The sequence below is a fragment of the Phoxinus phoxinus genome, assembly GCF_949152265.1.
Source record: "Phoxinus phoxinus genome assembly, contig: scaffold_97, whole genome shotgun sequence".
Taxonomy (NCBI): domain Eukaryota; kingdom Metazoa; phylum Chordata; class Actinopteri; order Cypriniformes; family Leuciscidae; genus Phoxinus; species Phoxinus phoxinus.
In genome coordinates, this window is record NW_027639369.1 from 1 (window position 1) to 59795 (window position 59795).

General features: G+C 39.0%; 3 protein-coding genes across 5 annotated transcripts; 2 read left to right on the forward strand and 1 right to left on the reverse strand.

Annotated features, from left to right (window-relative positions):
• Positions 1-3316: 3316 nt before the first annotated feature.
• Positions 3317-5087, forward strand: LOC306994291 (uncharacterized protein). The gene is made up of 6 exons (XM_079639902.1): positions 3317-3526; positions 3612-3672; positions 3742-3960; positions 4081-4263; positions 4342-4440; positions 4519-5087. The coding sequence occupies exons 1-4, from the start codon at positions 3426-3428 to the stop codon at positions 4171-4173; spliced, it is 474 nt and encodes a 157-aa protein (XP_079496028.1). The 5' UTR covers positions 3317-3425; the 3' UTR covers positions 4174-4263; positions 4342-4440; positions 4519-5087.
• A 2971-nt stretch (positions 5088-8058) lies between these two features.
• On the forward strand, positions 8059-11242 carry ddx28 (DEAD (Asp-Glu-Ala-Asp) box polypeptide 28). 3 transcript variants are annotated; one of them, XM_079639905.1, is made up of 2 exons: positions 8059-8176; positions 8294-11242. In XM_079639905.1, the coding sequence occupies exon 2, from the start codon at positions 8414-8416 to the stop codon at positions 9989-9991; it is 1578 nt and encodes a 525-aa protein (XP_079496031.1). In that variant the 5' UTR covers positions 8059-8176; positions 8294-8413; the 3' UTR covers positions 9992-11242. The 3 variants fall into 3 exon arrangements, with proteins under 3 accessions (XP_079496031.1, XP_079496030.1, XP_079496032.1); XM_079639906.1 differs by having other exon boundaries at positions 8121-8216; XM_079639904.1 differs by having other exon boundaries at positions 8109-11242.
• Positions 11243-13100: 1858 nt separating this feature from the next.
• Positions 13101-54977, reverse strand: galr1b (galanin receptor 1b). The gene is made up of 3 exons (XM_079639903.1): positions 54229-54977; positions 46147-46212; positions 13101-13810 (listed from the first exon to the last, which is right to left on the reverse strand). Exons 1-3 carry the CDS (start codon positions 54883-54885, stop codon positions 13493-13495), a joined length of 1041 nt encoding a protein of 346 aa, XP_079496029.1. The 5' UTR covers positions 54886-54977; the 3' UTR covers positions 13101-13492.
• Positions 54978-59795: the final 4818 nt, after the last annotated feature.

The window sequence follows — 59795 nt, forward strand, 5'->3', positions numbered from 1 at the left end:
TTTATCTTCATTTACTAATGTACATTTCTTAATTTCTTTTTTCTTTTGTACAAAAGCAATGCATTCCGAAATACTTGGGAAAATGGACTGTTGAGTACCCATAACAGTGGAGGCTGTCTGACTCTAACAACTGTGGTGTTTTGGTCTGTACAGTAAGTTAAATAAATGCTTTTATTTTTATATTTTTTGTGTATTACATCTACATTACTTCAACAACTGTTTATTGCATTAGATGGCAGAAATGGAGGTGAGGGACAAATTGTTATGGTGGTGAGGAAGTACGAACCCAATCGCAGACAGTAGTCAGGGCAACACGATTTATTAAACAAATAACGGGGAAAACAAAACCCACGAGGGGGCAAAACATAGACAGGACAATGGAGACTAACTAGACTGTGACAGATAACTACAAGAAAAACAAACAACTAATACAGGCAATGGCGCAACAGGACAACAGCTCTTCACAAGATACTCACAGACTGACAAGGATTAACAATGAACCGACACAGGACAGCAAACACAAGGGGATTAAATAGGGAGACTAATGATAACAAAACAGGTGACACAGGTGAAGCAATAATGACAAAACGAGGAAACAAGGAGGGCGTGGCTAGATGACGAGACAACACAAGCACATGGCCCAACAAGGCCATGTGTTTGCACATAAAACATGGGTCTGTCATGATCCTGCCTCAAGACTTAAAGAAAGACAAGGACTAGATGGCAGAATCATGACAGAACCCCCACCTTAAGGAGCGGCTACCAGATGCTCCTCAAGGAGACATCAAACACGGGACATGACAGACTGAGACAAAGACACAAACCAACTAAACATGACAAATAACAGTAAGGGCAGACACGAAAACACAACGACAGGGTTGGGGTGCAACAATAAAAATAACAAACACTGGAGGGGGGGCGGAGGAACAAGAGAGTTCATAGGGGAATGTCCAGGGTGGGTGGGTGGGACTGTGGTCTTGGGTTTACGGGGTGAGGGTTGAGGGCGAGGAATCCGAGCAGACTTGGACGGGGAGACACGTGGAACAGTCTTGGGGGAAACAGACTGGGACGGGGTGACACATAGAACAGTCTTGGGGGAAACAGACTGGGGTTGAGTGCAGACAGGGCTGACCGGGGAAACACAAGGCGACTTGATAGGAGTCTTGATAGGGACAACAGGGGGCGACGATACGGGACGAATCTTGATGGGGGAAACAGTAGGAGATGAAGCAGGACTCAAGACAGGGGATTTAGTAGGTGGCTGGGCAGTGGAGAGAGGCAATGCAGCAGCAGGCTGCGGAGCTGGAACCGGGTCATAGAACTCTGCAGACGAATCAGAACCAGCGCTCCTCACATCAGACTCGAAAGATGCGCTTCTCATGTCTGATTCAGGATTCGCGTTCTCTGCAGCCGACTCAGGAACAGCAATCCGAGCAGCCGACTCAGGAACAGCAATCCGAGCAGCCGACTCAGGAACAGCAATCCGAGCAGCCGACTCAGGAACAGCAATCCGAGCAGCCGACTCAGGAACAGCAATCCGAGCAGCCGACTCAGGAACAGCAATCCGAGCAGCCGACTCAGGAACAGCAATCCGAGCAGCCGACTCAGGAACAGCAATCCGAGCAGCCGACTCAGGAACAGCAATCCGAGCAGCCGACTCAGGAACAGCAATCCGAGCAGCCGACTCAGGAACAGCAATCCGAGCAGCCGACTCAGGAACAGCAATCCGAGCAGCCGACTCAGGAACAGCAATCCGAGCAGCCGACTCAGGAACAGCAATCCGAGCAGCCGACTCAGGAACAGCAATCCGAGCAGCCGACTCAGGAACAGCAATCCGAGCAGCCGACTCAGGAACAGCAATCCGAGCAGCCGACTCAGGAACAGCAATCCGAGCAGCCGACTCAGGAACAGCAATCCGAGCAGCCGACTCAGGAACAGCAATCCGAGCAGCCGACTCAGGAACAGCAATCCGAGCAGCCGACTCAGGAACAGACCTCTCTGCAGCTCTAGGCACGGGGTCTGGGGACAAGACAGGCTTGACAGGGACTTCTAGGATCTTGACGAGACGTGACAAATAATCAGACAGGGTCTTGGCAGCAATGACGACAGGCATCTCCTGACTAGCTGAAACCGACTGTAACACTGCTTTAGCAGCAGAATCGGCCGCGGCTCTCTCTTCAGCTCTCACGACTGCAGACTCATGAGCAACCCTCTCTGCTGCCGGCACTGGAACAGCGTTGACTGAAGCGGGCTCTGGAACAGCGTTGACTGAAGCGGGCTCTGGAACAGCGTTGACTGAAGCGGGCTCTGGAACAGCGTTGACTGAAGCGGGCTCTGGAACAGACAGAGATGGAGGACAGAAAGCTCCCTTCTTCCTCCTCTTTCTCCTTGGCCGCGGAGCAGAGACCAAAACCGGGCTTGTGACCAGTAGGGGAAGCTCAGCAGGGACCGTAACTGGTGCTGGGAGGACAGACTCTGGCAGGGTTGACTCCGTCGCTGAAGACTCCGAAACAGACTCCCACGAGATCCGTCTCCCTCGCTTGCCGCGGAGACTTACAGGGGCGGATGACGCTTTAGGAGTCGAAGTGGGGCACCCTTGTTCCTCCTGCGTAACAACGCCTAAGATGCGACTCTCCTGGATCACAGGCAGACGGGCAGAGGGTGGAGATCCCAAGGAAGTAGTGTGTTGATCCTCCTGGGAGAAATGATCCCAGAGTCGGGCATAGTTCCTCAGGATCCACTCACCCTCGGACGGGATCGGACAGTTGACCCTCTCTCTGTCGGTGGGAGCCGGCAACCACCATTGTTCTGGTTGTAGCCGGAGCCGGGAGGACATGCTGTCTGCTGGGTTCCTTTTTGGTCGGTTCATTCTGTTATGGTGGTGAGGAAGTACGAACCCAATCGCAGACAGTAGTCAGGGCAACACGATTTATTAAACAAATAACGGGGAAAACAAAACCCACGAGGGGGCAAAACATAGACAGGACAATGGAGACTAACTAGACTGTGACAGATAACTACAAGAAAAACAAACAACTAATACAGGCAATGGCGCAATGGCGCAATGGCGCAATGGCGCAATGGCGCAATGGCGCAATGGCGCAATGGCGCAATGGCGCAACAGGACAACAGCTCTTCACAAGATACTCACAGACTGACAAGGATTAACAATGAACCGACACAGGACAGCAAACACAAGGGGATTAAATAGGAAGACTAATGATAACAAAACAGGTGACACAGGTGAAGCAATAATGACAAAACGAGGAAACAAGGAGGCCGTGGCTAGATGACGAGACAACACAAGCACATGGCCCAACAAGGCCATGTGTTTGCACATAAAACATGGGTCTGTCATGATCCTGCCTCAAGACTTAAAGAAAGACAAGGACTAGATGGCAGAATCATGACACAAATGGACCTCTATGAAAAACGAGGTGATACAGGGAGAAGATCTGTGGTATCTGAGAAGATATCATGCATCATCAATGGCCACATATGCTGTTCAGCATATGACGTATACAAGGTATGTGTAAAATGTGTGTCCTCGTTCATATAAACCAACTTATAAGTTTAATAATTCAAGTAAATCGATGTTTTTTAAAATATAGGACAGTTGAGGAGGTGGGGAAAAAGAGAATTTGTTCTATTGCCAGTGACACTGAAATCCAGGTACATATAAGAATTTATGAAATATAAAATGTCTAGATATTGTTTGCTATACTAAATATTTTTTTTCAGGACTTGTTCCAAGGAATTGTAAAAGGCTCACTGAAACCCACGTGGAACAAATGGTGGCAAACGAAGACTGGTAAAATGGCAAAACCAAAGAGTTTTCATCCAGCCTTGTCAGCACATGTTGAGGAACTTCTGGGACACATTGACAACATTGTGTTTACGAAAAAGAAGGATGAAAAGCTTGAACATTTTGACCTTATAATGTGTGAACTGATTCCTGAGGTATGCATTTTATGGGATCGTTTTGGTACAAATATGTATGTCTGATTTTTATATTTTTGGGTGAACTAACTCGTTAAACTAACTTAAGTAATTACTTTGTAAAAATCTTTTGTTGTTCAGGTCAGCCTTATAATACTGAGACGAACGGAAGGTTTCAGTCACTTTTGGGCTGAGATATCTTATCTTGTGGAGTGTGTCATTAAAATGGCCTAATGTCACAACATCCGCCAGTCCAGCCTCCTCGTCCACCAAGTCATGACCCCATCATCATCACCTTTGAGTTTGCCCATCTCAGTAAAAACAGTGAGTGACGTACATCGCATAGTAGACTTTGCGTGTGTACAAATTAACGTGCTAATGCATTTTTGTATGTTTTTGCAGAGTTCCTCAGCTCCTCGTCCACCAAATGACGACAGGGTTCAGCGAGCTAACTCCGCCTGCTGCGCTGCACCTTTGAGTTTGCCCATCTGTGTAAAAACAGTGAGTGAGGTACATCACACAGTAGACTTTGCGTGTGTACAAATTAACGTGTCACAGCATTTTTGTATGTTTTTGCAGAGTTCCTCAGCCTGTCCAGCCTCCTCGTCCACCAAATGACGACAGGGTTCAGCGAGCTAACTCCGCCTGCTGCGCTGCACCTTTGAGTTTGCCCATCTCAGTCACAAGCTCACGACCCATCATGCCAAGGGGACATGGTGCCTCGACACATCTCAACTGCATCATCTAGGCCTTAGGATGGTTCCACAAAGAATTGACTGCACATACAACATGAGTTACTTCAAACTACAGATTTTAATTTACATACAGCAAAAGACACTGCATCTATTTGTCTCTCATTAGTCAATCCAGGATAAACCTTTCTCTCAAAATCTTTAACCATACAGTTCATTAAATTGAACACAGCTAACTCAACATAAAATTTGTTTAAATCTTCACACTGTATAGCCAGAGGACTATCACAAATGTATTTAGGAAATTAAAGACACACTACAGTATGTCTGTTTAAAGCTTCTCTGTATTGTTGTGTATTTTAAAAAGTCTATAAATTTATAAATGTCAAAAAATGATGTGCATGTTGCTTGTAGTTTTGTGTTAATAAAAATGAAATCTAATAAATCTCATAATTCAGTTGTAGTGTATTATATTGTGTAATTTAATCAAAATGCTATTTTTATATGAGTTTTGGTTCTGGTTGTATTACATTGAATGGTATTGTATTGTATGATGTTCTGTTTTAACAATTAATTATGACATAAATCATATGAATTAGTACACAAATGACATGCTTGTAATTAAAAATATATATTATGCCTTATTGCTTAATAACAAGTAACTTAATGTCTCAAAACATACCTAAAAATGCTATTTCTTTCTTTAATCAGGATAAAAATATTATATGAAGAAAGGGGTTTGATTGATTACTTATTTGATTGATTAATATTTATACTAAGTAGGCTACACACAAAACATAGCTAGCATTCTGTCATTTAGGGTTAAACTGTTAATAAGAAAATAGTAATAAATACAAATTTATTAAAAAACGACAAAACGTTTATCGGATAGATGTATGCTCTATGCCGCGCTACTATACGCTAACTAAAAAAAAACACTAAGAACGAGAAATGCTTAAATTCACAATATATAGCTTCGGGTATATACTATTATATGACACATATAAGTTAAAATACATTAATGACTCGTTATAACGTAGGTCAAACGACTTCTTTAATTATGTGATTTTGTATGATTTGTAACCAGGCACTAAAGCGATTACCCATAAAACGTGCTTTGAACCAATCGGATTGCTTGGGTCCTTAGCCCGGACTCAACACTTCATCCGGACCCAACACTTCACCACACCGGTCTCCCCCCATATTATCTATAAAACGTGATCAGAATTTATAATGATATTGCATATCTATATATATAGACAAACTAAACAATCAAATTACACTTCAAATACATTTCTGAATGTGATGTTTTGTCATTCATAAATGTTTTGTCATTTTAGGTAGTTTTTTTGTCATGCTGATGTAAGTTCAAGTGTTAGTTTTTTAAATAAGTCTGGTTCAGTTTTTTTTTTTTTTTTTTTTTTTTTTTTGTCTGGTTCAGTTTTTTGATGCTATATATAAACAGGAGTGTATGTCATGATTGACAGCTGGTCTGAGCGAAGTAGTCACTGGGGCACCAAGTTAGTTTTTTTCGGGATTTTAGGGAGGAGATGGGAGCTTTGATTTTTTTTTGTACATTTCCATAACTGTTTATTTCACCCCAAAATAATGAGTTGCTCGCACCAACGAACTGATCCCTTTGACCACTTTTTGCGCTTGAATATTTAAATTAGCAAGGCTTTTAAAACTTTTGTGACGATGCAGCACTGATATGCTACTGGCCAACTGGCGTTTGACACTTTTTTCTTATATACTCGCCAATGTCGCCAATTAATTTAAGGTCTTGATAGGAGGCTTGTTTGAGATGCGCCTTGCCTCGCCTGAATTGTATGCGAGAGTAGGCGGCTGCAGTGAGGGGAGGAGTGAAAAAAGTGCAGGCAAGCCGGACAGTTTTCTCTTCTCGCAGTGGATCTGACACCTGTGAGATCAAAGATGGATATCGCGGGATTCACGGGATTCACGCTCGTGCACAGTGTTGCTAATAAACTGGATGTAATTTAAGTTCTGTTGCTTAAATATGAAAATAAATATAATGAACAAGACACCCAAATCACTTGTTAGGCTATATAATCCCATTCCAAATACGTGTTTATCAATCTTTTTTTTTTCTTTAATACATGTGTTTATATATATATATATATATATATATATTAATTATATAATCACATAATCCATATAGAGATCGCACTGTCAGAGAGTTTGGGAATATTCACAGATCATTTATACACATAAAACATGATATCAGAGTTTTAATATCAAACATTTTAAAAGAGAACATTACATCATGGTTGTTTAAACCAATGAGCATCAACCTGTGTCGTCAGCAAGTCGTTTCCCATCATGCTTTTGATCAGCGCAGTCGGTGGAGAGCAACTGCGCGCAACTGCAGAATCCGACAGGTGTGCCTTGCGCTCGCGAGAGATTTTTTACATACGTCAGCATGACATCAGAGCCAGGCGGAACGCAGTCGGACACATTTCTAACCGGCATGCATCTCGCGGTGATCACCGGTGATCGGTTCTGCGCAGATTTTGCTCATCTCAAACAAGCCTAGGGTGAAGTCAGCACGTGGGACATTAGCTAAAACGGGACAAGCTTTTTGGTGTCATGCCGTCATTGACCGCACCCTTTGACTTCCATAGTATTTTTTTTAACCTTACCGTTTGACTTCCATAGTATTTTTTTTAACCTTTTTTTTCTTTGTTTAAACAGTTGTATTGAATTTTTTAATTAATTTTCTCTTAAAAAAAAAAAAAACTGGTGGATTCCACTGCATTTAATGATCCAAACAAAGATGCTAAACACATACAGCATGAGCCGTTTTTAATATATATATATATATATATATATATATATATATATATATATATATATATATATATATATATATATATATATATATATATATTATTATTATTATTGTAGTTTCAATATTTAAAGCAAAAACAGAATGGTCTGACTTTAACTTTGTGTAATTATGCTACAAAGCGTACCTGCACATAACAAAAACTTGCGCTGAGGTAGGAGAAAAAGAAAATCCCGGAAAGTTAAATTTTAGAAAATGTCTTGTGATCTTCTCTTTAGATATTTTTAAATAAATAAGAAATAGATTCAATATTTATTTTTGTTTTTGATTTTTTTGCGCCTGTCTTGAGCGTGTCCCATCTCCGGCCATGTGTTAACGAATTTTTCCACACAACAAATCAATGTTTTAGCATAAAGAACATTAGTTTTGCACTCTTAAAGATGATTTTATGCTACTATTTCTTAATCTGAATCACTCCCTGTCCATGTGTTCTATTCTAGACAATGATTGAAAATGAAATAACGTTAAATCACGTTCTATATTCCGCAAAGTCCGCTTTAGATAAAATCGTCTGGTCAATAAATACATTTAAATAAATGGCAGAAATAGCAAGAGTAGTACGTGATTCTGAATTCAACAATGGTCATTTCACATTTGATCAATGCGGCTTTAATTTTGACATTAGCCTAGACTGTGTTTGTAAACGTCATCATCCTGTGCCCGGACGAACTAAGCGCATGTGAGATCATTGGTTTTTTCCGCATTTGTCACATTAAAAGGTACCTCTCTAATCCGTTTGTGTATTAAACTGGACATACGATATTCATTTTCGTTTGTACTCGTATCCACAATGCAGGCAGTGAAGTTCGGACGCTGTGGCTTTCTAATTTACAAACTCTCGCAGGCAACACGCTGTTCATCTAGGTCGCAGCCTGGCAGGGGACAGACCGCGTCCTTTAGTGCGGGTCTACGCAGAATGACAACAGCTAGCTCACAGCCTGTTGTAATCCGCATCCCGAGACCCATGCAAGAACATATAGAGAACGTCAAACAGATGCAAAGCAAGAAGTTTGACAGGCTGCCAACAGTCAAGCCGGGCAGACTATTGATCAAGAGCAAGAACCCGCAGCTAAACCAGTCTGTAGGCTATACACTTGGAAAATTTGAACAACCTGTTCTGACATCAAAGGGATGGAAGAGTAACAAAACTTTAGGGGATTACTTCTCCATAAATAGCGTCCAGAGTGCTCCACCATTTATGCTCAAGGAGAAGGACAAGGGTAATGACACAGCTTCCACCACTACAAAGACATTTAATTGCTTTCACATTTGTCCAGAACTGGTCGAGACTTTACACAGTCAGAATATAATTCACCCTACCACAGTGCAGATGCAAACCATTCCCAAAATACTAAAAGGACGCAATATTCTCTGCGCTGCAGAGACAGGAAGTGGAAAAACACTTGCTTACCTCCTTCCCATCATCCACAGGCTGCAGGAGGAGCCGTTCACAGACTCTGAGAGAAACATTCGCGCTGTGATCGTTGTTCCATCACGGGAACTAGCAGAACAAGTGACATCTGTAGCTCGATCAATCAGCCAACGCTTTGGAATAGTGGTCAAAGTCGCAGGAGGTGGGAGAGGTGTGGGAAACATCAAAGCGGCGTTCACTCATGGTCAGCCGGATGTTTTAGTGACCACACCTGGCGCTCTGCTAAAGGCTCTCCAGAAGCGGTTCATCAGCTTGAGCCAACTAAACTTCTTAGTCATCGATGAAGCCGATACTATGTTTGACGTCAGTTTTGCGGGCTTGCTTGAGGATATTTTTTCGCATACCCAGGTGGCATCCAGACTCTCAGAGACAGTTGGGCTTGATCATAAAGCTCAGCTGGTTGTGGTGGGAGCCACGTTTCCAGGTGGTGTAGGAGAGGTCCTCAGCAAGGTGACTGACCTGGCCAGCATGGTGACCGTTAAAAGCCGAATGCTACATCATCTCATGCCACATGTAAAGCAGATGTTTCTCAGGATCAAAGGTGCAGATAAGATTCTAGAGCTTCATCAAGCTTTGAAGAAGGCTGAACTGGAGGATAAAGGCGTTCTGGTGTTCTGTAACTCGGCTTCCACTGTCAACTGGCTGGGCTATTCGCTGGAGGAGATGGGTGTTCGTCATTTAAGGCTCCAGGGAGAGATGCCTGCAACCATGAGAGAGGGCATTTTCAGGAACTTTCAAAGAGGGAGTGTTGATGTTCTAATATGCACTGACATTGCTTCAAGAGGTTTGGACACACAAAGGGTTGGACTTATTGTCAATTATGACTTCCCAGAGACCCACACAGATTACATCCACCGGGCAGGGCGCGTGGGTAGAGCAGGTGGCTCCGGCGGAGGGGAGGTGCTGAGCTTTGTTACTCACCTGTGGGATGTGGAACGTGTGCAGAGAATAGAGACAGCAGCCAGGAGGAGAACATCTTTACCAGGGATGGAGTCAGAAATTCAGAAACCTAGCAATACAACTGATGTTAAAGAAATGGAAAAAAAACAAATAGGTGGTTAAAGTGTGATCTACAAATCAGCCTCATTAAAAATGTCAAATGTTTATTGTATATTTGTTGTTTGAACCTTTAAAATAAACATGTTAAAAGGACGTCTTGTCCTAAAGCTTCTGTTCACATTTGTATTAGACATCTTAACTTACTTTCTACTTTATACATGACTTAGGCTACTTTCTTTTGTACACAAAAGATCAAAAAAAGGTTTTTATTTATTAATTTTACCCCCATTGACTTTCATTTTCTGAAAAAAAAAAAAAGCAGAAAAAAATCTTCACAATAATATTGTCTTATGTGTTCTGGCCAAGAAAGAACACCATATAGGTTTGGTATGATTTAGTTCTTTGTGTATTTGTTGTTTTCAACCTTTACTAAACATTTAAGACCATTTTGTCCTAAACTGTTCACATTTGTATTAGACATCTTAAGGACTAGTTCACCCCAAAATCAAAATTCTGTCATCATTAAATCATGTCTGAATCATCATACCTTAGTAAGTGATTCCTAGGAAGAACACCAGAACGCCTTTATTCTTCAGTTTAGCCTTAAATTGGAACTGTTAAAAGATGTTTAATATATTTTTGTTTTAATATATTTTTATATATTTTTGAATGTGTACAGTATGAATGTATTCCACACATACTACATTTGTCATGTTGTTATTGTGATGTGACCTACAGTGTCAGTTGCATCTCTTGACTCGCTTCACTGCTATTCATGGTGCCATTCACTGTAATTCCTCTCCTGTGGCCTCATGGGATAGTGTAAAGTGTCCATCAGATGCTCACTTCAGAATCTCGCAGAAGTATAGGTCATCTGAAGTTTTCTATGGGTACTGTAAATTCAGACATACTCTTTCCACATACTATATAGGGATGTATGCATTTTGGATGCAGCCTTACCCTCATGTTATTCCAAACCTTTGTTTTTTTTAAATGAAAATCTGTTAGGTTCAGTGTAATTTTGGATCCCATTGACTTTCATTTTATGCACGAACAATCTGTGATTTGCAGAAGAAAGAAAATCATAATTAAATATTTATTTGTGTATTTGTTGTATTGAGCCTTAATAACTCTAAACATTCATGAACATTTTGGCCTAAAGCTTGTTTACATTTAGACTGAATGTTTTGAAAATATTTGCAGTGAACTCTCACTGTTATATTATGTGAGGTATTTGACACTGAACAATAAATTGTACAACAAACAGATAATTTAAGGAAGCTGTAAAGTGGTGCTAAGGTAAAAACGCATTTAAATAGCAAGGTTGTCAGTTTTCCTGTTTTATTGGTTGATGTTGGTTTATTTGCATTGTTATTTCAGTGCTGCTAACGCTGCATCATTCTTTTGCCTAATGGGAATAAATGTGATAGAGAGGTCTGAAAGTGAGGCTTCATGCTTCACTACCAACTGTTTATCACGGCACAACAGGAGGGTTGCCATGAGATAAATTTGAACTTTGCAGCAGTGTTATTGAGAAGAGGGTCTTTCATAACATTGATTAGAGAAGACGTAAGCAGGGAGCTGTGAAGAAAAAGCAACCTGGCCAAGCCGAACTCCTCTCTTATGAAGTAAATGTACATTTTCTTGTTTTTTCAAGTCCATTTTTGTGATATTCTTACTTTAATATATGAAAGACAGACAAACCATAATACAAATGCCCTTGATATGCATTTGTGTCTGCTTTTTTCACATTAGAGATATTTGGTGTAAAATGTATAGAGAATGAGGTTGCTGCTGTTAATGACCCAAATTATGTTCCAGGCACAAGAAAAAATGACCATGCTTTATTTCAAGTCTAAATTTACATTTGTTGATTCAAGTTTATTTCAAGAAAACTTTATATAGAAGGCATTGGAAATTCAGGTTGCTAGCAATGCTAAGATGTTTGATAACTTTTGTCTAAAAATAATTTGACTCAATTTTAGTGACTGAACAAAAGTATAGAATTACTGATGAAATAATGATCACTGTGTGATAGTGATACAGCACTCAAAGATAAATTTAGCAGCATCTAGGCCTAATCTAATTATGATTTGAAAAAAAAGTGATGTGCTTGTGAAGTGAAGTGAAGTGAAAGACACTGACAATGTCTGAAAGGTTTAACTTTGTTATTAATGATTTGTCCGAGCATTATTTAGCATCACCAGATTCTGGATATTTTCACTGGCTACTCACCTGGGAGTTCTCCCAGTGTAAAAAAAATGTTTTATCATGCACTGCCAAACCTATACTGACACTATGTGAAATGCAGCACTGTTTATAAATGTATTCAAATGTACAAACTCATAAATAAAGAAAATAACAGAAAGTCTGTACTTTGACCAGACATCCAAAGTTACGTGAACTGTGCAAAAAAAATTAAATAAAAGTGTCATTTTTAGGGTTACCTACAGCACTGTTATCATTTGCAGATTATATCACATATAGAGAGCTGCATTGTAATGGAGATGTATTCCACAAGGATTAAAGGCATGAGTGATGGCAGCATTTTATGCAATCATATTCACCTGACAGGAACCTGACCTGTTGGAAAATGTGCCATCCTTTTTTTGTCATCAGGGAAGTTCCTAAGTAGACACTCTTGACTCGTTCCTGATTCTAAAAAAAAAACTTGTTTATAAGAGCTTTTGTCCTGATATCTCACAGAGAGCCGTGAGTAATAGACTGGTAAGAGATGCACACACACACATATACACACACAAAAGTTTCCACTGGTCTTTTGTTTAGGACAATCACCAGTCTGTCAAACAGTTAACCATAAGCATTAGGATACAGATAGACATCCTTTTTAAACAAGAACCCACTCTAACTTACTCTTAAAGGACCAGAAAACCTAAAAATAAATTTTATTGTCCATTGAATTAGATATTTTTTTATTTGAATTCTTAAGGGGGAAAACTTCAACAATATTTTCTTTTTATAATGGATATATAACCAGAAGACTTGACATAATATACTGAAACAAACATCACCGAATATATAATTACAACATACAAGTAAATATTGAGGTTTATGGCATGTTTATACTGAGACTGAAAGTGTTTGTTGAATACAACATAAACACTAAAAAGGAGTTCAGACAGCACAGTTCATTCACAAACAGCCTTTTACGAATCACTTCTTTTCACACATTCAAAAGAATCACTTGAATCTTATAATTACATTTTTAAATGAATATCTACATATGTTTGAGTTATTTTCAATAACATTAAATACACATTAAACAATGAACATACAAAATGTAATAAAACAACATTTCAATGACAAACACTATTTACACTTAAATAGTTCACACTTTTTTTCCCTATAGGCAAATGCCTTTGATATACATTGATTGATATATTATAGGATTTTTACTTCTCAAGGTAGCTTTTTCTTTTTTACTGTCCATGTTAGTCAAACCTTCTTGAATGTTATCCATACACTATGCTATGATCCAGAAACAACAACACAAATGTTTGGCCATTTTTTTAGACAGTGCTGATACCTCTAAAATGTTTTGAGTCACATGTTAGTAGTGGAATGTGTCATGGAGAAGTTCTCCATGCGAATGCGCACCACTTTCTCCACAGGCGGAGGGGAGTAAAAAAAATGGCAAGTGAAGACCTGCTTGCAGGCTTTTCTGAAGTTTTCCGAGAGGAAAGCGTAAAGAATGGGGTTGACACATGAGTTTCCATAGGCCAGGCAGTGAGAGATAATGCGAAAGGCAAAGGAAGCATCATTCAAGGGAAACTGGCCGAACTCCACCCACATAGCAATAATGTGGTGCGGCATCCAGCAGATGAGGAACGCAGCGACAACCAACAACACCGTCTGAGCCGTCTAGGGAACACAGAAAGAGAGAGAAAAATTGGTTGGTTAATCATACCTCAGATGACCTGATTTTTTCTCAGGTATACAGAAACAAACTTTCTTTAAATAATTGACAGAGTTTTTAAAGGTGTTAGCACTTGTGAGAGTTATTCTGTGAAAGGTGCTGGTCTTTTTTAATAGATGACAGAATTATTGAGGCTCAACAGAGCGTATGATTCAGACTATGCTGTAACCGTAACTGAGACAAGCATCTGTGTACAGTACTGTATGTGGGCTGGGAATCAAAGGCTGGACAGGACATTGAAGAAAGGCAATAGTGGAAGACTGTGGTAGCAGGTGGCATGGGTCTGGTTTTCACTGAATTGAAAGTGGAGGCCTGTGGCATAATCTTCCTTGTTTCTCAACCTGGAGCCAAACTGTTCTTACAAGGCAGATGACACCTGGTGAACCTTTTGTAGGCTTGATAATGCGTACCTTATCCTGCGACAGATGAAGCAACGGCAACGCATCCTTTGAGTGGGCAGATGAAGCTCTACACCAAAAGATGATTGATGAGAGCAGAATGAACTCAATTATGAAACTAAAATTAGCAGTAATGTGTAGCAGCAAGAGATGCATCCTCTAATGGATGTTATGTAGTCGCTTTGTTCAAAATCTATACAATAAATGGTGCCTGGCAATATGAATGATGCTAAAAGAGAGGCTGGAAGGGGCGCCAATTTTCTAAATTTTCTTTTTATATTCACTTCCACAACTTTGTACAGCAGGTTGTTTTTGCCACACCAGTAAAGCAGATATTCAACCTTCCTCCAATATATGAACTCATTAGCAGAGATAAGACCAGTCTACAGTTGGCACTGGCCATGTGGAGAGCATCTGCCTAACAGAAATCACAGCCCACACATTGTGATTTGCTTAGGGTTAAGTATTGTTTGTACTAGAATAATTCTGAGTAAAGCAACATTATCAAAGATAGGATAAACATATGCCAATATAGATTAAATCCAGTATATTTGGCAGATTTTGAAATATTCCAGACACTTCCAGTGGTAGAACATCAAAATGAAACAAATACTTTTGGTGCTTTAAAAAGATCTGGATGTTTGAAACTAGGGATGCACCGATACTGGTATCGGGCCAATACTGTGCTTACTTGTACTAATTAAAATGCTCTGATACCAACAACCGATACCACACCGTTACCGACCAATACAGTGCTTGTGACAGAGAAACACTGACAACAGAGCAAGAAAATATCAGAATGGATATATCAGAGAAGGATGTCAATGAAGTAAATGTATCGAATTAATAGAATGTAAAACAAATTAAATATTTACACCTATATAGCCTAATTGAAGTGGATTGAGAACGCAGCAGCACAGACACACAAGCTTATCAAGCACACATCCTTTTTTCACAGACATCGCTGAAAAGTTTGTAGTCCGGTTGGATATGTCAATAGCAAAGAAGATAAAACAAGGCACGATATTACTAATGTTAACTGACGGTAAAGAGAGAGAGAGCGCACTTCTGTTGCATGCTCTTAATTGCTGATCGCTCACGCAGCACATTTGGATTACAATTGAAACGCATGTGTACTGTATGTAAAAACTTGATCTGTTATGTGATTCATGTATAATGAGTGGTTCCCTTATTACAAGACATTTAAAGGACAAGAAATTTACTGTGCGTTAACATCCGAAGCGCATGCCCAGAAAGCAATGTTTTAGACAGCGCTTGAATACTAAATTGAGCTCTTTCACATCTTCTTGCACTTGAACTGACGAATTCACACAAAATGATTTAAAAACACCTGTCTTTGCGAGTATCCTAATAAACGAAGTTGGTTATGTCTATTTGAACGCAAACAGTTGAGAAATAAAATGCATGTGTAACAGTATAACCTATTGGATCCGTGCATTCGGTCTTAAAGGGACAGCAGCTTAATAAACCTGTTGCTGTGTTTTTTATATTATTCAAACAACAAAAGACAAATAAATGACTCACTGTTCTTCAATTAATTACTCAATACATTTAATAAAGATTCATCTATGTTTTATTTATACAGTGAAGACAGTGCATTTGATTACTTTTAAATTTACATTAATTAGGCTAGTAGTTTTTGCTGTAGTATCAAAATTGTAATAGAGAATTGTGATATTTCACTGGTATCTAAAATATCAAAGCGTTGAGCCCTGCTGAAGCAGTTCTAAAGTTGTGCTATGCTATTAAATGAAAGATAAAATTTGAGAAAGGAATAGAATGTAGAGCCCTGCAAAGGACTGTTTTCTTAATCCCGATAAATTTTTGAACATTACCGGCCACTCCCAAAACGTGTGTTTTGCACTCCACCGGTGTTGTGCCGAATTCTGACCCTCGCCAAATTATTACCCCCTTAGTATTGGTGGGTTTAGGATTAGTTGTGGGAGAGGGGTTAGGATTAGGGGTGGGGTTAGAATTAGGCAATCAGGTACTGACTTCAGCGATTTGGCAGGGAGTCGAAATTCGACACAGCACCGGCACCCGCAAACGTTCTGTTACAGCTTGTATTGTGAAAAAATTACAAAATATTACAAAAACATTAGGGCTATGCAAAACGTTCAGAATAACAGAGATAAAATATTGCGTTTAAATAAACAGACCATAAGATAAAGTAATGCTAGTACCACATATGACAAACCGAAGTCAGCTTTTTATTGGCCTTATACAACTCTATCGCCTGTTAAAACAAAACATCTCAAATAGTGGAGCCTAAAACGTATTTAAACATATGCGTAACAACACACACACACACACCTAATCGTCCCAGATTAAATTTGGTAACCTAAAAAGGCACAATATTTAATTGAATTATTATAAAACAGACAAATTGTAAATTAAAGGCATACTATGCAGTTTCCGTTTTTGTCAAACAGCGACCCCTAGAGTCGCTGTGGAGTACTTGCATTTAGGCAAGGCAAGGCAAGGCAAGTTTATTTATATAGCACATTTCATACACAGTGGTAATTCAAAGTGCTTTACATAGAAGAAATAAAAATAAAAATAATTACATAGATAATAAAGGAAATAAGAATAATTAAAACAGTTTAGAAAATAAAATACGGTGCAAACAGTCGGACGAACAGTGGCACAGTGCTCATTCAGTAAATGCAAGGCTAAGCAGTGGTAATTCAAAGTGCTTTACATAGAAGAAATTAAAATAATCAAAAGAAATAAGAATAATTAAAACCGTGTCTGAGATGGAAGTGATTGAGCAGGTTCGCGGTGCCACTGGACCTACAATCCAGGGACGTCCTCTGCTGGGGTGGTGTACCACACCAGTATTGCCCCACTGGGCCCCCACAGAGCACGTTTCACTTTTGCTGTTTTAAACTAACAGCGAACCTCTATACTCTCCGTAGTATAGATAATCTTCACTCGCCTCGTCGGAGTGAAGCTCTCCCGTTCCCCTTCAAAATCTCTTCCAATCAGACAGCCCTGATAATTAATAATCACCCCTATCTGAGATGGAAGCGATTGAGCAGGTTTGCGGTGCCACTGGACCTAATCCAGGGACGTCCTCTGCTGGGGTGGTGTACCACACCAGTATTGCCCCACTGGGCCCCCACAGAGCACGTTTCACTTTTGCTGTTTTAAACAAACAGCGAACCTCTATACTCTCCATAGTATAGCTAATCTTCACTCGCCTCGTCGGAGTGAAGCTCTCCCGTTCCCCTTCAAAATCTCTTCCAATCAGACAGCCCTAAAAATTAATAAAATCTTCCTGAATCACAGTTTGGAAAAAAAATAAAAAAAAAATAAAAAAATAAATAAAATACAGTGCAAACAGTCGGACGTATTTTATATCGACCGGTAGCTATTATAGATCTTTCTTTTAAAAGGATCTTCTTACTTACATGCATCAACTTTCTTTTCTCTTTCAATCTTCTTACCATCTATCAACTTTCTATTCTCTTTCAATCTTCTTACGACTTTCAATCTTCTTACCATCTATCAACTTTCTATTCTCTTTCAATCTTCTTACGACTTGCCATCTATCAACTTCCTTTTCTCTTTCAATCTTCTTACGACTTCCCTGTATCAACTTTCTATTCTCTTTCAATCTTCTTACGACTTACCATCTATCAACTTCCTTTTCTCTTTCAATCTTCTTTCAATCTTCTTATGACCATTTATCAACTTCCTTTTCTCTTTCAATCTTCTTACTTACCATCTATCAACTTTCTATTCTCTTTCAATCTTCTTACGACTTCCCTGTATCAACTTTCTTTTCTCTTTCATTTACTTGCACATTCTTTTCACTTTCCTTAGCCCAGCATTCACATTCTTAGCTCTTTCTCAGACTAAAACTTTAATATCGAACAGTGGCACAATGCTCATTCAGTAAATGCAAAGCTAAAAAAATAAAATAAAATACAGTGCAAACAGTCGGACGAACAGCGGCACAGTGCTCATTCAGTAAATGCAATGTTAAACAGAAGTGTTTTGAGTCTGGATTTGAAAGTGGCTACTGTAGGAGCACACCTGATCTCTTCTGGAAGCTGGTTCCAGCTGCGGCTGGCATAATAGCTAAAAGCGGACTCTCCTTGCTTTGAGTGAACCCTTGGTATTTCTAGTTGATGTGATCCTAATGATCTCAGTGATCTGTTGGGTTTATATTCAGTGAGCATATCTGCAATGTATTGAGGTCCTAGGCCATTAAATGATTTATATACCAGTAATAATACTTTAAAATCAATCCTAAATGTGACTGGAAGCCAGTGTAAAGACCTGAGGACTGGTGTGATATGTTCATATTTTCTGGTTCTGCTCAGGATCCTGGCGGCAGCGTTCTGTACGAGCTGCAACTGTCTTATGGTCTTTTTGGGAAGGCCAGTGAGGAGTCCATTACAGTAATCCACCCTGCTGGTGATGAAAGCATGCACAATTTTCTCTAAGTCTTGACTGGAGACAAAGCATCTAATTCTTGCAATATTTTTTTAGATGATAGTATGCTGATTTAGTTATTGCTTTGACATGACTACTGAAGCTAAGGTCTGACTCTAGAGACACACCAAGATTCCTGACTTGATTTTTAGTTGTTTGACCTCTAGAGTGGAGGTATGCATTCACCTTGAGAACTTCATCTTTGTTTCCAAACGCAATGACTTCAGTTTTGTCTTTGTTTAACTGAAGAAAGTTTTGGCACATCCAACTGTTGACTTCATCAATGCATTGGAACAGGGAGTCAATGGGGCTGTAATCGTTAGGCGATAGGGCTAAGTAGATCTGTGTGTCGTCTGCATAGCTGTGGTAAGCAATTTGGTTCTTTCTCATTATTTGGCTCATTGGGAGCATGTACAGGTTGAATAGGAGTGGTGCAAGAATTGAGCCTTGAGGAACTCCGCATGTCATGGATGTCCACTCAGACTTATGGTCTCCTATACTCACATAATAACCTCTCGCTTCTAAGTATGACCTGAACCATTTTAGGACTATCCCAGAAAGACCCACCCAGTTTTCCAGCCTGTCAAGAAGTATGTTGTGATCAACAGTGTCAAATGCAGCACTGAGGTCGAGTAGTACCAGCACTGATAATTTGCCTGTATCAGTATTTAAGCGAATATCGTTAATTATCTTTATGAGCGCTGTCTCTGTGCTGTGATGCGATCGGAAACCAGATTGAAAATTGTCAAAGTATCCATTCGAGCTTAAGAATTTGTTCAGCTGATTGAAAACAACTTTTTCAATGATCTTGCCAATGAAAGGAAGATTTGAGATCGGTCTATAATTGCTTAATATAGTCTTATCAAGATTACTCTTTTTTAGGAGGGGTTTGACAACTGCAGTTTTCAGGGAGTTTGGAAAACTTCCAGAGAGAAGTGAGGCATTTACCACTTCTAGGAGATCTGCTTCTAAGCTGTTTAACACACTTTTGAAGAAAGATGTGGGAAGAGCGTCAAGGGCGCAGGTTGATGTTTTAAGGTGCTGTACGGTTTCTTCCAAAATTTTGCCATCAATTTCTTTGAAATCAGACATAGTAACTTTCTCAGGTTGTGGTCTGATCTGTCTGACCCTAGTGCAACTCAAGGATGTGCTGATCGCCTTTCTGATATTATTGATTTTCTCAGAGAAGAAAGAAGCGAACTCACTGCACTTGCTGTCTGAGAGCATTTCACTGGGAATCTGGCTCGGGGGGTTTGTCAGTCTCTCTACAGTAGCAAAAAGAGTGCGTGTGTTGTTTAAGTTGCTGTTAATAATATTTGAGAAGAAAGTCTGTCTAGCTTTGCCTAGTTCCATATTGAAAGCATGGATGGTGTCTTTGTAGATGTTATAATGGACTACAAGTTTTGTCTTCCGCCACATGCGCTCTGCTTTTCTGCATTGTCTTTTCATATTTTGCACTGCTGTTGAGTTTCTCCAGGGTGCCTTTTGTCTACCACTCTTCCTGACCTTCACAGGAGCAATATCATCAATTACACTTTTAACTTTTGAGTTAAAAGAATCAAGGAGAAAATCAACAGAGTCAGCAGATATGCTTGGTGTTAAAGATATAGCCTTCATAAATAGTACACTAGTGTTCTCATTTAAGCATCTCTTTTTGACAGACACAGATCTAGCTTCAATGGCAGGAGAGATCAATATATCAAAGAAAATACAGAAATGATCAGACAGTGCTACATCCTTAATAACAATCGATGAAATGTTTAGACCCTTACTGATAAGTAAATCTAGAGTGTGTCCACGATTGTGTGTCGGTCCATGTACATGCTGAGTCAGATCAAAAGTTTTTAAAACAGTTTTGATTTCTTTTGCCATATTGTTTTCTGCATTGTCTATGTGGATGTTGAAATCTCCGGCAATAGCAAAACAGTCAAACTCTGAGGAAATGGTTGATAACAGTTCTGTAAAATCCTCAGCAAAGGCTGAAGAGTATTTTGGAGGCCTGTAAACAATGATTAGTAAAATGCGTGGAGCACCTTTTAACACAATACCCAGATATTCAAAAGACGGGTAATTACCAAATGATATTTGCTTACATGGATAGACATCTTTAAAAAGAGCAGCTACTCCCCCACCTCTCCTACCCGCTCTGCAGACACTCATAAAAGTATAGTTATCAGGGGATGTTTCATTTAGGACAGTTGCACTGCAGTTGTCTTCTAGCCAAGTTTCATTTAGAAACATAAAATCCAGGTTGTATGTGGTTATTAAGTCATTGACTAGAAGTGATTTATTTTTAAGTGAGCAGATGTTTAAGAGTGCTAACTTAACAGTCTTACTTTTTGTCCGCACAGCAGTCTTAGTTTGGCGTGTAATAGGCACCAGATTAGATGGGTTTGCTGTACGGCTTTTGAAGGCCTTAGACTTTCTATCATGTAATCGAACAGCAATAGAGAAAGATACAGGCACACAGGGTTCCCGCTTGTTCTGTAAACATTTGAGAAAGTTACTGTTATCATAGCGGGGACCCGTCACATATCAATGAGAGCTGGTATCAGTTGTTTTTAGTTCACCTCGAGCCGGAGGAGGAGGGTGTGAGCCCTGTCGTTGTGGCAGAGCCCGAAGAACTCTTGCAGGAGGGGGGGGAGGGCGAGCGGGGCCCGCAGGCTTTGGTGGTTTTGGGGCCTGTCGTTTTTTGGTTGATATCTGTGGGCTTGCAAAAGAGTGGGATAGTTTGGTTCCAGCAAAGACCAGTTTTTCCATTCTCTCTGAGAAGCACAGAAGTGGAGATGCTGGAGATAGAGATAGCGTGTCTGGTGAGAGGGGCTGTTGTTGTTCTGGTGTTATCGGAGGCTGTAATATGCTGACCTGGTTTCCCTGGCTGTTTTCCAGGAAGTCGTCCTTGGGTGTTGAATCTTGGAGCAGTTCTAGTATGTCACAGTCTGTCTGTGGGCAGGGCTCAGCTGAGATTGTGTCCGTGAGCAGAAGTTGTTGTGGCTGAGTGGTGTTATCATTGTCCTTGTGTGACGTGTCAACCGCATGTCCATTCAGGTGCTGGATTGAAGTCCTGTGGTCATTCATACTGTGTCCAGGTGTGTGTGTGCCATTCAGGTTGAGTGGATTGGCACACACTGCAGAAGGATGATTGAGGGAGAAGTAGATATTGTCCTTTAGCACTCTTGAACCAAGTTTGTTTGGGTGGAGGCCGTCCTGTTGGAACAGTTGCCTCTGACTCCAGAAAAGATTGAAGTTGTCAATAAAGTTCACTCCTTTTATATTGCAGGTTTTTTGGAGCCATGTATTAAGCCCAAGCAACCGTGAAAACCTGTTTGTTCCTCTTGCTGGGAGTGGTCCACTGATGAATGTTTGTACTTTCAGTCTTTTAAGTGTTTCAAGAAGTTCATTGAAATCCTTCTTAAGGAGTTCTGACTGCTCTTTATGAATATCATTTTTCCCCACATGAATGATGAGTCGATTTGCAGTCTTATGTTTCATCAGAATGTTCTCAAGTTCCCTGTTTACATCAGAAATTGTTGCTTGTGGAAGGCAGCACGTAGTTGTATCCCTGCTACTAGTGTTTCGGATAATGGAGTCGCCCACTATCAGAGTCGTGTGCTCGGCTGTGCTCTGCGCTGAGTGCCGCTGTCTGCTCGACCTTGAGCGCAAGTTAGCATCAGTGTTAGCTACTGGCTTATCCAGTCTGTGTTCGATCACATTCATCACGTTTGGAGATTCCTCATTTACATTCATTAATACTTCAAATCTGTTCTCAAGATGTATAGGCGGTGGTAGGAGACCAGTGTTTGCAATCCTTGTCAGAGCCGTATCTGGGGTAGAGGATGCTATTGCGGCAATATGTGATACTCGTGACAATCTGATGTCTCGAGTGCCTTTGGGTCTCGCTCCCTGTGTGTGCCATCGATTTGTAAGTCGATCGGCTTGTTTCTCTACACTCAGTATGGCCTGTGGAGGAGCAGTAGATTCATGGCACTCACCGGTATGCTGAGGGCGTCCATGACGGAGCTCTGTTGTGTGTTCCGTCTGGTTTGGTGGTCCCGCAAATAACTTTGTTTCAAGAACTGCAATCCTTTGCAAAAGTCTGTGGCAGTTAGTGCAGCAAGTAGATTCCAGAAGAGGCATTTTCTCTTATCCTTATGCAGTTGTGTTTTCTCTTCCCCGGAATGTAAGCTTTCAGTGGGAGGCTGGTCGAATAAAATAATTCAGCTTTTTTGTAGTAATCCAAGCGTTTGAGCACTGTGCTGATTTGCTGAGGTTAAAATTAGTTGATAAAAGAAGATAAAATATAAAAAATATAAAAGCGATAGAGCAAAGCGCGGAGCAGTAAGCAAGAGCGTCCGAACAGTAGCTGAGCAGGAAGTAGGAAAACCATTTAGCGTTATTGCCGTAAATACCACTCACGCAGAGCCCTCTCTGCACTCATGGCCTGATCCCCTCCCCCTGTATACAGGTACCTGTTCAGTAGGATGGAATCATCGGACATCGAACAGGCACAGATAGACTCTGAAGTTGTCTACTGACCAGGTAATGTTTCACGCAGAAAAGCAAGTCGTGATTCTCGCGAGATTTGGCGGGGCACCACCTCTCAAACCTGCATTGCTGGTTTTGCTGAATTGAATAATGAATCACTTGGTCTAGCCTGCTATGGAGAAAGAGAATATTACTGATCGACTGCGGTGAACTTTATTTGTTGACTCCTTTCTTGTTACATGGCAAAAAATGGAATTGCGGGACACGCGCTGTATTTTTTGATCCGCCCACTCCCACCCGCAGCAAAGGTAAAACCCAAGAGATTTACATTGGGTCCCGCTTAAGCCCAATCCCAATGCAGGCCTCTAATAGAATGAACAGTGAAAGTAACAAGAGGCCTGTACAATACATTTTAACATCCAAATTGAAGAATGAAAATAACTTAAGGAAAAGTTGCAAAACAAATTAAATAAATTAATATTATTCAAATTATTTTGGATTCTCTAATATAGCTTATTTAAAATGTACAAGTGCAATGAAAATACAGGTAGGAGTTTCAGCAAGTACCAACAATGAAAATATTGGTGTTGACCTCGTTCTGGAAAAAGTGGTATCGGTGCATCCTACTTGAAACAGAGTGTGGCCGAGTGATGAAGACAAACAGAAAAAGAGAAATAGACCACCATGATAAGTCACAGGATGAAAGTCTAGCAAAGTGCACGAAATGTTCTGCTAGATTGGTGTTGTCCTCATTTGGCCCTAGACTCGCTTCAGCCTTTAATATCCTTTGGAGCTTTGAGAGCTTGACAGAATGATTTAAAATTTGACACTTCTTTTCATACTTGGCTGTACCACGTGAAAGCTGTGCTTCATTTGAGAGATATTTTGTAGAGAAATAAATATCATTGTCAGACTGATTTATTGATTATTATTGTGCAATGTTAGACACAAACAGTTCTGATTAACTACTTGTAAACAATGAAGAGTGACTGGCAGATTTAACTAACTGGTGAGCATATTTAAGCAGATAAGGAGATAAACATTTCCAAAGAGGTGCCATAGGTGCCATGCTAATGATGTTTGAAAGCCATGCTTCTTCATCACATCTTTCCATATACAGTACCTACTGGAATTTCCTATTTACTAAAAACATCAGGTACAGGTAACAAGATAAATGTATAACTGTTTGGTGGAGCAAATACACCACAGCTAATTCTCACATAAACAACAAAAAGCAATCCTTGCTCGACTTCAGTATCACTGGGGACAGACATGGTTTACTTCAGAAACACAGCTGGAGATTTTGTCAGGATCGGATTAATGTAAATAAACAAGCGAGAAACCAACAACTGTTTCTTTTGTCCTTTGGCGGTCATTTCATCTTACTTTAATCTCTCCCTTAAATGCTCATTCACAATCCATTTTATTTCTGAGGTGTTCCCCACTGAATCATTCACAAGACCAGGGAAATGTAAAGGCATAGTTCACCTATAAATCTAAATTGTGTCATCATTTTGTCCGGTTTGGTGTAAGGGATGACGCAACGTCTCAAATGCAGGGGATGGTAGGCTTTATTAAAATAGCAAAAAAATACAACAAATACTACCCAGTAGCAGAAAAAACAAGATCCACCAGCAGTGAAACGCGAAGCAGAGCAGGACATGACTAGCAATACAGTCGCATTCAACAATAATCTTGGCTAAAGACAGAGAATACAGGGACAATAAATAGGGAAGCGGACGAGGATGATAGCGAGGGAGGACAGAGAACATGCGGCCAATAAAAACCATCACAAGTCATGTGCTACACAAAACATGACAACACCTGGCCAATGAAACAATTCACAAGTGAGGTACTCTAGAAAAATGCATGAGACCAGACAAGAGCGCATTGGTGAGGGAATGAACATTCAAGCATGTGTGCTCACAAAAAAAGACAAAACATGGATCTTGAATGTCTGGACCCCAACACTGAACCGAAACTCCCGGATCCAGACACCATGCTCTGCACACACAACACATCACAGACGAGAGTAAGCACATGGCTCGAGCAGGCTGTGAACGTCATTGCACCATAACATCTTCCTGGATCAACATCTTTGTGTTATGCACCTATATCATTTCCCTCTGATATTAGTAATAAGTTATGGGAAGGGTTAGGCTTAGGGGAAGGGATAGGGTTAGGACTACATTTTTGGACAGGAACGCTGTTCCAAGATCAACAAAATATGTTGATCCACATATCTTACTTGGTAAGATCACAGTGAGGCTTGAGAAACTGGAATATTCTCATTCAAACCACTGACTACTGCTGCTGCCTCTGTTTGCTTTTACAGGGAAAAGCTGCCCATAGACCTTGTTCACAGCAGCGGTATCTTTGATTTTTAACGGGAATAAAAGTGAGGCTGTGAGGGATAGACATGGATCTCTTCAGTGGGTTGTACTGTTATTTAATGTGTTTTTGGATTGTTCGGCTGATGAAACACTGCAAAAATATATATTTTTAAAAATTTCAGTAGACAAATTTAGACAAGATGAGCTGTCGAAAATTGATCTAGGAGCTTTAAACAAGTTTTTAAAAACGTTGAAAATCTCACGGCCCTGCTCTGAATAAGGTCTATAACGGCTGGTCTAGGATCAGTTTTCTCAGTAATATTGGCAAAACAGATTTGGTGTTTTCTTGAGAGTGTCAAAGGTTTTTATTTACAAAGTGTTTTTTTTCGCGTTGAGCAATGTAGCCAATCACAAACAAATCTGATGATTTCTTGAGAGCAAATTGTCAAACAGACGTGTTTAAATTAGAATCCACTCACCTCAAACTCTGGAGATTTTGTCCAGTGCTGAGTTCCGCACGCTCACAAAAACTCTCATTATAAGTTAACTTATAACAAACAAACTTTAGAAATTACGTAGGCTAAATAAGAGATTCATTGTGCAGTCAGCTTCATTGATTATAGCAGAACTTTGTGAGATTGCGATGAATTGCGATGAATCATATGAAAGCTTTTTAGTAAAGGGAGCGCTTTTAGCTTGCTTTCTAGGCGATATACTGTGTATGTGTAATATATATATTAATTATATAATCCATTCAGAATTTGAATGGATTCTGACTAATAATAACAAACTAATAATAAGACCAACTGGAGTGACAGAACCCTGACGCATTTTCTCATCCTCATGTCGTTCTAGACCTGTATGTCTTTCTTCTGTAGAAAACAAAAGACATTTCAGTATTTTTTTTCCATACAATGGAAGTCAATGGGGTCCACTGTTGTTTCCTTGGACAAAATAACTTCTTTAGTGTTTCCTAGAGAAAGTAAATCATGTAGGTTTGGAGTGATTGGATAAATAATCAAAATTATTTATGGGTCTCTATAAGGTATTTCTTATTCTGATTTAAGAATGACAATATGCTCCATACAACTTGTTTGACAATGACAGTACATATAAGTAACTGTATAGAGTTTAAATTTTACAGTCCAGTGTCTCAAAGGAAATGTTGTCAAAAACAGTATGGTGAATAAAACGGTGATACACGCTGTCTTATTTCGAAGGCTGCACCCTCTGAAGGTCACATTTGTCCACCGCATATGTCATTGAGGATGTTTCATTTCAGAAAAGTAACCATTATAAAATTGACCGTTATTCCTTGTGTGGTGTAAATGATTGTAATTTCTTTCTTATTTTGAAATGTAATGTTTACTTTTCTGAAGTGAGGCAGCCTCAAAGTATGCGGCCGACAAATGCAAACCTCCGGAGGATGCTCAAAATGAGACACAGCCAGAGAAATGGATCACTCACAAATATAACAAACATGCTACATTTTTCTGATAGCAGAAGCAAGAGCACCATGCAGCTAAATATCTTTGTCCACATATCAAACAATGAGTGAAATGTATACACACTGAGGGGCATTTATCTTTCTTACATTTTAGGACTGACCTTAGCTCTGTCCAGCTGTTTCACAAACAGCAGGTAAAAAAATTACATTATGTGTGAATTTGTACATTTTTGATGGTGTGAATGGACAGCAGAAAATAATGGTGGCTCATAACAGCTCTCTGACTGATTCAAACATAATTACTGTTATTTCCCCTCTGCCACCATCCACAAAACCAACTGTCGGAACCCTGGGCAAAGAAAAACAAGTTGTTTATACAGCACGATTTGTGAAGGTAGTCTGTTACTAGGGTCTGTCAGTGGCCAGACACCTGTTGTGACCTCCACTGTCTGCAATTATGTTTCAGTTCCCTTCTCCTTGGTCTCTCCCTGGGTCTTCTTTCTTTCTCTTAGACTGTTTTGCTCTCTCTCATAATTCTCTTCCCAATTACACAATCACTTTTCCATGTCTACTTCACCTTTCCAACGTGATGACGTAATGCGTGGCGCATGTCAGAGATGGTACAAGACGGGCATTTGTGGTTAAAAAGTATAAAAAAAGAATTTCTTCCGAAAATGACGGATCGTTTCTCTAGATAAGACCCTTATTTCTCGGCTGGGATCGTGTCGAGCCTTTAAAGCTGCATTAAGACTGACATTTGAACCTTCAAACCGTTGGTTGCCATTGAAGTCCATTATATGGAGAAAAATCCTGGAATGTTTTCCTCAAAAACCTTAATTTCTTATCGACTGAAGAAAGAAAGACATGGGGTATGCTAAATTATCAGGAATTTTTTATTTGAAAGTGAACTACTTATTTAATGATAAGGCAATAAGTCTATCTGCATAAGCTGCATCAGGCTTGTAATCCACTTACATGACATTTCTTTGATAACACCTTAATACTCCAGTTCAGAAGGGCAATTACCAAGTGAATTGGAAAGTGTGAGAGTGAACTATACTGAATAGGACTGCTAACAACTCAGGTAGTTTGTAGTAATTACATGGAATATTACTTTCAGATGTGCTGTCAAGAGCCCTGTCTATATTTATGAAAAATAGGTTCAAAAATCATTAAAGGCCCACTCAAGTGCATTGAAAAGTGCAGCATTATTTAATGTGTTGACGTAATTTCCACTGAAACAGGAAGACAGGGCAGGACATATCGAGCAGATGTTCCCCTTTTTTAAAATAGCCAATAAGATTTTGTTTATATCACAGCTTGGCCAGAGCCATTGAGCTCGGTAATACCTCAGTTAACTCCTAATATCAGTTTCTCCTCCCTATCAGTTTAAAATGTAGCATTCAGAATTCAAATAAGTCTGATACGTTTCAAAAAATATATATACAGAAAAGAAAATTCTGTCATTAATTACTCACCCTCATGTCGTTACAAACCCGTAAGACCTTCGTTCATCTCCAGAACACAAATTAAGATATTGTTTATGAAATCCGAGAGGTTTCTGAACAGCCATTGGCAACAAAGTCATTAAAGGTAGTAAAGACAACAAGAATAATTTGTGTGCGCAAATAGATCTATAGACTGAATAGATCTCTTGCACTTCTAAAAGCTTCTGTCGACAAAGTAGTAGCAGCAGATAAATACAGATACAATTTTAAAAACAAAACTCATAACTTAATATCACTAAAATGAAATGGAAAGCTGTGCCAACACTGACGTCTTCACTTCCAGGTCAAGAATTTCTGACTACGATTTTTTTTCTTCAATTTCACAGATATTTTATTCAGTTTCAATTTATATTTGCATTAGTTTCTTGAAAAGTTACGTTCATTATTATTGGCACAAAGGTAATTGCATATACTTTTACTTAAGAAGTTTTACCCATGATTAAAGTTTTAAAAGTGTCTATACTCACTACACACTTCTGACTGGCAAATTGAAATGTAATGCTAGAACTAAAAGAGATGGATACAGAACAACATTCAGGTAGAGTGCCTGTACATTTACATCTGTAATGTAACATACTTAAAATTGCATTTTGAAGTACGTACTGTTGTTAGTGCCATGACCCTGATACCATTAGATCCTTTTAGCTCTGTGCACTAAAAGTAAGAGGAAGAACAAGAAAGGCATTCTTGTGTTTAAAAAGCAAGATGGAGCAGAACAGAACAAACTGCATGCATCTCTGAACCATTTTTAACAACACAAGAGTCTTGTCAAGTGTATCCATCTTTAAACATTGCTTCAAAATAATACTTTCAAAAACGAAACCGAATTCCAAACATATTTTCTGTGGGTTAAATTTCTTTCTGGCTGTTGTTTACTCATTATTTATAGACACCTCACCTTAATTTCAGACCATTAGTCACTTAATGCTCTGTGAACACTGCAGGTACCATGAAGGTCACAGGCTCAGAAGTGCACCTTTAATTTAACAGAGCTGAGTGCTCACTAAGAACAAACTCACTCACAAATCCTTTCAGGTTTCAAGTTCATTTCTTGTGTGTTTTGTTAGACAATACATTTCCACCAATTTGACTTATTTTATGGACAAATAGGTGGCTATTATCAATCATACCGACAGTTTTATCAGCCAAGCGACATGGATAGCCATCCCCTGATATTCACAGAATATCAATGAGAACACAATAAGAGACACTACCTCCCTCTGAACCTTTACCCGCTGTTGCAAGCACGACCCAATGCATGGTGGTCATTAAATATGTAAAAGCTTTAGCTCTCTGCAACCACCCCACAAAAAAAAAAAAAACTTTAAGTTGTTTTGATACACAGTTTATCCTCTCGGGGCATCGCATCGCACATCTATATACTTCAATTACAAGTAGGCCTAAGCCTTTTCCTTACAGCATGCTGACTCCTTATCTGACACATAATGAGAAGACAGTTGCTTTGGCAGGAACATCAATCCATTGATCTCAAAGGAAATGGAATCCTTGCTGTGGTGTGCAACACCAATGTAATGGGTCTCCCTTTGATGTGACTGCTAGCTCAGACTTTTGTCTGTTGAGAAGCGAATGTCCCTTGTTTCTGCTTTTATTATGCACTCTAAAACATTGTTCAACTTCTCATTCTTAAATTTGTATCAGATTCAAAACAAAGTTATCTAAAGGTGTATCTCTTGGTATGACTGAGTGATATTAATGATGTGAACAGTGTTTATATCATCAAGTACTGATCATCAATGTATTAAAACAACACAATGTAAAAGTGAAAGCTAAATAAACTCGGTTATTTTATTGTACGGCCACCTTTGATAGCAATTTTAGCTGCTAGTTTGTACGTTTAATTGGCCACATTTACATTATACAGATTCTATCCTAGCAAATTATAAGTGCATTAATCACATTCATGGCAATTACTAGGACAAGTATCCGTGAAATCCATAATCAATTCAAAGTTCATTTAATCATTTTGCTGCCCCAAAAAATAGTCAAGAAGAGACAATGCCAGTGGACTAGGACAGCGAATCTGAAATCTAGCACACTCCGGCATATTACTGATCGTCCCTATGCTGTAATGCAGCCATCATCATGATTTACTGTAGGGATGGTGCTCACACAGTAATGTGCTCTGTTAGATTTATGCCAAACAACATATTTTAACACAGAGGGAAAACAGTTCAAGTTGAAAAATTCTTGCAGAATGATTTTAAACTATATCCTGTTTCCAGGCCCTTACACAATAAACCATAATTTATGAGTTCATATTTGCATGATCCTTAAATGAGATAAAGTTGAACATATTTTGAGTGCTATGCTATCTATTATGTAAGGGCTTGAGCATGAGACTTGACTTGAGAGATAAACGGAGTACTTGGAGAACTTTAGTAATAGAGATTACTAAAGAATATTCAATGCATAATAGAGGGAACATAAATAGAGGAGGATGTGGCGTGGAGGAGGGATGCTGGAAGTATTGTCACTGGACTGAGGTAAGCGGCTATTTATATAGGCTGCTCGTGTAATGAGGGATAGGACATAAGATACGAAGGTTTGTTTAGAGCACCATATGTCCCAGGGTTCCGAATATTTTCATATGCTACTGTATGTAGGCATTTATAAAACACACAGTTCATAGTACTGTATACAGGTTCAAAACAAGTTCATCTCTATCAACAGCATTTGTGACCGGCTGTAAATGACCAGAAAATCATTTTGATTTTCAGAAAATCATGTACTCACAGTTTGTTAAAAACAAACACAAATCACATTTACAGTAAAGCACTTACAATGGTAGCAAATGGGAATACATCCCAGGGGGTTTAAAAGCAGATTTATTCATTTACTGCTTACATTTAAATTTATATTTACAGTATGTGACACTAAAATTTCAGCACTTTATACAAACGTGTGTACTGTGAACTGTAATACTGCTAAATCATGCTTTTAGCCCTGGGACTACTTATATGGTCATGGAAAAGTTGAAGGATACAATTCAATGGATAATACATTTGTCAATGGATAATAAACATGTTCAAATTTTTTTTTTTTACAGATTCAGAATTTCAAATTCCATGATTGAAATATGTGTTTGAAGCATAAAAATGTCTATTAGGATAAACGTCACTGAAACACAGCCTCTTGTGCCTTACTGCAATCATTACTGCAAGACCAGATTTTTGGACACATTTGGATTTACATTCAAACAACAAGTTCAAAGCTGAATGGATGGCAGCACAGGACAAGTCCAAGTCCAATTACAACAAGTATATTTGGCACCAACTATGCAGGTGAACAAAAAGAGAAGCAAGGCATGGGGTGACACGATCAAAGGAGAGGTCATAATCATACTTCTTCATCACGTCAAACTCACAGATTTTTAAAAGTACGCCATAGGCAAAATCTTTTTACCGGACACAATTCACACATTACCAAAACACCGGTAAAGTCTGTGATACCAATTATCTGCTTTACTTTCACTATAGTCTATCTGTCCAATTTGACAACATTCTCAAGTGCGAGACGCTGAAAAAAAAGCTGTGACACGACGCAATGGTCAAAGACCTCCTTCTAGCACATTTAGATAGAAAAACAATTAAGCTTACTGTAAACAATGTGGAGTAATCACTTCATCTCAATCGGGCTTTATGACTGGCCCAAAGCAGACTTCTTACATCAGTGGGTCCTGACCTCACACCTGCTCATACCATACCAGGAAAAAGTTACCCAATTTCTCATACTAAAAATACTGATTTACTGGTATTTTTGAAAATGTCCTGTTCACACATGATATCTAAACAGTAACTTACCAGTAAAGACTGTGTGTGTGAAAGGGGCTATAGTTTTACATAATTTATAAACAAACTAAAAAAGAACCTTGTTAAAATGAACTAAAAAAATAGCATTAAATTGAATTAATACGCCTTTCTTTAGTTCCACATTATATAAGCCAGGATTGTAATCAAAGTGTAACATGAAGCAAATGCTGATTTTTTTAATTCAAGTAATAAGAATATTTAATAAATGCCATACAATTTAGTCTTAAGCTGGTTATAATCAGCTTTAGACAGTAAAACATGCAATCAAGAATAGAAAAAAACCTCTTAAATTTTGACGAGCGCACACGCCTAAACGCAATGCCCAGACAGACAGCCAGCTGTCACAGCGCGTGCACTAAACTAAATTCTCTTTATCGTCTTATGGCATTTAAAGTGTCAAAAACACAAGGTTCTATGTGTATCAGTATATTCTATCCCTGCATTAATGTAGTTCTTAAAGTGACAGCAGTCTAAGAATCAGTATAGTCGTTTCATTTAATTCATACAGTGAAGAATTTGCAGTTTTAATATTTCATTTGATGATTCAATTTGTTTTTATGAATATACTGATACACATAGAACCTTGCGTTCAACCAGCTGGCTAACCAGCTGTCTGTCTGTGCATTGCATTTAAGCGTGTGCGCTCGTCAAATTTAAACTGGCAAGGCGCACCGCCGCGTCTCTAGTTTTAAGGCGGCTGAAATCACACTAACAACTAACAAGTAACTTGCGAGTGTCGCCGATTGATATTACATATATTGGATAGCATCCTCGATGTCGGATTAATTTAGCAAGGTGATCTACGGTGATCATCACCTCTTTCAACTAAGATGAGTGGAACTTGTTTAGCCTACAGCACCCGCCGTGGTCACATTTATGCCAACATTTATGCAGGTTATTCGGTCCTTGATGGCATCGGAGGTGTTATATTCGCTTGTTGGACAGATCAACATTTTTAAATCTTGATTAAGATTGAATAAGACCCCTTCTTGATATGACATTTTGCTGGAGCTGTCAAGGTAGCCTACCATGCCAGTGACGTCACTTACCGTTGAAGCTCAAGATGGCTGCGCTCTAGTAACAAAACAACAAACTAATATCACTGTTTTCCCCCCTTGTAACTACTTCAGCAGTTTTAAGTGTCCTACCACAAATAACAATGATAATTGATAACACATCTGTTATATCACCTGTACTTCCTATTTCGTTTCAGTTCCCCTTGAAGCTATTGCCTGCAACATTGAAAGCTCCGGTCTCTGAGAGCCAGCTCGGGATTATCAATTTAACTGATTCGTAACAATATCTCACGACCTCCCGAGTGTCCGAACATTTTATTACATTACTATTTTGGTATGATGAACATTCACCCGCCAGTGTGGCGGATATCCTCTTGAGATTTACTCGCCAAACGGAAAATCTACCCGCATTTGGCGCTTATTGGCGGGTGTTAATTTCGGACCCTGCATGAAGGGTAAAAAATTTACCTGTATTAAGTCAGTCTACTATCAAGATTTTGAACATGTCTGTTTTTGAATGTTAAAAGTAAATGTAATAATTCAAATTATACGTTTTAACAACTTTGAGTAGCTCGTCAAAGAGTAAAATTTAGTTTCCATTGTGATGTGGATTAATTTTGTTGTGGCTTAATTTCGTTGTGTTGTGCACTACTGGGCCGTAGCTTTCACTTTTGGATGCAAAATATTTTATAAAATGTATATTTTAGTCAGAATTATTGCACTATTCATTCTATTGCACTCAGTCTGACTGGCACACATGCAGCGCTCCTTCAGTGAAGACAGAGTAAGCCTTTATGCACAATGGAAATACTCACATGAATTTCTAACTTTTACAGAGAATAATACAACTGTAAGATCTAGGTTTTGGTTCGTTCAGGAGAAAAACTGAGTTTCAAATTACATTCCACACACAGAAGTTCCGTGATGGTTAAACTAATGCTGCATTCATTCGGTACACATACTGAACCGAAAGATCCATGCCAAACATTTTCAGTAGGAATGCTTGAACTACCTGTCCATCCATCCATCCATCCATCCATCCATCCATCCATCCATCCATCCATCCATCCATCCATCCATCCATCCATCCATCCATTCATTATAAACAGTGATAACCAAAAATCAACATGTATTATCCTCTCTCACATTGTAAGACCTCAGCTCTCATGGTGTTGAAGAAAAATGAATGAAGAAAAGCAGTCACTCAGTAAAAGAACCACTGACAAAAAAGGACCACTTGGCTAAATACTTTGAATCAGAGTTTTAAATATTACTTGATTCAATACAGATAATGGAATAAAGGATTCACAATGTACAATATCCTTCATAATGACATTTCCTTGAAACCTCTTTTATGATATGCGTGACATTTCGCTCTGTCACCAAAATCATAATTAAAATCTTAATTCCCAACACTTTAACACAGGTAGGAAAAATATTTAAGTTGAATGGAACGTTTGACAGACATCTGTCAAAGGATTTATTATTCAGTGCTGGTGTCCAGATTAAGATAATTATTTATTTTAATTAAAGGATGGCAAACCCATCCCTTTGCTCTGGGATAGAGGCATTTTTGTTCTTTTTCTTTCGGAAATTCAGTGAGTCATTAGAGTCAATCTTTCAAACGATTCGTTCAAAATGCTTATTCATTTACGAACGAAGCATTTACATTTACGCATTTTGCAGACGCTTTTATCCAAAGCGACTTACAGTACATTACATTTCAAGGTACACATTTACATTCTTATCAGTTCTTGCTTTCACTGGGAATCGAACCCATGACCTTGGCGTTGCGCCAACGCTCTACTGTTTGAGCTACAGGAAGGCTGTAGCTCAAACATTTGCTTCATTGGCTGAAGCAAATGAGAACCGCATACTACACTATTTCTGCAATAGAAAGATGTGGTAGTACGTAAAGTATACTAGTATGCAGTTCCGAATTTAGTCTAGTAATGGTCTTTATGATTGGGTCATTGAATCATTTTCTCAAATGTTTAGTTCAAAATTGTAGTTTCATTCAGAAATGAAACACCACTGTGTGTTGTTAAGAAACATTCGGATCTTTGTTTGGAACTATTTTTGTTAGTGAAACAGACAACATATTTTTTCTAAAATTCCTAGGTCTTGCAACCGCCAACACAAGACAGGGTCACTACATCACAGCAAGATTAAACAGTGATATTAAAAACAACAACTTGTTTTTTCCAGAATTTCCAGGATGTGTGGGAACCCTGTATATAAATGTATAAATTTCCCATAATCCCTCCTGGCTCACACCTGCACACACTTCATAATCATCCACACCTGCCATCCTTCACCCGCATCAGCTCCACTCCATGTAAGCTGTCTCGTTGTTGTATACATGCTTCAACTTACCTGACCACTTACCTGTTGGGCTATCTGCAGCCTAATTCTGGATTGTCTGTCTTCCGTCATCTGTTTCCCATAACCAATGACTCTTATGATCCTTCACAAGAAAGCACTGTTACCATTGTCACCTCTTACCTGTTAACCTCACCAGCTGCTATTCTCCACTCCAGCAAATAAAGTTGCATCAGTGTTTCACTGATACCTGCATTGTCCTCTTCTGTTGCTGAAAGAATACTAGACCACAACGAAAAAAAATGTCTGAAGAGCATCTCCTCTCCCTCTGTCATCCTCTGGAGTGGTATGTGGAGGAATTTAGAGTATTTCCATCTGGTGAGTTGGAGCAACACTACGCTCAATACCCGCTTTCAAATGGGACTGGATGATGAGGTAATTCAGTTCCTGTCTACTGGTCGTTGTAATTCACCTTTAGTCGATTCCATTAATTGAATCATCTGGCTAAATGGTTCTGATTTCTTGGTTGAAGTTAAAGAGGACAATTACAACCCTCATCCAGTCCCATCCTAAAAGCATTTGGGGTTTCTCTTCCGCTCTAGAGCCTGCTCCAGAATGCTCTCCAGAGTCTGCTTCAGTCCCAGAGTCCAGTCACAAGCCCGTTCCAGTCCCAGAGTTTTGTTACCAGTCCGTTTCAATGAGAGAAATTAACCCGTCCTTTCAAGTAAGGGAAATTCTTGAGCCGGTTCCAGTCCAAGAGTCCATTATAGCCTTGGCCATTTGTTTTGTGGGCTGCACACGTTGGCTCTAGCCCCTGACCAGAGTCAGAGTCCTCTCCAGCTATAGAGTCTATAGCTCCTCCCAAGAAGATCTTATTGGGGGCTATACGTCTCCAACCATCGTGGCTGAGCCCAGTGTCAAGGCCAAGGGCGCCAATCTTTCATGGCCCCCTGAGCTACCTGCACCGCAATGGCCCATTAAACTGCCGGGACCGCCCTGGAGGCTTCCTGTTTGCCCGAAAGAGGGGAGGGGAGTGGGGGGGGGGTTTGGTCTCCTCAACCACCACCAATGTGCAACATCCACTTGGATGATGCGACGGCAGCCATTGCACCAGAACGCCCACCACACACTAGCTTACTGGTGGAGAGGAGACAGTGATGAAGCCAATCAGTTTATGGGGATGATTAGGAGGCCATGATGGAAAGAGGCCACTGGGTATATTTTGGCCAGAATGCCAGGGACACCCCTACTCTTTTTCGAAGGACATCCTGGGATTTTTAATGACCACAGAGAGTCAGGACCTCGGTTTAACGTCTCATCCGAAGGACGGCGCTCTTTTGGCAGTATAGTGTCCCCGTCATTATACTGGGGTGTTAGGACCCATTACAGACCACAGGGTGAGCGCCCCCTGCTGGCCTCACTAACACCTCTACCAGCAGCAACCTGGATTTCCCAGGAGTCTCCCATCCAGGTACTAAGAAGGCTCAGCCTCTTCTGTCCTCTTCTGTTGCTGACACGTATGTGCCTAATGGTAAGAATTCCAGAACTGATCCAGTATTCTACTTTTTTGGAAAAAAAGAGTTTAGGGTTTTGACTTTTGGTATTGTGAAATTACCATAAATGTTATGAATCTGCACTAATCCTACCTTGTTAGAGACGTAAACGGACTGCAAGTATTAGGCATGCTTTCCCGCCAGTGTGACAAAGTCATTTGAATCAAATGGCCGTTTTAGATCCCTCTCTATTGTTACCCAATATGTAATTTGTGCACCAATGCCTGGAAAGTTTGTATATTTTAAAAGCTAAATTCAGTCTCACACAAAGAGATCAAGAGGAATGTTGAAAAGGGAGAAAGAGGGGCACCATTATTGCATAATATGTTGATAAGACTGAGGTCTCATCTTGCAACAGACTGACTTTGATATATAATACCTATACTGTATAATGAGCCTATAATGATTTCTTAATAACCATATTACTTTACTTCTATTTGTCCAACATTTCTAATTGCAAGGTTCCTGAGACAAACCCATAAAAACAGTTATAAATGGCAATCACATATGACAGAAAGGATCCCAATTCCCATTACAAAGCTGCACACGGTGCAGTGTACACCTATTAATTAAAAATACCTTAGACCAGCTCCTTATCAATTAATGACAGCATTTTTTCTAAACATTTATTAGTCTCAGTTTTGAATGGCAACTCCATTGTACAGTTACAGGAAAAAATAATACCACCCTTGGTCTTAAAATTTGATCTGATTGGTCACAACAACAGGCAAACAGAGTTGGCATAAATTCAGTTTTCGTGTCTTTACTAAATATATGGATTATAAACATTAACAGTAGGCTACAGGATGGGAAAATAATGGACATTGAATTCAATAAATGGAAGCTTTAGCGTAACTTATGCCAGGAAGACTCAATTGTTACGTCACTTAGTACTTTCTCATCTAACCAATCGTGTTCTAATACTCATAGTAAAGATCAAAACGTCTGAGTTCGCAGATGCTGACGCCAACATTCAGTTCGTAGAAACCGATGCTGACGTTCACTCACCCGCGTCTCGATTGCAACCATAACGACACAAAATCTTATCGTTGATTTTGATCTCACCAACTCTGGCGGCCGCACCACAGTGCGAGAGCGAGATCCATGTGTAGGAAACCAGCGCGTGGGTTCTAAAAAACAGCAATCTCAAGAGAGACGCTCTCCTCGCACTGGTTTTCAAGTTCAAGTTCCGCATCCAAGGCTTTCAAGTGTGTTTTCAAGTTTTGGTAGGCGCTTCCACCAGACACTATTAACATGCCCTCTCTACTATGATCATACTTTTCAGGTAAGTATATTAACTTGGCTACTCTACTGCTCCCTTCACCAATGGCAGAGTTCAAATTGGTCACTGCGGTGGCTGCAGTTTTCTCAAAAACTGCTAATACAGACTGCAAACGCAACATACTGTCACGCTTTAAACAGTAGAGCCGGATAGCTTGCCTGAATGGTTGTAGCAAAGTGTAAGCAAAGATTTACTTTACTGATATTCCAACGCATTCTCATCCTTGGGCGTCATATACTGACCACTTAGACCACTAGGAGGCGCCTTCTGGCCCATATCTATCTGCGTCTTATATTGACGCTAAAGGGTGCCATGTGCATTGGATGTAGATGATTTGTCAAAAGTGTCAGGATATGACGCCTTGGGATGAGATCGGGCTGGATATTCCACAGTGCAGTGGTAATTAATTTTCAGCATCGGTGATCCCACGCACACATGGGGAGTTTGCAAATACTTCACTAACAACTGCTACTGACTATAAATAAAACAAGCATAAGAGCAACAGAAATATTAAACCGGCTTTACAACTCGCGCTCCTCATACCGTCTGCACACTCACCACTGAGAGTGTGTTCCACCTGAAAATAAGTTGTCTGTGATACAAAAAAAAACGTCAACTTGACATAATTTGTTTTCTGGAGAGGTGCAACTATTCTGTAACAAATCCATTGTAGTTGAGCCAATTCAAAAATGTTTGTCTATTGGAAATCATTTGGTCATCACCATTTTGGTTACGTTTCCTTTGGTTGGGCAGTTTGACTCTTGGATATTTTTGTGAGTTTGTGGTGATTGTAACAGTGTTTAGCAAAACACATAATTTGTTGCTAAGAAAAAAGAAACCAAGATGATCAAGATTTCAGCCTCATAAACTAGAATAAATCACTAATCTGATCTCCGACCAAATTTTTTTATTTTTTATTTATAGTTTACCAGCAAAACTTTCTTGCAGCAGATCAGACATTCTGAATTCTGATTTTAAAATACGCAATGCATGCTGGGAGCCACCATAGTATTAAAATCATGGCTCCCAGCATGCATTGCGGCATGAAGCATGTCACCATTGTTGAGATTCATATGCTGATTCTTGATGTCTGTGTGTGTGTTTCTAAAAAAAAAAAAAAAAACCCACATCAATAATGTTAAAATATATAAAAGTTTACAAAACAAACTAAATTAATGGAAAATACAAACGAATGACAAAAACAGTTTTTAAATTTTGAAAATGATACGTCAATATATGGATCATATCTGAAAAAGGAAATAAGCGGAGCTAAAAGATAGCAATTTGGTAATTGGCTGCTGCATATGCTCAGATGTAGTATACAATGGCAGTGAATGACTCTGAAATTACACAAACAATTATTTTACACAATATTTACTTAAAATTCATATTATTTAGAATTTTAGAATAGCTTTTTTTTTTTTTTGGAAAACAGTGGCTCCCTCCATGGTGTCCCATAAACACCATTATTGTTTGTTTTAAACTCCAGGATGGTTTTGAACATCACTGAGTAATCTGTTCTGTGGTCTTGAAGTCATGCAATCATAGGGAGACTAGCAAAATTACTGAACTTTCTCAATTTATAGATAATTTCTCTTACTGTGTGGACTCATTCATTTATAACTATTTCCGTATTTTTGCAAATGTTAGACTACATAAGGGGATAGTTCACTCAAAAAATTAAATGACTTATTTACACACTCTTATGTCCTGCTAAGCCGTATGACTTTATTTCTTCTGTGAACATGCACGCACGGACACACACACACACACACACACACACACACACACACACACACACACACACACACACACACACACACACACACACACACACACACACACACACACACACACACACACACACACACACACACACACACACGCACACACACACACACACACACACACACACACACACACACACACACACACACACACACCTCACTAATTTTCACTGTGTGGGCATAAATAAATACATAAATAAACAAATAAATACATTTTAAAAATATCTTCCACAGAAGAAAGTGACCTACCCCTATTAATCTGGTATGTTCTGACATCTCTATTTGAGGCATGGTTCGTATCAGGCAATGCCTCTTGTGAATAGCACACTCAGTTTTTATAGAGAACAGCTCTGACCAACACCTCCAAACTCGGACTACAGTACGTTAACGTGCACCAATAATGTGATTATTTCTAATAATCAGATTAAGGTCATTTTTCGCTAATAAGTATGACTAATACCACACTCAGATGGGCATATTATTCGGCGCCGTGATGAACTTCCCAATGCCCTACCTTGCCGTAGCGTTCTCGAACTGCGTCAATGACGACACTTTGGGGAACGCCCTTAGTGTAACGCATCTGAAGTATGAATGAAACTAGTCCAATCCTGATTGGCACTGCGTCATGACGTAACATGTGACGGCATACACGGAAGCTACAAAGGCAAACAACAGGGTTGAGACTCAACACGAAAAAAAGCGTGTTGGCACGCTTCAGCCCAGAGAACCATGTTCCCGGGAGTGGTGTGGGACTCGGTCACAATGCGGGCACAGCTGTCTCATGGACGGATCGAGTCCATCCTGGCCACGATGTCCAGTATAAAGCTAGGCCAAGCCATCACTGTAAAAAATGTTTTAGAGTGTTAGGGCTCATGGCAGCAACGTCATTCCATTCAGCCTGATGCACATGAGGGCCCTGCAGTGGTGGTTGAAAACCAAGGGATTTTCCCCGAGGGGGATCCCCTTCCACAGGATCAGGGTTACACGTAGATGCCTTCGTTCCCTATCTATGTGGAAAAAAGCTTGGTTTCTCTCCTAAGGCCCTGTGCTGGGAGCATCATTTCACCGGAAAGCCGATTCGACAGACGCCTCCCTCATTTGCTGGGGAGCGGTCATGGTCCCTGGGAGCTTCCTCCCAGACCTCAGGGATCACCATGCAGACAATGTGTCAGTGATCTCCTACTTGATTCATCAGGGGGTTCTGAGATAGCACCCTCTATCCATATTGGCACATCAGGTCCTCCTGCGGTCCCACGGGAAACTGTTATCTCTCAGAGCAATGCACGTCCCACGGGACCAGAATCAGAGAGCAGATATCCTGTCGAGGCAGGGGCTGAGGCCCGGGGATTGGAGACTTCACACCGAGGTTTTGAAGTCGATATGCGAGAGGTTCGGCCCAGTGGAAATGGATTTGTTCGCATCTCGTGGGACGTCCCACTGTCCACTGCTGTTTTCTTTCACCCATCCAGCCCCATTGGGGTTGGATCCATGGTACAGACGTGGCAGAGGCTACGCCTGTACGCTTTTCCCCCGATCGCTCTGCTCCCAGGAGTTCTGGATAGGGTCCGTCGAGATGGGACTTCTAGTTGCACTGTACTGGCCAGCCCGGGTATGGTTTTCAGACATCATAGCACACCTGGCAGGCCAGCCTCTGAAGAGGGATCCGCTTCCACAGGCCGGGGGCTCAATATTCACCCATGACCAGACCTGTGGAAACTTTGGAAAACCTAACCCTACCCATAACTTATCCCTAAAATCAGAAGGAAAGGATAGGCGAATAACACTGATGTAGAAACTTACCTGGTTGTAAGCCTAAACTTGAAAAAAAAAGTTTAGTTCCACGAGTTATTCCACGATTAACAAAGATGTTGATCCAGGAACATGTTGTACTTAGTGAAATCACGTTCACCGAGAAGCAGAAGGAAAAACATACAAAAAGGCATGGTAACCACCAATAGAGATAGGCTAATTGAAAAAAATTATAGCATCTAGCTGTCTAATCCTGCTGTTTAGGGCTCTGTGACAGCACTGACCTCAATTAGGGCTACAGATAGCAATAACAACAAAGTACTCAAACAACCTGGATAATGGGATTATGGGTAGTTTTCTCAGTGCTAATCTCTGTCCACTAAAGTAGGAGGGGAAATTGAAACAGCAGACCTTTTATTGAGTCACTGATGCTGTTTTGTTTATAAACTTCTTGTGTCAAGACTATTAAGTCAAACTTACACTTCTACTCATTGTGATATGTTCACATTCATATGGATTGGTTTGGTAAGAAAGCATTTGATAAGGAAGCTAATTATTCTCCTTTGGCATATTACACCTGGTGTTTTTCCTTGTGATGTTGAATTAAATTGATCACAGTACAGTATAGATCATATGTGGTGATGACAAAACAATGCTGTGCAATAACATATAGGGCCTACTCTTCAAGAACCTCAGCATAACTGCACATTAAATCCCCCTTTGCTACAAAACAAAAAAAATAACACAACTTAAAATGCAGTCACATGCAAAGGAAGCAAACTAGAAATCCACTGACCAGTTTAATTGGTCAAACAAACTGAACAAGCAGCAAAATATTTTTTTTGTGTGTGAAGGCTCCTATATCTGCAGTTTATTGTAATATAGTCAATTTCAGCATTTATTTTGAATGTTGTGTTATATTTTAGCTAGAACTTGACATATTTCTCTCAAGAAATTGTTTCAGACCTATACCCACAACAAATAAATACATAAATACAATTAATAAATACCAGTGAATGTTGTTCTCTTCAAGTTCTTGGACTCTCTTGCTGCCTGTTGTAGTCATTTCAGTACATTGCAGACTGAATACATTTTTGTACTACACAATGGATCATGCGAGATAGCGATCACTCCTTTTCATTGTCATTATAATTGAAAGCCCACAAATCCATGTTCCGAAACAACATTTTCCCCATAATACCCATGAATAGACGAATACATAATAAAAGGATCCAAGGTTACTGATTTGTTGCTATAGATACAGATCTCAGATTTGTAGTCAATCTTTCTCACATTAAAGGTCAAATTTACCTCAGCATAAAAATAACTGCATTGCGGTCAAGTGCTTTTTGTGTGTGAGATCCCAACATAGGTTAGGATAATCTTACTTTCAACAATGATTAAAAGCATTATTAGAATTCCCTTCTGACCCCAGCCACCCCATAACACCCTGCTTGGTCGCCACTGGTTACAAGAGACCACTCTGGAGCGTATTGGCTATTATGGACCATTATCTTAAGTAAGGAGCTAAAACCACAGATGCAATGGTTGCATGACATGCATGAATTTGTCAGTTTTAATCAAGCAGTGCATTAAAAATATCGAATTTGAAAGTCAATATGTCTGAAATGCTCAGGCTGTGCACTATTAATGTTATTGAAGGGTTATACATGTTATACAGGTTTATACAGCCACATTATAGTTTTTTATATATAGTTATAACACCAAAAAAATACATGAATGTCACTGCATTATTTCACAAAATATCAAACAAGTGGTATTTTGAAAAAAAAAAACACACAAAAAAAACAAGCTGAGATGTGCAGGTGAAAGGTTGTTTGCCTTTCTTAGGCAACATATAGAGATCCATCTCTATATGTATACCATATTTTAAATGTGATATATATATATATATATATATATATATATATATATATATATATATATATGTGTGTGTGTGTGTGTGTGTATAATATTTGATTATGTTATACATAATGTATGTTATATATAGGCTACCCAATACTTATTACTTGACAATACTTACAAACTCATGGGGTTTATGAGGTCTGTCATGCTCCACTAGTAGCCTATATATACCCATGCATTCATTTTCAAAATTATTGTGGTAATATCATGCCATTAATTTTCTAATTACTGTGGTAATATCATGCCAGCTTGCCATCAAATCTTACAAAACCCAGTTTTACAGACCATAATATTAAAGGGCCCCTATTATGACATTTAAAAGTTTCCTAATGTTGTTTTTGTGTCTCCTACAACAGGTTTACATGCATCAAAGGTAAAAAAACTGTTTCATTTTCTCATAATATACATTTGCACATCACCACATTTTCAATGATTCTTAAACGTCTCGCTAAATGAATCAATCTCTCTAAATCCCTCCTTTCCATGAGTTACTCTGCTCTGATTGGCCAGACAGCTCAGTCTGCTGTGATTGGTTTACCGCGTATAGCGCGTGTCGAAAACAAAAACTCCCATTGCCATAACAACGACAGCTCTGCGTGCATGAGGCGTCCTACACCGTAAACTAAACACAGTAACAAACAATGACGTCGATTTTACCATATCAATGCGAGGCGAGCGCGAGTCCGATGATGAAACACTAGAAGAACTAGTTATTAAACCCGAACCTCCATCGCAAGGACGACTCGAGCAGGACATTTCAGTGATACGCTACTCAGTTTGAGGTACATTATGAAATGTTGCAATTCCTCACCATCAGCATTAACAAGTGCATGTCCATCAACCGATTTTTTTACTTGTAACTTACTAATTTATTTACCGAGTATGTTTCTAATATATTGCGGTGAACTGTATCAATAACAGTGCATGTATACATGAGCCGAGCTCTAGCGTGATTGACTGATGTAACATAAACAGTGGTAAAACAAATCTTGCTTCATGCTTAATCTTTCCTCAAAGTAGTGAAAACGACAGACAATCTGCATTAATAGATACAGTTTTATGTAATAGTGGCCCACAGCTGATCAGCAGAAGTATTTCAGTAAGACAGTGATAACATGAGTTAGCCAGTTAGCATGTTCGGTTCGGGTTGAGACCTACACAATGTAAAACTCAAAACTAGTATTTTGAACACCGTCTTTCAAGAGCAAGTGGTTTGCGAATTCTGCATTGAACTCCGAGATTTGAGAAGCACTCGTCAGTAAAATAAAGGTAACAGGAATAGTTTAGGATAGTGGCCCACAGCTGATCAGCAGAAGTATTTCAGTAAGACAGTGATAACATGAGTTAGCCAGTTAGCATGTAGAGGTTCGGGTTGAGACCTACACAATGTAAAACTCAAAACTAGTATTTTGAACACCGTCTTTCAAGAGCAAGTGGTTTGCGAATTCTGCATTGAACTCCTAATTTGAGAAGCACTCGTCAGTAAAATAAAGGTAACATGAATAGTTTAGGATTATACTGCTGTAGTATCATGGTAAAGATTAATTTTAACCACTGATTCTCCACGCTCGTCCTTGGGCAGTGAAAAAAAAAAGTCTTTACCGTCACATTGTAGAGCACAGCATCTCCTCGACATGATGCTGTCCAGTGTCCACAGGAATCAGCTGCCGGTTTGAGGTTTAAGTTTCCCTGGTGTCTGCGCGCGCAATAAGTGGGCGGGCTAATGTTATATCTTGACGTCACGACAAAACGGCTTATGACTCGTTTGAAGAACAATTAATTTCATTGACTCAGAGTCGACTCTTACTTTTGAAAGACAATAACTTTATATACGGTGCACTTTCAGATTTAAAAATTTGCAGGATGTTTTCATTCACTTAGAGCAGGGGTCACCAAACTCGGTCCTACAGAGTTTAGCTCCAACCCCAATTAAACACACCTGAACCAGCTAATCAAGGTCTCACTAGGCATAGTAGAAACTTTCAGGCAGGTGTGTTAGACCTGGTTGGAGCTAAACTCTGCAGGACAGCGGCCCTCCAGGACCAAGTTTGGTGACCCCTGACTTAGAGCTATGTTCCACACTACATGAAAGGTAATTTTAAAACATCCATAATAAGGGCCCTTTAATAAATGTAGTCAAGACCAGGAAAATAACACATATCCACAAAACAAATCTCTTACCTTTCGCTTTGACCGTTCAGACTTCTTGGACATATTTTTCATTTTTTTATGAAGATGATATAATACCTGAAATAAAAAAAGCCACATTAATACCTAAGACTCATCCACCATTAATCAAAAGGTTACATATTAAATTTTTACAACAGGTATGACAAAAACAGTAGTATGACATTTGCACATAATAAATACATTAATTACATTAAATGCATGAGTAAACAATCTAACTCACATTAAATGTAATAAAAGTAGTCTAATGTTCAGTGGCACTCTTCTGAACTATAGCAAATAAAAACCATACTCTTCATAGAATGCTGATCTCATAAATGTTTAAAGAGCGTATGGAATCTGGCGGGCGCTATGTGAGAAGGCGGTGGAATGGAACGTGTTTGGCTGAGCTCCTACTGTACGTTTATCTAATTTTGTAATAAAAGCAACATATCTTCTGTAATTATCCCAAGCACAATTTATAACATATTCCTGAACACATAGTGAGTGTAATGAACGAGTCTTGAAAAGAGTGATGGCCTCTAAGTTTCAAAAATATAAATACAGCGGATATTGTAGTTCTAGGCCCAAAACCTCCTCGATGCAGAGTTCAGCTTCTGACCGTGCCCACACACCGACTCCACCAGACATGACCGCAAGCTAAATGGATATGGAAGAATTGAAGTCGCAGATCCTGATATACTTAAAAACATATATTTTCGCAGTGATAAGGACTGAACTTAAGAACTCTGTCACTGACGATTTCAACTTTTTAAAGAGCGAGTTGCAAACTGTCAGAACAGAAATTGCAAGCAATCCAACGCTAATGCGGACTGACATTGAACAAATGATGGCTACCATTAAAGATATGGAAGGCAGTATGTCAACCTGGATGGATGAAGTGAACGAACTACAAGCCATGGTGAGTACTTTAAAATCGGAACTGAAAGAGCGGCGAGACAAATCCGAGGACATGGAAGGGAGGATGCGGAGGTGCAATATTCTAATCGTGGGTGTCACGGAGGGACCGGAATCAGCTTCCACGCAGTCGGTCTCTAAATTACTATCCGAGGTGCTGAAACTGGATAAAGAAGTTCTGGTAGAACGCTCGTATCGCAGTCTAAGACCATTGACCCCCGGAGGAAAGCCACGGGTGATTGTAGCAAAGCTACACTACTATCAGGATTGTGTCGAGGTCCTGCGTCGAACACAAAGTCAGGCTCCGCTCCAGTTGAATGGCGATTCCATCGCAATATTCCAGGATAATACTGCCAGTGTCGCCAAAGCACGTGCCACATTCACTGACGTCAGGAACTATTATGAGAGCAACGAGGTGTTCGATATGGCTTACTGTTTCCTACTCGATTACGGATCACTCACAATTCAGGACAAATTGGGTGTGGTCTCTGCTTAGTTTAGTTTAAGAGGTATACCCGGATAAGCCCACGATGTGTAGACTCAATTTTGGGAGGTTCCTGGTTCATCATGTTCATGTCGATGACAAAGGTAGGGGTAATGTCAGACCATTTTTTATTTTATTTTATTTTTCTTAAAAGTGTATGGACTAATACTGAAGTCAATGTACATCAGGATATATTATTGTAACATTGTACTGTTCTCAGCTCCATATGAAGAATATTAATATGGCTTCTCATGTAAATGGTTGTACAGTTAAACTAGTGAGTTGGAATGTTAAATCTCTCAACCACCCTATAAAACGTAAGAACATTTGCTCATTTAAAAGATCTTAAGACTGATATTGCATTCCTTCAGGAGACCCATTTACGCGTCTCTGACCACTGCCGGCTTAGAAGTAAGTGGGTGGGCCAGACTTTTCATTCCCACCTTAAATCTAAGGTTAGAGGTGTGGCAATAATTATCAGTAAAAATATACACTTTGTGGCGAGCTGGCGACGAATATTGAGTCTGATCCGGATGGGCGCTTCCTAATCGTGGTGGGACATTTGTATGGGCTCCCTGTTATTTTAGCCAATGTTTACGCCCCTAAATTGGGACAATCACCTTTTCTTTAGTAATTTTTTCTCAAAATTGCCTAATATGGTAACTCATCATCTTATCCTTGGTGGTGTCTTTAATTGTGTCCTTTCCTCCACTCTGGATCGTAGCGCATCCAGAATGGTTTCAATATCTAAATCAGCTCATACGATGCAGAATTTCCTTAAAACATACAGAATAGCTGATCTCTGGAGATTTCGTAACCCGGGCCTACTCCTTTTTCTCTTTGGTACACAACTCCTATTCAACTCCTATTCACAAATAGATTATTTTCTCATAGACACAAGCCTTCTATCGTCAGTCATAAAATGCGATTACGAAGCCATAATTATTTCCGACCATGGTCCACTGGCTATGACAATACTTATTACTACCAAAGAACCAAACTACCGTCCGTGGAGATTCAATTCCACTCTTCTCTCAGACGAGACGTTTGTGAGTTATATTGCATCTGAAATAGACTCCTAGTAAAATCAGAAAGGATCAATTAAATAAATTGACAGATCAAATATTAGAACTCAACTCTTAGAATAGCTGTTCACCATCTCCAGCAAGACTTAAACAACGCATGTTATTAAAAACTGAATTCCATTTTACTGGCAACTAAACAAGCAGAATACCTTATCTCTAAATTGAGGGAAAGTTTTTTTTTAGTAAACTTGATACTCCATTGATAGACCCAGAAAAAGCAGCGCATCTTGACTCACCAATTACGATTTCAGAAATATAAGCAGCAATCGGGGTTATGCAGACCGGCAAAACCCCAGGTCCAGATGGATATCCAACTGAATTCTTTAAAAAATTCTCTACTCAACTTTCCCCATTAGTACTATCTGTCTTTGAAGAATCTTTGTTATCTCACTCTCTACCATGTACTATGCATCAAGCAGTTATTTCTCTGATTCTTAAAAAGGATGAATGTTCTTAGAATGTACTGTAGCTCATACCGCCCGGTTTCGCTTTTGAATACTGACACTAATATCTCAGCTAAGGTCCTGGGCCGACAAATGTAAGGTGTTCTTCCAGCAGTCATTTCACCTGACCAAACGGGCTTTATTAAAAGTCGACATTCCTTCTTTAATATCCGACGTCTTGCAAATATCCTTTATGGCTCTTCTCCGTCCAATACTTCAGAAGTTATTCTGTCACTTACCAGGTGATCAGGTGAGATGTGATTTTCTCTTCTTTACTCTTAAAAAGTTTGGTTTAGGATCCAACTTTATGTCTTGGATTACATTTTTATATTCAGCCCCATTGGCTGCATTACGTACTAATAATAACATATCATCTTTTTATGAGCTAAAGCGCGGTACAAGGCAGGGCTGTCCTCTATCGCCACTCCTCTTCGCAATTGCAATTGAACCCCTAGCCATAGCATTGAGGATATCTACTAATATCATAGGGATGTGGAGGGGGAATTTGGAGCACAAAGTATCTTTATATGTGGATGATATGTTGTTGTACATTTCTGACACATCCTTGAGTCTTCCAAATGTATTAAATTTACTTAATGAATTTGGTCAGCTGTCTAGTTATAAAGTGAATTATCAAAAGAGTGAACTAATGCCAATTGGCTCCATGATTCCAGATGTGCTACCCTCTTCAATCTCTTTTAAGATCATTACGACAAAGTTTAAATGGATAAAATAATACAAAGCTTAGATGGTCTTGCCTTGTCGAATTCTCTATACTACTACTGGTCGGCGAATATCAGGGCAATTCTATACTTGTTTGGGGAAGATGAGAAAGCCAGCTGGGCAGAGAGAGAGACATCATCCATTCGATATAACCCTCTGTCGGTATTATGTTCTAAACTGCCACTGGCACACTAAGTATCTAACCTTACACTCTCCCAGTTGTACAACAAGCTATACAAATTTGGTACCAATTCAGACGTCATTTTGCAGTTACTGTAACAATCTTCCGCTTGCCTCACCTGTTGTACAGAACAAACCCTTTCCCTTCTTGTCCCGCTTAATCTCTAATTGATTCTTTTCTCGAGTACAGGTGTGGGGTAAAACAGTCAATAAGTAAAGTCTATGGACTACTCAATCTACACAATCTGACTGCCTTAGAATCTTCAAAACAAAAATGGGAAAAAGAAATGGAGGATCAAATATCAGATGAAGTTTGGCAAGAAGAAACCCGGAGGATACATTCATCTTCTATTAGTCTCAAGCACATGGTTGTTCAGTTTAAAATTGTACATAGTCTTCATTGGTCTAAGGCCAGATTGGCTAAGTTTAAAAGTGATGCAGGCCCTACATGTGACCGATGTAAACAAGCTCCTGCTATATCATATGTTTTGGTCATGTCCGAAATTGCTAGAATACTGTGGTTACATTTTTGAGACCTTTTCTAAAATGTTTGGTAAGTTCATTGCTCCAGCCATGTCAACAGCAAGCAGGGGGTCCTGTTATATCCTTGGTTCTTGCTTTGATGTATAATGTATATTTTTCTTATTCTTTTAGTAAAATAAAATAAAAAACATCATGGGGAATAAAAGAGCGCCTGCAATCTGTTGCAAGGTAGAACTTTCTATCCTGTGTTGATATTTACTTTATTGAAATCTCTTATCTAAAAAAAATAGCTCATAATCAACATTGGTGGGATCAGTCCCGGAACGTCCGTGTGAACAAAAGGCAGGACCAATGCCGTAAGGGGTGTGTCGTAGTGATGATGCATATGTCGTCGCAATGAAGTACTTATCGTGTGACTCTTTGGGGGTTTTAAATGCAGATCAGTCTGTACATTTTAAAATGCATATTTTAGCTAAAAGTACATTTTGTTACAATATGACTACAAAGTATATAGATACTCAAAGCTAACACATATGGACTAAAAACTACATACCTCTATTTTGATTTCATGTTTATCTAAACGGCTAAACCTTGAAGTATTGGTCACAGTCCAAGCATGGCGACATTGATTGTTGGTCGTAATTCCACAATTACTGTACTGTTATTGAAAACTGATGGACATTAATGATTTTCTACAATGAGGTCACTGCACATGCAACTGCAAATAACTTCCAGCTTTGCTAGAATCAAACAGATTATGAGGAGTCTGGAAAAGATTTATCTTCTTGTGACATTTGGATAATCTTAGGCTACTATTTGTAGGCAACTTTATCTCCGAATCCAAAGGGAATGAATTATGAAGTGTCCACTGAACACTCTGTGTGGGTGCAGGGCCATCTGTTGCATCCTTGAATAAACTATGAATGCTCTCGAGCACGTTTGTAAAAGTTCTTGAGTTATGACCACGCTTATTTTGCCCATAGGGTAATTCCATGTTCCCGATTAAAATTTTTTTTTTTTTTTTTTTTTTTTTTTTTTTTTTTGCATAAATGAAGAAGAAAGCCAAAATATTAAATGTCATATTTACTGAGTAATACACTATTTTGTAGAGCGGTGTTAACATGAACATTTTCACCTGAGATTTGAAGCCAGATAAGAGGATAATGACATTAGACATTAGACTTTAGACAGCTGTCACAGTTGTGTTTTGTTTAGTTTGTTTTCATTGGAAATGTCTGCTTGTCAACACATGTCATGTGTCATCTTCATTGTCATTATCAGGTCATCTGTATCACCTGTGTTCAGTTAATCATCGTCATCTGTGTTTGCATTTAAGTTTGTCTGGTCAGTCAGTCTTTGTCTGATCTACATTGTGTGTTGCTGCCTGTCTTGCTACCCTTTATATTATTACCATTAATATATTTTTTACAAAATGTGTGTGCCGTTAACTCAAAGTATTAGAGATATCTCAAGACCAAGAAACTTTTCTTTTGTAATTTTAATTTTTAAAGCCGTATATTATTCAATCCCACAGATATTTTTCACAGATAAGTTTAATTTCAATAGTTGAAAACCAAATGTGGGTAACTTTTCAAACAGCCTAAACTTATTGTTTTTACAGAAGAATGTCTGAAGAACAAATAATATTGAACCTTTAGAAATGTATCTTGTTTCTCTATGTGTCATATATATATATATATATATATATATATATATATATATATATATATATATATATATATATATATATATATATATACACACACACACAGACACACACACACACACACATTTCAGAAGTTTACATGTCTGTTACTCATGAAGTGTTAATGATTTTCATTTAGATTATTGTTCCTATGTTTTTTGGAATCTTCATTTTAAGACCCTATATGGTTTAATCCTATATTGGGACATCAATGTGGCAGCAGTTACAATACTGTATGTTGATTTGACCTCTGTTAAAATTAGCAAACTTCCTGTATCCAAATATCCCTTAAACTGAAACAAATATAGATTCTTATAAATACACTTTTGAGAGCAAGTTAATGTACCAACTTTTTTTGGCACTCAGGTATGTTGTATGCAATTATTTTGATAGAGGTAAGATACATTACTAGTTTCATTATTATTTGTTCTTCAGACATTCCATCAAAATTGGGGCAAACAACAACAGCACAAGAATAACAAAACCAAAGGTTTAAGCCAAGGAAGTTTCTGAAATTCGGTTGATTTGACATGGAATGACCCCATAGTGAATTATTATGGCAATTGTGATAATCATGTTGACACTAGTTAAAGGAAACGCACACTGTAATAAAAAAGCCAGTTCGAGAGCCTTAGCAATCACGCGCCAAGTAGCCTAGTTTTCATTTTTAAAACGTGTAATAATAAATCAGCTCGTAGGCTAACATGGAATTTATAGGTTTGTAGCAGGTATAAGTCCCTCGATAGTTCTACAAGATAGTGTCTTATAGTGTTGTCACGATACTAGAATTTCTAACTTCGATACGATACCTTGAAAAATATCGATATTCGATACCATTTTCGATACCACAGAGAGAAAAACTGCCACTATATTAAGGGGATTTTTTTATTTATTTAAAGCTAAATATAACAAGTCTAGAACATGACAATGAGGTATATTTTACATGAACAAAAATGTCCTGAGTTCTTGTTAATATTTTTTAATTGGACCAGGGGTAACATTACCCGTTGTATTTGTATAACCTACTGTTATCAAAGATTAAAATATAGCCTACTGTAACAAAAAAGCACTTAACAGTATCAAATTGGAGGATAGAGTGTCAGTAATGTATAATAATAAGATTAAACATTAAATTTTCAGTTAAAGGCATTTCATTATTGAATTCAGAGATGCTGTTTAGTTTAATTAATATCTGTGTAATCAAATTGGTGATAATCGCTAATGAAGGCAAATTGCAGAATTAAATAATAATTTTCTGAATAAAGTTAAATAGGCACAAGTTAATTTACATTTGACCACAGTTAAAATATTTACTGATTCCTCAGTCAGATTATGTTAACTTTAAGAATTACGGTGAAAAAACGAGACAACACAGACTCATTTCAACAACAATACTAGGCCATCTAGGTTTATGTTTCAGAAAAGTTAAAATGAGAAGAGTTACAGTGTTTCCTTTAGGATTTTTTTTAGCAGTGGGGAAAGGTCTGTCCAAACAACAAACACCCCTGATGCTGAGCGTAGCCTATGCTTGCTAAATGGTACCCCTGGAGCCTGTTCCTTAAGTCTGTTTTCACCTATAAAATAATTTTAAAAAATGAGTGATGTGAGGGATTATTGATTGTCAAACAATCTTTTGGGTGCCCGCAGCCCGCTCGCAGTGTGAAGCGCGTGTCTGCGCTATTCTCTGACATACCCGCTCGCAGTGTGAAGCGCGTGTCCGCACTATTCTCCGACATGCCCGCTCGCGGTGTGTAGCGCGTGTCCACACTATTCTCCGACTCCGACATGCCCGCTCGCGGTGTTCTTTATCAATCAACCAAAGCCGGTCGCGGGGGCGCCGCCCTCGCCATCTTTCCATTCACTTCACTTGCTATTTAACCAGAGCGAATGAGACGAGTGCGTCACGTGTGGTGTTTGTCAACGCGTCTTTGGAGAGAAGTGAAAGTGAAAGTGACCGCTCGGCTAGTATCGATACTTCGGGAAATTAGTATTGGTACCGTTCAGATATTTGAGTATCGATATTTATCGAAATATCGATATTTTTGACAACACTAGTGTCTTATGTCGAATCCTTACCTTGGCATAACAGCATGTGATCAAAACCAGCGGTAACAGATACCCTATCACGAGAATGGTCACTTTATAAGTGTGCTTGGCCACCATTTCGGTCCAAATCTCCCAGCAGAACGTGCTATTGGGAGCCTTGGGGTGATCCGTCAAAATTTGGTGCTGCGCAACCGGGACTGCAAAGATAAAGGAAAGCATCCAAATAACACAAACGCCAATGAACGCATTCCTCCGGTTACGAATACACGGGGACTTTTTGGAGAGCACCACGGCAATGTACCTGTCTACGGACATGGCCACGAGCGTGAAAATGCTCACCAGCATGCTGACCGTAACAAAATAGTGCACAAATTTACACAGAAACGCCCCGAAGATCCACTCGGGAAGTGAGTATATGGTTGCCTGAAACGGGACGCAAAACAGGAGGAAAGATAAATCTGCTATGCTGAGATTTATGATAAAAATGTTAGTGGTACTTCTCGAGCGCCTTGACTTTATTTTCCCAATGACAACCATCACTAGAGTGTTTCCAACGATTCCCAAGAAAAATATACATCCAAATATGACGGGTACAATCACTATCTCCGGACCAAAAGTGTCGGTCGTTTGGTTCGTGTCCATATGCTCCTCGGTCCAGATTACCGTTTCATTTCGGGATAAACCCATGTTTACAAGGATTCAAGTCCGTTTAGAAGCACAGAACAATCACTCCCCAGTTTGGTTTCTCATTTTCTCAAGTTAGCGCGCGCTGACAAATCCTTGGCTCGGTTATGGAGTATACTCCAGTTACGCTGGGAAATGCACCGGCTGGATATGCAGCACTAGAGCGAACGCACATCATTCACTGGCGCGTGTTCTTTCCAGGGAAGACGCTGGAACACTGGCACCAGCTCAGTGGGGAAAGTTTTCGCCCGGAAGCGTTCAAAAGATCTGTTGTGATTTGGTCATGATCGATTCAGTATTATTATGGCAGAGCTTATCTGAAGTTTAATTGGCCTAATAACTGTATGTTAGGCTACTTGTCATAACGATAACTATGTCGTTGGGTCAAAGAACACTATGCGTGTGTATGTCATTATGAACTTGGCTTAGACAAATTCAGAGGACCTTTACGCTTGTTCTCACATTATCTAGGTGTCACGACGATACAGATAACCAGGCGCAGACTCAGTGACTTGCTTGTTTGTATGTTGCATCTGATCAGCATAGCCTACTAGCCTACTGATGATATCCACAACTCACAGTACAATACTGATTTGTCAAAATATTAAAAATATATATATAAAGTTTCCTTAGTAGGCCTACTTTGATTACCCTGTTCTTTTAAGAACCTATAACACAAGCAGCATTCCACCCACACAAATAACCTTAATAAAATGATGCAAGAGTGTTCAATGAACTCAATAAAAGAAGAATATCCTTACACTGTTTCCGGGATTTTATATAGCAGCTGTTACTGTGCAGTTTTGAAATATGTTCCTGAATAGAATGTTCCATTTTGTTATGCGAAACAAAAGTCTTTGTGACAATAAAGCATTATTTGTTACTCTAGGCTAGGGAAATGTTCTATAATATTACCCATACAAATCAAATTTAATAGAAAGGATTCTTGAAAGAGGGGAAAACCGTAAAAAAAAAGCAGATACAAATCAAGTTTTTTTACATTGTTGCATAGGCCTACACCTGACATTAATTTATAAAACAATAAGTCTGTGTTCATGAAAACTATGAAAAGATTTGATTGATATCAAAAGAATGAATGCAGAAAGCCTTGCACTTTAAGCAAAACTGCAAAGGCAGGTAAAGTATAATAGACTTTTGTCTAAAGCGAAATGAATAGATTAATCCATGAAGGTGTCTTATTATAATTGCAAAAGCAATATGGCAATGAATATTAAAGTTCAGTGTAATAGAAATTGCTTAAAAAAGATGTGGGAGAATCATTCAAAGTGGAATATTTTTTGTATGCTGGTGTTCTGATATATGCACACTTTCCTGCATCGTTCACACTTTTAGCTGTAGGCAAGGAGGGATATTGTTTCCATAATTTTCAAGCTCTAATGAAAGTGGATACTGATTTTGAGTGTGGAGTTAAAAAACCCCAAAAAACACCATTAAAGTAGCCCATACTACCAATGTGCTCTGTCAGTACATGAGATTTGTTGTAGGAAATTTACATGCAACTTGTGTTTCTGGGATGGTTATTGGAATTCTCAGACTTTGTTTTAACAGTCTGACTCTCAAGGGACGAATGTGATTCTGGAGTTGGTTTTAAAAGCTCTGAAACACCTGCAAACAGTGTTTGTTCAAGGCATGCATCCTTGTTCTGGCACTGTGTTCTTCTCATCAGACAACATGTGGCAGATTTCCTATAGAAGAGACAAGGGAAGTGCCAAACCAGACTGTTATGCTCCGGAGGAGGATAGGGACTGGAGTGATCTTATAGGATCATGATCACTTGTGTCCTTTTTTCCAGTGTGGTGATGTACTATGGTTATTTAATTGGTTATGATGGTCCTAAGGAACTTGAGTGACTCAATCATAACCGCAGCTGTTACACCTATTTTCTAGAAGAGGTGCATGGTTAATTTCCAAGAGGTAAAACGAGCAGCCCTGAGGCACTCTATAGTGCTCATGGAATTTTACAGGTTTCAGCCCAGGTGTTTGTGATCCACTGACACAAATGGTGTTATATTTACTTGTCTCAGAGCCAAAGTTCACAAATTGCATTCTGATGTATTTTCCAAGTGTGGCAGAGGTGTAGCACTGTGCCCCTCAGAAGCAAGTATAGCAGGAGGTAAGGGAATGGGACATGACACCACGCACCACAAGTGAATAGGGTAAAAAAAGAAGAACTAATAGATATGACCATACTTCCCCAGTTGATCACATTAAGACATTGTTTTATATTACAATTTTGAATGTTACATTTAAATATAAAAATGAGATATTATTTGATTAAAAATGCACAAATGTGCATACATTTTCAGAACAGAAGCCCGAACACTGGATAAAGCCATGCAGTTTTGTTGACATATTAGAATTAACCTTTTTAAAGAGTTTTTTTATATATTTATATCACTACATTTAAATCAGAAAATACCATCAACAGTCAGACATTTTTTTATTAAAAAAAATGTCTTTAGCATTAAATCAAGTTATGAAACCTCTGTAAAAACCTTCAGAATATGAATAAAACTGGAAAGTTTGTATAGGCTAGAGTGGATATTTCTGGGTCAGTGCATGATAATTTTTTTTTATTTTTTTATTTTTATTTTATCCTCCTCCTCTAAGAAAACACTTAAATGCACATTTTGGATGTTATCTTTCCACAAGTCTGAAAGAAGTCATGTTATGGAAGGAAAATAGCCTAAAATCTCCAAATTGACCTGTGCATGAAAAAAAACCCAATGGTTTTGCCGATAGATAGTTTTTACCAGCTCTTTTTTTCATACGTGTATAAAATTGTGTTGAGAAGTATGAGATGCATTAATAAAATTGTAATAGGATACACAAAATAAACTAAAATAACCAATTAATATAAAACAAAATTTAAAATGAAACAGCATACGTTCTTGCTGTCCACAATGCTCCTATAAGGACTCTCTGTATCACTGGTTTTAGAATCAGTGAAGCTAGAAGTTTAGGGACTGTAATTGTTTGAATAGATTTATACATAAACACTGCTGGTAACGTCTTCTCAGGCCTTGCAGCACATGTTTTGTCTTTTGAGAAGTATATGGCCATTATCCTCTTTGATATAAATGAAGTAGCCTAGACATTTTGAGAGAGATAGGTGAAGTGGCAAGGATGAGGTGTGACTTTGTACAGTAAATCTGTTTCATGTGAGATAACAAGTTCATGCAGAATTTTAGATATATTGTAAGTAAGCTGTAAGTGGTTTGAATAATTGATTGCTAAGGACATTATTGCATGAAACATTGAGCATTAGACAATTATGTAAGGCATATTTTTTGAGGAACACTTTCCTCACCTGACTGATCTGATTATCTATTTTCTTTCTCCCAGCACAGACAGAAAATTTGAAAAATAACCACAATGGTGTGAAGTAGCATCCAGTGTTACACTGTACATTTTTTTTTATCAATATGTTATGACATATGTATTTACATTGCTTTAAGTAATCAAAATATAATTTTAAGTCAGTTTAATGAAATTTAAGTTGAAATGGCTTCAACATCCGAGTTGATTGTAGGCTACTTAACAATTTAAGGCAGCAACTTTTTATTTACAGTGATCAAGTATCTTATATTTCACCCTTAAATCAGTTCATCTTTGAAAACCAAGGTTGTGCGGCAGTCAACGAGCATTTCCAAACAGCATTTTGAAAATAAACATTGAAAGAAGTCAAGGAGAGGAAAAGGATATGGTTAGTGTTGCAATGTGTTAGCAGGGACGTGACTGATAGGAGAGGGGACTGAGATGTTTAAGAGGGCCGGGTAAGAGTGATAATGTTTCCAGCTGCTAGAAAATAGCTGGTGCAAGCTTTTGGAAAACATCCTCTGTGCCCATTGGGGCGGGAAAAGCTCTTTCAGTTAAATGTTATTTTAAAGGCTTTTGGTTGTCTTTATTCAAGGTGATTGTTTAGAACTTCAGAGAGGGGGTTTGATGAATGCTTTGCCTTCCCTTCAATCAAGGTTTCCAAATGACCTCTTTTTACAACATTCTCCCTGCACTCTTTCTGCCATACACTTAATCTTTTTGTATTGTTGTGTTTGATTGAAAAATCATCTTCTCTAATCCCATTGGGTTTATCTGGACTCTCTGGCACAGAATTTGAAAACTTTGGTTCAAGTTTGTTTATGTATAGTAAGTAACCAAAATCAGAAACCTAAATTGTTTTGTTGCGTTGTGAGTTGTTTTTTTTGTGTTCATCTCTGTCATTATACCTATTTGCCTTTTAAATGAGCGTCATGTGTTCTGATACCTAGAATAAGGTTAAGAGCTGTCAACAATTGATGTTTCCATACGCCTCATTTTGAGGGTTGTTGATGTGGCACGTTGCTGAGGTTATGCAACCACACGAACAATGCTGTTGTGTTGCACAGTAGTCAGTTTTTAAAGCAGACATACAAATTTTTTTAAATAAAAAATAACATCCCCATAGGTGCACATTAGACACTAGACTGACCCTAATGACATTGTTCTAAAAGCATTTAAAAACATTACATTTTATTGTGTGATTTTGTAGCCTAGGGTTTTCCATCAGTATTTTAATTTTGTTATTTGTTGAACTGAGAGGGATTATTGCAATGAACATGTTTGTGCAAACAAAGAGCATGTTGCCAATTCATCATTGCCACCACCAATTCATTAATAATTTTTTCATTAATCTTCAGAAAGGTTTTGTAAATTGCATGGGAAATTAGTACAAATTTGTAGACTACTTTAGAAATGTCAGTGTGTTTTCCATTCACTTTAGGAATAAAAGGAAAGTAGTGAATGAAACAGGAATAGAAAATGAGTGGCATTTTATTTACAGTCCTCATGTTCTTTTCCTCCACAAGTCAAAAGTGAGACTGACATCATCAGAATAATATAGAACAAAAATTAGC

Coding starts and splice junctions, on each gene's coding strand:
- galr1b (XM_079639903.1), bottom strand. CDS start 54,885: ATGGGTTTATCCCGAAATGAAACGGTAATCTGGACCGAGGAGCATATG. Junction 46,213..54,228: donor TCACATGCTGTTATGCCAAG/GTAAGGATTCGA, acceptor TTTTTATTTCAG/GTATTATATCATCTTCATAA. Junction 13,811..46,146: donor CTGAACGGTCAAAGCGAAAG/GTAAGAGATTTG, acceptor TGTGTTCCCTAG/ACGGCTCAGACGGTGTTGTT.
- LOC306994291 (XM_079639902.1), top strand. CDS start 3,426: ATGAAAAACGAGGTGATACAGGGAGAAGATCTGTGGTATCTGAGAAGA. Junction 3,673..3,741: donor CCAGTGACACTGAAATCCAG/GTACATATAAGA, acceptor ATTTTTTTTCAG/GACTTGTTCCAAGGAATTGT. Junction 3,961..4,080: donor TGTGTGAACTGATTCCTGAG/GTATGCATTTTA, acceptor TTTGTTGTTCAG/GTCAGCCTTATAATACTGAG.
- ddx28 (XM_079639904.1), top strand. CDS start 8,288: ATGCAGGCAGTGAAGTTCGGACGCTGTGGCTTTCTAATTTACAAACTC.